The 71,580-nt window shown below is 44.8% G+C and overlaps 3 protein-coding genes across 3 annotated transcripts; 2 read left to right on the top strand and 1 right to left on the bottom strand.

Annotated features, from left to right (window-relative positions):
• Nucleotides 1-2,488: 2,488 nt before the first annotated feature.
• Nucleotides 2,489-7,846, top strand: Gjd4 (gap junction protein delta 4). Its single transcript, XM_028873214.2, has 2 exons — nucleotides 2,489-4,382; nucleotides 6,033-7,846. The coding sequence occupies exons 1-2, from the start codon at nucleotides 4,319-4,321 to the stop codon at nucleotides 7,049-7,051; spliced, it is 1,083 nt and encodes a 360-aa protein (XP_028729047.1). The 5' UTR covers nucleotides 2,489-4,318; the 3' UTR covers nucleotides 7,052-7,846.
• A 13,607-nt stretch (nucleotides 7,847-21,453) lies between these two features.
• Fzd8 (frizzled class receptor 8) lies at nucleotides 21,454-24,552 on the bottom strand. The gene has a single exon (XM_028873195.2). It carries the CDS (start codon nucleotides 24,388-24,390, stop codon nucleotides 22,333-22,335), a length of 2,058 nt encoding a protein of 685 aa, XP_028729028.1. The 5' UTR covers nucleotides 24,391-24,552; the 3' UTR covers nucleotides 21,454-22,332.
• On the top strand, nucleotides 24,389-25,236 carry LOC119088119 (proline-rich protein 2-like). The gene is made up of 2 exons (XM_037206481.1): nucleotides 24,389-24,490; nucleotides 24,559-25,236. The coding sequence occupies exons 1-2, from the start codon at nucleotides 24,389-24,391 to the stop codon at nucleotides 25,234-25,236; spliced, it is 780 nt and encodes a 259-aa protein (XP_037062376.1).
• Nucleotides 25,237-71,580: the final 46,344 nt, after the last annotated feature.

Genomic DNA, 71,580 nt, shown 5'->3' on the forward strand with positions numbered 1-71,580 from the left:
ACACACAGAGAGAGAGAGAGAGAGAGAGACAGACAGACAGAGAGAGAGACAGAGAGACAGAGAGATGCTGATTGAATTTAAGGCCCACTCCATGATATGGAACCCTTACCTGACACTGCTAAAGTGGCCAGAACCTGGGGCTAGACAGGTTCTGGGCCTGGGGAAAAACCCGTTCTTCTAAAGGAGCATAGCAACAAATGACTCCAGAGGACATACTGCTATATCCACAGACCAGAGCGTCACTCAGCTGTTGTCAGAGAAGAGTCTTCTCAAAGTAGATGATAATTTACAAAGAGATTCACAACTGGACAGGGTGCAGATACTTAGAGACTTTGGATCTCTCAGCCTTAAATGGGGTGTTTAATCGATGAACTTCCTTAATAAAGTGTCACCAGGTCAATCAACTGCATCCTACGATAAGCCTCATGCCAGGAGCAGTTGGTCAACACAAAACAGGTTTCATACTTTTTTGGGTATGTTTTGTCTTGTTGATTTTCTTTTTTAGAGTTTGTCTGTTTTGATTTTTTTGTCTTTTGCTTTTCGTTCTCTGTCTTTCTCTTTTTAAGAGAGAAAGACAAAGAACGAAGTTGGATGGTTAGGGTGGTGGAAAGGCTCTGGCAGGGGTGGGGGGAATATGATCACAATATATTGTATGAAATCTTTAAGATTTATTTCTTTTTATTTTGTGTGTATGACTATTTCTGCGTGTATGTATGTGCACCATGTGTATGTCTATGCCCACAAAGGCCAGAAAGTGGCATTGGATCTCTGGGTCCCTGAAACTGGAACTAACAACTGATTGTGAACGAGGACGTGGGTGCTGAGAACTAATTCAGGTCCTCCGAAAGGGGCTCTTAACTGATGAACCCGGCCCAGGTGAGCAGATCTTTGATGATTGTGAGTGTCTTGTGTCTTGGGTTCTCAGGTCATACACAACCAGGCTGTGAAATGTTCTGTCACTAGAGAAACCCTGCATCATTCAGGACATGAGAAGCACGTGATGAGCCTCCCAGGGTAGGAATAGGTGTCAGCTCATCTTCATTCATGGAGTAGTATGAGTACGATGGGCCATGAGTTTGTGTAAGTGAACTAACAATATCTATTAAACATATAAAAGACACGTGTGTGTGTGTGTGTGTGTGTGTGTGTGTGTGTGTGTGTGTGTGCCAATCAAACACACACAAAACATTTTGGTGGAAGAAATGTTACAACCAGGGGTTAGTAGGAACCAGCTTTAGTTTAACCTGGAATTCCCTCAGACTCACCCAAGTGCTATTGGCTTGGTTACTTATCTATGGTGCTATTGGCAGATAATAGAACTTTTAGGAGATGGAATCTAGTGGGAGGAAGTTAGGTCATTGAGGGTATGCTTGGGGTGAGAGTGAAGTCTTGGACTCTGGTTTCCCTCTTTCTCTGCTTCTTGGCTACTACAAGATGAGCAGTCTCCCCCACCACATGCTCCCACTGTGAAATCTTATGCCACTACTGGCCCCAAGCAAGAAGACCAGGTGACCATGGATGGAGACCATGTGTTAGAAACCTTCCCTTCAATGTTATGTTGGGTATCTGTTACTGTAAATGGAAGCTGGCTAATCCAGAGCCCCGCATTTCCCTCAAGCAGTCCCCATTCATAAAGTCAATGTTTGTGGCAACTGTAGAGGCCATAACTACTATAAATTTGTCCACTTTTAAATTTCACTCCCCATTTATTCAGTAACCCACTGGTGATTCAAAAGTGATTTGTTCAGTTTCTTTGTGTTTGGATATTTTTCTGTAGTTTGTTTCTGGCTGTTGATGTTTGGTTTTATTCCATTATGATCTAATGGCTGCATTTATTTTTTAAGAGCCTCCTATAGGCCAAATAATATTCTAGAAACTTATTTATATTATCTCTTATTCTTCGCTCTTAATTGAGATTCATTATCCTCAAATCACAGATGTGAAAAATGTATCATCTTCTCAAAGCAGCTATCCTGTGAAAATGTGATTGGGGGCGTGAAAAACATAGTTAAACTGTCAAGCATCACGAGGTCTTGATGGAAGGCCCCTCTCAGGCTGCTTCCTGGCTTCTCAGCTGTTTCTTGTTGTTCATTGTTTTTTGTTTTTTTTTTTTTTTTTTTCCTCTTTTGGGGCGGGGTGCCACCCAGCTCCCCAGTAAATCACTCACGGAGATGTATTCATACTTATGAATGCCCGGCCTTATTTTGGCTTAGTTTCTAGCCAGCTTTCCTTAACTTAATTTATCCCATCCACCTTTTGCCTCTGGGCTTTTCCGTTCTCTTTCTGTTGTAAATCTCACTCTTACTCCTCCTTCCATGGCTGGCTGTGTAGCTGGGTGGCTGGCCCCTGATGTCCTCCTCCTTCTCTGGCTCCTAGCTTTCTTCTCCTCCCAGATTTCTCCCTCTATACATTCTCTCTGCCTGCCAGTGCCTCCAGTCCTTTCTCCTGCCTTGCTATTGGCCAGTTCTCTATTAGACCATCAGGTGTTTTAGACAGGCACAGTAGCACAGCTTCACAGAGTTAAACAAATACAACATAAACAAAAGTAACACACCTGAAAACACTCTGCTACAGTTTCTCCTTCTGCATTGTCTTCTAAGCAGCCAGCCTGCCTCTCATCCACCCTTGACCCTTCTGCTTTTTTCTCCTCCAAGTCCATGTCTGTCCTCACTGTCTTTTTTTTTTTTCTCTCCACAACTATAGGCATTTTTGCTCTCTGGGGAGCTGGAACCTCAGCTCTGTCCCACAGAAAATCTCAATAATTATTTTTGGGGTTTTTCTATTTTAAAAACACCATCAAGAGCAGCCTGTGTGGACAAAAAGACATTCTTGTTTCCTTGATACTTGCACTGTGGGAATATATATATATATATATATATATATATATATATATATATATATATAAACTGAGTCTTCTCATTTCAGGATGAGGCTGTGGGGAGAGATACAGTGACTTCTCTGGCAGGTAGGGGACTGCTGGAGTTCTGTCAATGAAGACTTCCTAAGTTATAGTCTAGACCTGGCATCCACACTGAGGTGCAGATGTGTGCTTACCTCAGTGATGCAGGAATTAGCAATAAGGTCAAGATCTTTGTGGGCTGTGGGGTAGTAGTGGTGATGGTTATGCTATGTAGAAAGGGCAAAATGAACATTTTAGGACTTCCTTCACAAGTGGCTGTGGACATGTTTTGAAGGAGGAAATGGTTTTGTGTGTTCATGTGTACATAAGTGCCATGAATGTACAAATGTGTGCACATGTGTGTATGCATATGGATGTCAGACATTGTCTTTCCTATTGTCATGATGAAACACTATGACTAAGGAAGTTTATAAAAGAAGGTATTTAATTGGGGGCCCACAGTTCCAGAGGGTTAGAGTCTATGGCCATCATGTCAAGAAGCATGGCGGCAGGCAGGCAGGCAAGGTGCTGGAGTCATAGCTGAGAGCTTACATTCTGATCCACAAGCAGGAGGCAGAGACACAGAACTAAAGGGGGATGGAAAAGACTTTGGAAACCTCAAAGCCTACCCGCAGCGACACACCTCCTCCAACAAGACTACACTGCCTAATCCTTCCCAAACAGTTCCACCAACCGGGGACCAAATATTTAAAACCTACGAGCCTATGGGGGTTAGTACCAGCCAAACTACCACAGACATCAACCTTGGGTGTCGTACTCAGGGGCTGTTCACCTTGATTTTTGAGGCAGCATCTCTCATTAGGACGTGGGGCTCACCAATTCCATGAGTCGTGTCAGCCAGTGAGTTTTTAATCTTGTGCCTGCACACTTAGATTAAAAGCATGCACCACCATGCTTGGCATTTTATGTGGGTGCTGGGGTTTGCGCTCAGGTCCTCATGCTCATGCAGGAAATGTTTTACCAACTGAGCCATCTTCCCAGCTCCCATATAGAAACAGTTCATTGGCTAATTAATAGAAGTTTTCTTTCTCGGGTTAAAAGTAGCTGTTTCCATTGCATCCCAAAGTGCCTAGCTCTCCTGATGGAGACATGTAAGCACAGCCAGCAGCCTGGAATGTCCTGGGAGGGTAAGAATAGCCACACAGAGAGACGACTCCTGCTTCCGAGCCCCACAGTTGTCTGGGGTGGTGTCTCACTGGCAAGCAGCTTAGGACTGCCTCAGTGTGGAGACGGGAGACCTGACCTGCCAGGCCTGGGAGCACATCTTTATTTCCACAGCTTGGCACTCACCTTGAAGTCTGATGTAGAAAAAATGTATTGATTTTTTTTTTAAAACATCCTTGGGGTACACAGACCTCTCAACCCTCCAGCAGCCCAGGCCTGTGGCTTTCTGCAAGCATGGAGAACTTGGACTTGTTGGGGTTCCTCATTATCACCTTAAACTGCAACATGACCATTGTGGGTGAGTCTTGGGGGGGAAACCCTAAATCTTGTTCTGGTTTTATTGCCATATTCAAATTGAGTCCTTTTCAAAAGTTTATCCCAATTCAGTGTGTCTGACCCACTCCCAAAAGAAAGGCCAGTGTATCATAGTGGTGTGGGAACCCTGGCAAACTTCACTGGGGTCATACCTTGTGCCCATCAACATGGGAGGATGTGTATGTGGGGGATGGGGGAGGGCAGCATTGATCTCAGGCAAGACCTTTTCTCTCAGCATCTGGGTTCTGAATTTGAAGGCAGAATCGGGTGGAATAAATGAGAAAGTAATGCTTCTGTTGTGTCTCCTCATTTACCTTTTAGGTTTTATCTCTGAAGATTATGTTATAACTATGACTAATTTCTCTTAAGCACTCTAACACAGATCCCAAGTTTAATTTAGTTGTTTATAGTCTTGGGGATAGAGCTCGTGGCCTCAGTCAGGAGGTGCTGATACACTGAGGTAAGGTGAGCTATGTCCCCTGGCCCTAGTGACACATTCATTCTCTCCCAGTTTGCTATATAGCTCAGGCTGGCCTTGAACTTTTGACCTGCTCCTGCCAGAGCCTTCCAAGTGCTGGGTTGCAGTCTTGCATAACCGTATACAGCCCTAGCTATTCGTTCAACAAGCGAATAGTAAAGATACCTGAGATTGATCCAAGTGAGTCAGTTTCAGAGAGGCTTGGGTGTCTGAAAAGAGGGTGGAAAAAAGGTTAAGATTTGCCTGATGTGAGGTTGATAGTTTTTCACTCTTATTTTGTAGAATTTGAATAAATAAACCTGGTACTGAAAGGTTGAATCCATGACTCCATCACCTACTGATGCTTCTCTCTGAGCTTGGCTGCCTTTATAAATGATAGGGTTGTTTCTTTTGTCTTCTCTTGGTTCACAGTTTTTGTTAATGTCATTAATACAGTGACTGGGCTAAGGGGAAAGGAATCTAGAAATAGTAGAAAAGGGAGCATTCTTAAAGAAATTTAATTTCAAGCACCCAGAGTCACAGTAGCTACAGCCCTATGATGAGAGGGACCCTATAGGCTGGGGTCATAAATAAGGGAGACAGTGAAATTACCCGCTTTCTTTTGCTCAGCACGATGAAGACAATATGCTAAGGTCCTTTAAAAAGCTTAGTCCCTAAGAAAGGTGAGATTGAATCATATCATAGATTTTCGAAGACAAAATGCTCTCTGGATCTTTCAGTCCAGGCCATGCAAAAGCATCATTAGCACGTGATGCACTTTACAGATCTGCTCACTGGAAATATCTTACAAATAATTTCAGGGCTGTTCCTGGTATAGCAAAGGCTTAGGAAGTAATCACCCTAAAGGGGTGGGGAGCTCAGTGGTAGAGTACTTTCCTAGCATAGCATACATGCAACAGTTTCTGGTTTTGATCCCTGCTGCTGAAGGTGTGTGTGTGTGTGTGTGTGTGTGTGTGTGTGTGTGTGTGTGTGTGTGTGTGAGAGAGAGAGAGAGAGAGAGAGAGAGAGAGAGAGAGAGAGAGAGAGAGAGAGAGAGAGAGTTGCCCCTATTGCTCTGAGTGCTACTGACTTCCCAAGGCGTAGTAGTTAAGCTGCTGTGTGGAGGCAGCCTTCTGCACCTTGGACACTGATCCTTGGACACTTGTTCTCGCCTAGGCATGCTCTGGCTGGTCGTGGCGGTCCTGCTGAGGATGCTGGTAGTGGTCTTGGCAGGGTCCCCTATCTACCAAGACGAACAGGAGAGGTTTGTTTGCAACACCCTGCAGCCAGGATGTGCCAACGTCTGCTACGACCTCTTCTCTCCAGTGTCGCCGCTGCGGTTCTGGCTGGTGCAGAGCTTGGTGCTGCTCCTGCCTTCTGCAGTCTTTGGTGCCTACGCCCTGCACCGCGGCGCGAAGCTGGCTGCGGAGGGAGCCTGCAGGCCCCGGGTCCCAGACCTGTCTGCCGCCTACCTGGTGCACCTGCTGCTGCGCACGCTGCTCGAGGCTGGCCTGGCTTCCCTGCACTACTTGCTCTTCGGCTTCTTTGTGCCCAACCGAGTTTCTTGCTCGCGCGTGCCCTGCTCAGGGGCTGTGGACTGCTACGTGTCGCGGCCCACGGAGAAGTCCCTCCTGATGCTGTTCGTGTGGGCCGTGAGCGCGCTGTCCTTCCTACTCAGTTTGGCCGACCTGCTTTGCAGCCTGAGGAGGACACGGAGGACCACACACGGGGTGAAGGGCGAGGCCAGACAGGTCTGCGAAGTCCCCACACTTCCCCCTGGTCTCTTACAGGACCCCCAGGGCTGTCAGAGCCATGGTCAAGTGGACCGTGGGGGCGGGCAGGAGGAGCAGGGTGCGCCTGAGTTCCCCAGTGTGTGGACAGCAGGGCAGGGCGGCGACATCCACGTTGGTCAGGCCAGTGTGTCAGGGCGGGCGGGGCATTCAGACCAAGATGATAGTGAGGCCACTTCCTCAGCGGGCGACAGGTTAGCTGTGGCTCACACAGAGCATGAGTTCAGATCCCAGAGAGAGCCTTCTCTGGACCTAGGGGGCAAAAACACTCAGTCAGGTGAGCTCCCCTTGGTCACCCAGAGCCACCTGGCCAGACACTGTTTGGGCCAGCCTCTGGCTCCTGGTAGGCTGGCTACCTCCGGCAGCGCCCCTCACCTGAGAACCAAAAAGTCTGAGTGGGTGTGAAGACAGCCACGCGGAGCCCACTTACCCTTTCCTCAGTAGGGTACAGAGGTCCCTTCATCTTGTGTTCTTGCTGAGACCATTTTAGGTTTAACTAGAAATGTGATCTCCTTGATGTAGAATGTCATGGAAAATTACCCAACACTATTCTAGGAACCTGAGGTCAAGATGCTCCAGCAAACTTAACTTCTGTTAAACTGCCTGCGTGTGCAGACCTCCCCCCATACCCACCCACTTAGCTTAGGTTTTATTAAACTGCCTGTTTAAGCAAAACCTCCTCCTGCAATTGCAGACCAAAATACCAAGATGTGAGTTTTGCCTTTAAAAACCCCTTACCCTAAAAACTCAGGGCTGCACTTGGGTCGCAAATACCTGGGTATAGTCTCAGCCAGCTGTAATAAAGACTTTCAGTTGGCTATAAATTGTGTCTGAGTGGTCATCTCTGGCGGGCTCCCCAGAACGGGAGCAGGCCGTGCCTATGAAGCTAAAATCCTACAGTGAGGGATCAGAACCTGAGATTTGCTCCACAAAGACAGCATGCACTTCAGCCACTGGGTGGGTGCCACAGGAGGAGGCAATATTCTCAGCAAGGAATCAAAGCTCCCTTCACTCATCTGGACTTGAGTTTTCTCCTTTGAGTGATGAGGGACCTAGACTAGGGTGTTCTTTGTTCTTCTTCCAATTGAAGACTCTGCCAGAGTATGCCCACTGGTTATGCTAACATTCTAAGGATTGAAAGTAGTCTTTCCAGCTTGCTGAATGCCCAGCATAGCTTTTGATAGGCTGAGCTTTAATAGCAAAAAAAAAAAAAAAAAAAAAAGTCTGTGTTGCTATAATAAAATACCAGAGACTAAATTATAAAGAAAAATGTATTTTTTTTTTATAGCAACAGAGATTGGGGATTCCAAGATTGGACTAGAGAAGTCCTTTTAGCTGTCTCATAATACAACAGGGAATTCCATAGAGAGGTAGAACAGCATGCCAACTTATGTCTCTCTCCTTGTCCTCCTCCTTCTTGTAAAAAATTCTTATTTATTATTATGTCCATGGTGTGTGTGTGTGTGTGTGTGTGTGTGTGTGTGTGTGTGTATGCATGCATATACACACATGCACCGTAATGTGCTTGTAGAGGTTAGAGGATGACTTTGGGGAATCAGCTCTCTTTTTTTACTGTGTATTTCAGGAATTGAACTCAACTTGTCAGTTTAGCATGACATGAACTTTGACCTGCTAAGTCATTTCAGGCCTTCTCTTCTTAAAAAGTCATTAATACCATCATGGGGCCTCACCCTCAGAATATCACCTAATCCTAACCACCTCCCCAAGCCCCATCACCAGATACCATTAACGGGAATTTTGTGATTAACTTCCCAATACATGATGATTGTGGTTGTTTTGCTGTGTCAGCATGACTGTGAAGGTCACCCTGAAGCTCACAGGAGGAGGCATCCCTCCCCTCTGACCACACTGCAGCTCTCAGTGGCTGTAAGGTTTTCAAGCCTTGAAAGATCTTACAGTGGTTGTCAAAGCATGCACGAGACCTGTGCCACCACACACCAGACCAAAGCCCAGGATGAAGATGAGAGTCAGGTACTAGGTCCCACTCCGGCCATAGCGCTCTGGTCAACTGTTAGCTGCTGGGAGAGGGAGAATCAGATTTCTGCAAGGGTCTAGCCCCTGGTCCACCAGCCATGCTCCAGTGGGAGGCTACACATCCAAGAACGTTTGGACGGCACAAATGCGTCTTGTTGTGGCAGGGGGACAGAAAGTTGGGTGACTGTGGGGATAAGTCTGATCAAAACACACTGTGTGAAATTCTAAAAGAATTAATACCATTTTAAGACTTTTTAGAAATTATGTAAGATGAAAATGGGGAAACAGTCTTAGACTTTATCCAACAGAGCCCCAGGTGGTACTTTAGGGATCACTTTGCCCAGAGTCCCGTCTATCTGCTCACATGAAGGGGCAAGAGGGGCCCATAGGCCCGACCTGGAGTGGGCACTGTCACATCTAGTTACACACTCTCTCCAGAACTTAGAAAGATGGTGGGGAAGTCAGAGGGACCGTTAGCTGGTGTGTGTCTCGGGCAGGGTTGTTTCTGGTCACCTGCTTCCTAGGAAGCATTCAACAGATCCCTGTGATCAGCATAATGGGCTCCAAACAGTCACTGGCAGGTTCCTTGAGTCACATATTTGACTTGAAAAAGGTTTCAGGTGGTAGTCAAGTTTACACTGGGGGAATCCAGTGTCCTTTCCTTCAGAAATGAAAAGCTGGGCATGGTAGTACATGCCTTTAATGCCAGCATGCAGGAGGCAGGTGGCAGGATCTCTATTGGCTCAAGGCTGGATTGATCTACATGGTGAATTCCAGGCTAGTCAGGGCAACACAGTGATACCATGTCTGAAAACAAACAAGCAAACAAAAACAAAAACAAACCCACAAATGAACGAACTGAAAAATCAGAAATGGCAAGTTTGAGGAAAGAGAAAAGATTAAGAATTTTCTTAATTCGTGACCTAGAACCCAAATCTCTGGTACTTTGGAGCCATCTAAATTACAGTCATTGAAAACAAGAAAAGTGAGGGAGGGAGAGAAACACACACACACACACACACACACACACACACACAGCTAGCAGGGGGAACATTAGTGTTGTTCAGTTGTTTAGGTTTTACACAGCAAAAGCCTCATTAGATACTGCCTGGTTTCCCGTGGACATCAGCTCAGCAAGTTTTCCCAGTTGGTGTGAAGGTGCCTCCTGAGACAGTTCAGTGAAGACATGAACCCGCCAGTGGATCCAGTCTCTGAACAGACAAGTAAGTAGTGCTGGGTGCCCGTGGAGACAAACGTGAAAGAGATTCTATGAGGACCAAAGGATTATGCACAGAAAGCAGGCTCTGGGTAGCCCAGGAAAGTGTTACTTATGCATTTACTAAGTACCTCGCTGGCACATGCAGCAATCTACACTGAGAACTTCTTTCCAGTTTTCTGGTGTAAATTCAGTTCCAGGAATAACTAGCAGCATGGCACATTAAGGAAAGGAAAGGGAGGCCCGCAGGACTGTAGTGTAAATCCTGTGGCTCTCACTCCATGCCAACTCCGGGGCTGGCTTCAAAGGGCTCTGGTGAATTTTGCTGGCTATGTAGGGGATAAGGTTGTTTCCCCAGGAATGAAGAGGAATGAAGAGGATGACAGACACCCTTCTTGAATTTCAAGTGTGTGTGTGTGTTTTGCATATATGACTGTGTACTTGTGTGCATATATCTCCGTGTATGTGTGTGTGCATGCGTATGTATGCAAGTGTGGTTTTCTTGCTCCCAACATGTATACAACAATCCCTTCCTTGAGGAACTTTAAACTTGACCTCCAGCTCTATAGTTGGTCCCAGAGAGAGGTGAGATGCTAAGATTACACAGCCTTATAAGATGAACCTGGGTGAACTTCATTTCATAGAGAACTGAGAAAATTAAAGTCAAATGCCAATTGAGTATACCTCTGTGTAAAGCATTTGTCTATGAGCGGAAGGACATATGTTTGATCCCAAGCACTGAATAAAACCTAGATTTTAGTAGGAAGGGTTTCCTTCTTCCCCAGACTGAGGCTCAGAGTGTGCCCCCATCACATCTCTGGTTACCATCTGCCTCTTTGGCTGAAAGATCACCCATGTGTCGCTGGGCAGGTCTTCTTCCCCCAGTCTCTCAGGCAGAGCTGCTTGTCCTCCACACAGACCCACACACAGTCATCAGTAGGCTAACACGTTAATAAAGCAGCATTTATGGAACATTGGTTCTGCATATAAATCTACTTCAGTTCCTTTCCAAGAAGCTTTAAAGCTCTGCATATGCTGCAAGCAGTCAGAAAACTGAGGTGGGGTGCACACACACAGCCTCTCAAGTCCTCCAACCCCAGCTCTTCACAGGGCTCACAGAACAGCAGCAGGTGACACCTGCTTTACTGAGTGAATGTGGGAAGCCCACCTGGTTAACCATGGAAACTTCAGGACAAGGATTTAGTCATGTGCTCCCAAAAGACGGCTCTAGGGCTGAGATCACAGATGTCCAACAGACCATTGTGAACGAGTCTTCAGGAACTGATGACATTTGGCAGGGGAGAATTTTAGCTGGACCCGGTAAGGCTTCCTGGATTTCGGTTGCTCCCAAGTCTCACCAGCAGGGGCCTCTCTTGGACCACAGTTAAGTTCCAATAGTTAAAGGCACCAAAACAAAACGTCAATTTGTCTTCTCCACATGGATACATTGCTGCCCATACATTTCATTTTCATCTTTATCTTCTCTGCTCAGAGAAATCAGGATTTAAGAATTCTCTGCAGTCCATCTGGGAATTTTATTAGATTGATTTTAGGCAACAGTATGATAGGGGCTTGGGAGTGAGAAATTAGGGGATAATGGGAAACTGTGAACAATCTAGTCTCATAGCACAAGCTCATTGAACAAGACAAGAGATCACCTTTGTGAGTCTGAGATGCAGCTCCTAGTTTTGACTTTCTTCCTTTGATTTTGCTCACATGCATCTGATTCCCCCCCTCCCCCAGCTTTCCACAAAAACTGAAAAGATTTCACTTGAGAGCTGGACCTGTAATGTAAATGACCACCAAGGCAGATGATAGGGAGGTGGCTAGATGCTGTAGCCCTGGAGTGTGTCTACTCAGAGCTGTTGACCAAATGTAACAATGGGACACTTCTTCTCCATTCCATCTGTTCACTAAGCAGCTACAAGAACCCTTGTGGCTGTAACCTGTCAGAAAGGCTATCTGAAAAGACGCATAATGTTCTCCCCGCTGGCTTATGAAACAACATGTTGTTTTATAGTTAAGAATCCCTCGATTGCAGGGAGGTTCCTAGTCTTACTGTGACTTGATATGCCATGTTTGCTTGATAACCATGGGAGACCCGACTTTTTCCTAAATATATATATATATATATATATATATATATATATATATATATATATATATATCATAGCTTAATCAGTGAGTCACCGGCCAGTGAGAGACCATGTCTCCAAAAACAAGGTGGATGGTGCGTGAAGAAAGACCTTGGAGGTTGAGTTCTGACCTCTCTATTAAAAAAAAAAAATCAAATATCGTGGTCTAGACTTGAACATTTCAGCATAGACTTTGGATATTCTGTAAATAGGCCATAGTGAATTGAATAGTAACACCTCCTGCATAAAAGAGCCATGCTGCCTCTCTCACTCAGCTGGGGAGCAGGTCTTATGAATAAAAGAGCTGTGCTGTTTCCCTTTCTTATGTGGGGAACTAACAAGGAACTAGGCCTTCGGTATTACCCCACATCACTTGTAACCCCCGTTCCCTCTGCATGCCCCCTTTACAACAAATTTCTCTGTGTTGTAACCATGGTCCGGCTGAGGTTTCACTGAGCCTCCCCACAGTCTATCAAGGCTGTAATGGCTTGGCCCCCATGGAGGTGGTATCAGGGGGTAGACATTTAAGAGGTGGGACCTTATGGGAAAGCCCTAAATTATTGAGGACACGCTCTCAGGAGGGGTTATAGGGCATTGACCTTCTGCTCCCCCTGTTTACTGGTTTCTGGGACTCAGTGCTCATGCTGAGGTCACTCCCATGACTACTGTGGAAATTCTCGTGTGAAGCCCTTGCACTAAAGCCTCCAGAACTGTGAGCCGAATGAGCCTCTCTTTCCTTCATCAGCAGGCTGAGTCAGGTATTTTGCTACAGGAATGGGGAGATGACTACAACTATACCCTTCAGGAGGCCCCCTGACAACATTCCAGTAGTACCAGAAGTGAAGACCATGGAATCTGCCAGGAACTTAGTTAGCTTGACTCTGATCAGTTCTCCGTACCCCTGTAGAAACAAAAGCTCAGGGAGGTGATGCAATATTATTAAAATAACCCTGCTAGTGTGCATCCATGGTTCCTCTCTCCAGCTACATTCACCCCTTTCTACCAGAACATCACTTAAACAAATGAGACACCGGAAAACATCAAGCACTAAAAAAATCCTCAAAGTAACGAGAGTCAGTACTCACCTTTCAATAATAACTCTGAATATTAACGGTCAAAATTCCATAATTATAGATGCAGGCTAAGGCAGCAATTCTCAACCTGTGGGTCGCGACCCCTTTGGGGTTGCATTTTTGATACCCTGCATACTAGATATTTACATTACAATACATAACAATAAGCAAAATTATAGTTATGAGGCAGTGACAAAAAATATTTTTATGGTTGTGGGTCACAACATGAGATATTAAAGAGCTTAAGGGCCCAGACTCAGGGACTGTGGCAGAAAAAGCAACAGGTGGGATATGGTGTGGGGTGCAGTCAGATTTGGGCACCAGGGGTAGCAGGTGAGGGAATGGCTTTCCTCATGTGTCTGTGGCTTACAGAAACCCAAGAGAATAAATTGAGATGCTGGTAGCATTGCATCTGCTGATGGGACCATCAAAGTTCAATAGGATAAAGTATCACGGGGCATCTGATGCAGAGAATGATGGGCGGGGCATCAGGGACCTCTGCAGAGGTTCATCTCCCCATGACCTTGCTGATAACCCTGGGAGTTTTTCTAACACCATTTGCTAGGAACTTGTACTCATTAGGCACTGTTGGGTTAGAAAGTGCATTGTCTCCTCCATCTCTACACCTCAAATTCCTCCTGGTGAGGACAGGGCATATGCTTTGCTCCATATTCCTGAGTCTTTATGGGTTTGCTGAGTAAACAGTCACAAGGATCTTCTTTCTACTAAATGGATGAACTCCAATGGGAAGTGAGTGGGATTGGGTGCATGAGGTGAAATTTCCAAAGAATCAATAAAGAATTGTTATTATTTTTTTTAAAGGATGATGGCATCACAGAAGCTCCACCATGGGTTTTCTGCACAGCCTGCAGGCATCTCCAGAACCTCAGAGTCTCCCCTGCAGTACAGCTGGTCAGCATCCCTCCCCAGCAGGCAGCTCCAGAACCTCAGAGTCTCTCCTGTAGTCCAGCTGGTCAGCATCCCTCCCCAGCAGGCAGCTCCAGAACCTCAGAGTCTCTCCTGTAGTCCAGCTGGTCAGCATCCCTCCCCAGCAGCTCTTTACTTTTTTTTTTTTTTTTTTTTTTTAAGGGCCTCAAATGTGTGAGAGTTCCTCTTCCCTCCTGGAAGTTTTTATTCAGATGAAAGTGCTGTTCAACAATTAGAATGTTGATTAGAATATTATTTCAACAACAACAACAAAAACCATGCTCTTCTAATTCCAGCGCTGGGAAGGTGGGCACAGGGGCTCAGATCCCCTGGGTTTGCTGTACAGACAGATTAACCTACTTGGAGAATTCCAGGCTAGTGAGAGACCCTGTTTCCAAAAAGAAAAAAAAAAATCCCTAAAGGCCCATGCCTGAAAGCCCCTGAGGCTGTCTTCTCCTCTTCACACCCAAATGCACAGACAAAACAAATGGACCAAGGTGTTTATTTTTATTAAAACATTCTTCTTTGACACATAGTAATAACATATTTAGGGAGTACAGTGTGATATCCTATATGTAATGACCAGGTCAGGGTTATTGCTGTACCTATGGGGGTCTGAGTCTGATTTCTGTTACTATAATGGGCACCCCATACAAACCAGTGTATAGAAAGAAAGGTTTGTTCCGTTCCCAGGTTTGGAGATGTCAACCTGTCATCAGCTGTCCCCGTTGCATTGGTGCTGTGGTGAGGCAGTGGGTCGTGGTGGAGACTTGGGGCTGAGCAGAGTGGGGAGGCAAAAGAGAAGTGCATGCTGTGTCCTGTGGACCCCTAAGGTGCACCCCTATGGTCCCCTGGAGGGGCACCCCGAGACCTCAAGCTCTCTTAGTATTTTGTCACTTCCAGTAGTATTATAGTGGAGACCTGTTGCTGGAGAATTTCTCTCCAGTTCCCACCGCCAAGTCCCGCCAGTCCCAGAGCCCACTTATAAAATAAACACACAGACTCTTACATTATTTAAACTGCTTGGCCATTAGCTCAGGCCTATCGTTGTTTAGCTCTTACTCTTATATTTAGCCCATTTCTATTAATCTTACTTTGCCATGTGGCTCGTGGCTTACCGGTACCTTACATCTTCCTTGTCCTGGCGGCGGCTCCAGGCGGTCTCTCCTTTCCTTCCTCCTTCCTCAATTCTCCTCTCTCTTTGCCCGCCTATACTTCCTGCCTGGTCACTGGCCAATCAGTGTTTTATTTATATAGAGCGATATCCACAGCAGAGACCAGAGTTTTAACACACGGACCTTTGGGGACTACTTAAAGTCTAAACTATTGCAGTCAGTTTAAGCAGTCAGCATCTCTTGTTGGAGGTTTCTGAGAGCCTCTCCTTAGCGACTTGAAATACTCAGTTAATTGCTGTTGGACATCAGCAGATAGCAGCATCTCAAAAAGCCTGCACCCCGCTGGTGGGTTTCTGCAGCTAGGCTTTCTCCCACAGGATTAGAGTTAAGTGTAGCAGGTAAGAGCTGAAAGCAAGCATGCTATGCAGTTAGCAAAACGCCAGGGTTTGGCTGCAAAAGCAAACCTCACTTTCTGGGCCTTTGGTGAGGAACTCAGAGGAAGAATGGATTTCTGCACTTCACAAAGTGTTTTCCTGTAGCTGCAGAGCTGTGGTGACATTTCAGAGTTAGAGGAGACAGAGAGGTGGTGACCCCCACCTCACTGCTGGTTTTGTCCCTGGCACTGGAGAGTCATGTCCCTCCCAGGGCACAGTGCTGGTTGTCACCTCTAGCTGATCTGGTTTCAGTAAACACACATTTACTAAACAAAATGGGATACTTCTTAATTTCACTAATTAACATATTAAGATTGCATGTTACTCACAGGCTCATAAGTTTAACAGATCGTGTGACCTGTGTACATAATTCTTTGTTTTATTACAGGTGAGAAATACTATAATACATGCTTGCTCTGCCTGTAGTCAACACTAACAAAGCCTGAAGTTCCACCTTTGTACCAGATGGGGGCACTCTTGCTTTCTTCCAAAATCTACCTCTCAGAAGTAGGAGACAAAAAGGGCTAAGGAAGGTGTGTGTGTGTGAGAGAAATATGATCAAAATATATTATTTACATGTATGAAGATATAATAATGAAACGAATTATTATTAATATGTACTAATAAAAATTACTTCTCAGTGACAGGAAAAATATCACTATTCTAAGTACCAATAATTTCTTTTTTTTTTCTTTTTTCTTTCTTGAGATTGATTCTCACTGTACAGTGTTAGCTGGCCTGGAACTCACTATGTAGACCGGGCTGGCCTTGAACCCACAGAAACCCACCTATCTCTACCTCTTGAGTGCTGAGACTGAAGGCACGCACCACCACACCCAGCTGATAATCTCCGTTTATGATTATTTATTTTATTTGGGATGATGGCATATGCAATCATATCTACTGATTTTCATCAGAGTTGCCAGCAGTAGTTTAAAAAAAAAATGTTTAATTCTCAGATGGACTCCCTAAAATCAATCTCTAAATCTATTGGTCTGGGATGCAGCTTGGATAGCAGTGGGGTATTTTTTTTTTTTTCCATTTGTTCATTTGTTTTGAGAAAGGATGTCCTTTGACTTCTGATCCCCATAACTCTGCCTCCTGAGTGGCAGGGTTGTACACATATGCTGGTGTCGAACCCAGATCTTTGTGTATGCTAGGCATGCACTCTACAAACTGAGCTACTTCCCCAGGCATGCGTTTAGTCTTTTTGAGCATCCTAGGCTCTGACTCGGTCTTCTGACTGTGGGGACTATAGGCATGTGCCACCACCATGGGCTTTGGCTTCAGCGGTTTTAAAAAAAATCACTCCCAGGGCTTCTGACAAGTGAGCAGAATTAGGAACTGCCGCTGGGGCCCGGTGTAATTAGGAACAGGTTTTATGGGAGCAGAACAGCAGACACGGGTTTTCTAGTTTAGTGTATAATTCCCTAGAGGATTAAATAAAGCAATGTAAATAACGGCTGTCCCCGAGGCTTGCAAAGCCATGCACAGTTAGCTATTAGTTCACACTCGTTCCAGCTGTGCTGGGCCTTGGCATTTTATCTTCACTTTCTTTCTCTCCATCTTTCTCTGGTTAGTGTCTGTCCTTTCCAGGTACCGCCTTCCGCTCAGAACACTTCCACGGTTACAGCCTGTGGAAGACTGCTGTGTGGTCCCCTGCTCCAGCTGTTTCCTGTGTGTTAGTTCCTTGGCACTTCAGAGGCCCTTCTGCCCCAACCCCCAACCCCCTAGCACCAAGGAGGAAGGGCTGGTCATCACTGCCTTCCCTAGCCCACTGAGGCACTTTCTGAAAGGCCCGTGCCTTTTCCACATCTAGCCTTTCTCTCCAGTGAAGTCTCCATGGGGAACAAGAGTTGTGAGGACTCAAGAGAGTACACTCCTCAGTCCGCCGAGGGCCCAAGAGTCAAGCCTTTCACAGAAGATCTTGCCGACCAGGGGGAACGTGTGGGACTCTAATGAGATACTCGGGGACCCCGAGGGGCTGACTCTTTAGATATGAGCACCCACAGGGATGGACTTTAGACGGAAGAGCGGGTGTGGGAACAGGCCTACAGAGACAGGAAGGACAAGCAGTCCTGGTGAGTTCTAGGCTCTGCTGGGCTCTGGATGGCGTGATCTTGCGCAAGCGCAGCAATTACTTTCTGCCAACCCTGAGGCAAGGACTGTGTCTGACCTGTGGTCCTTTGAACAAGAATGGCCCCCATCGGCCCTGTCTTTGAATGCTTGGTCCCCAAGTGGCAGAACAGTCACCCTTCTGCTGCCCTCGGGGAGGCACTGCAATCGGGAAATCACGGTATGCGGGTTTGCTGAGGCAGGCCTCACCTAGTCCTCCACCGGCCTGGTCGCCCATTATGTCATCCGTCCAGGAGAGCTAGAGCAAGCCAAAGCACTTGCTCACCCCACCCCCACGTCAGCCTCCTCCTCCAGTGTAGTGCTCCCTCCTTGGTGTGTTCCCCAGCACCTGGGTGGCTGACAGCGGAGTGCATCCTTGTGTGGCTCTGAAGGACATCCCGTGGACCAGCAGATCTGCCTCTCTCCAAGGAAAGTGTGAACCAATACATTGGGAAGCAAGAAAACTGTTTTGCCATGGATGTGGGGCATTACCTATTTGACCTGTTGTCATTCACTGAATAAAAATAATTAAAAAAAAATATGTTTTAGAGCTTACTGCTTTGGACTTCAACACGGGAAAATTGAATTCAATCGAGGTTAATAAAATTATGACTGTGTGGCAGGGATGTCTTGTGGCACCTTGCACTGAGGCAAGTCAAGGGGGTTTTCTTAAGAAAATGGCTATATAGAGAGTCAAAAGAGCAAATGTGTGCAGGTCTACTGAGAAACACAGCCAACACTCTCAATCAAGATTGTATTTTTTCAGAGTCTCTAGTCCAAGGTTGATTTGAACTCTATTTCTGGCTGATGATGACTTTGAACTCCTGATGCCTCCTTTTCCTGAGTGATGGGGTCACAGACATGTGTCACTACACTTAGATTATGCAGGGCTGGGGATCGAACCCAGGGCTTTGCGCATCTTGTGCAAGCTCTGGAAAAACTCCATCTTGGTTTTTCAATCAAGAAACCCATGAAGGAACTTCTCTCTCCTGCAGGCCCTGGAACCGGTCGGACCACAAGATGGCAGTATAGTATCGACCTTTTGAAACAGATAACGAATTCCTTGCCCTTGTTTTGAACCTCAGCAAAATGTTTGCAGGGCTCTTTAAATTGATCCTGTTCTGCAATGGGCTCTGTGTGATTTCCTTTTAATAAGACAATCTGATTTCCTCTCCTCAAACTTTGAAGTGTTACAGGTGCCCACAGCACAGCCAGTGAGGAGGGGAAGAAATGAGGATGCGACACAGTCTGCTTTTCTATTAACTTTCCCACCTTCTGTTTATGGTACTTCCAGGTTGCCTTTATTACAGAGCAAAAAAGCAAACAAACAAACAAAAAAAACCCAAACCAAACCAAAAAAACAAAACACAAAGTATTCAGCAAGATTCCTCCCGCAAGTGACTTCAACAAAGCTTTGGTTTCCTGGTGGTGTTAATCACATTAGATTTTATTTACTTCGATCTGGGCACACAACAACCACATTGTCTACCTTCAAATATTCGATAAGTCTTAACACGTTTTAAATGTAGTAGTTAAGGACAGGCTACCTAGCTTGAAGTGGTATCTGAGTAATCACCCTGCCATTCGTTTAAGGCACATGGGCCCAGAAGGGTCCTTCTTTACTTTCCCTACCCCACCATCAACTTTAAGTATCCTTTGGGTGCTGACAACTTTTGACTCATGTTTCAGCTTTCAGAGCCAAGAACTAGCCTTGTGGTTCGGTGCGGCCCCCGAACCCAGTCAGTCTGCCGATTACAGCAGCAGGCCTTTTCACTGAAGGCCCTCAGAGTGGAAACAGTGCTTTCCCTTGATTCATACGTTTGTGAAGTTGTACACACTTCCGGCCATCTTGTAAAAGCTATCACATATGGCATTTTCTAAGGAAATATGGAAAACAAATGAGTTAAAAGCTTCAAAGGTGTGGCAGCTCCCCAAAGTCATTCATAGTTGAGTTGTCACCAAGAATACCATTATGTCAGAGAAATCAGCAAGTTAGCTGGTAGCTTCTTTCTTTTCTGCACATGATAAAGCCCTGTCCCCAACTTTGACCTTTTACTGAAGATGCAGAGTTCACGGCCAGTTTACACACACACAGCATCCCAGTCGTGTGTAGGTTAGATGGGTGCATGGGTGCATGTAGGTACCCAGGTCACAAATCAGCAATTATTTCATGAATAAAACTGCTGGCAAGGGGCCCAACTTTTCTAGGTAAGATGGGCATGACAGCTGAAGCATGTATCTACGTTACAGAACTAATTTTAAGAATCCAGTTTACACAAACAACGACTCTGGAAGGGAATAGAAAATAAAAAAAATGCTTCTTCAATAAAGAAGATCAATGAAAGAAGTAGTTTTCTTCTTATTAGTACAGAATTTTAGTCACTAAAGGAAAACCAAACATCTAAGAAGGGCGCCCAGGGCCCCTCCTTATCCACAATGCTGGACCCCAGTTATTAGCAGGGTAGCTGCCAGTTTCTTATCTTGATTGACAGGTTAATAAGGGACCTGGGGCTATCTTTTCAGTATGAACATACAACCTTACCAATTACTTTTAAATTATTGCTAATTTTCCAGAAATTAAAAAGCCTAAGGAAGAAAAATTTCTGAAAAATATCTAGTGAAGAAGCATTTCCTGCAAGTGGTTTGAAAGGTCCAGTTCAGAAAATTTGCCAGCATTTAGTCAATAGAATTTCGGCGCTGAGGATTTTTTTTTTTAAGGAAAACTTGTAGTTTATAATAGTTCATTGGTTCAATTAGGAGTGAAAAAGAAGGGAGTTTTGTAATGCAATTGTCCAGCAAAGGAAACCGCTTTAAATTGGGGGATTATGTGCACGGACCACCTGTGGGGCATTCAGAGCCTTTTCTATAATGCACAGCCCAGGCCTAGCTGCCTGCGGGCTGGCTAACAAAGCCCTGGAAAGCTGTTGAAAAGGCTGAGCGCACTTGCGCCTCTGGTCTTCACTAACTGTTACAAGTCTTCGTCTCCCTCTCTCCCTCTCCTTTTTAAAGTAAAAGTCCCACATCCCTTTAATGGAAGAGCGTTCAGGCTCTGCGGTGGCCAATTGGTCTGCACCAAGAGGAGCCAGGCAGCAGGGAAAGAAACTTCAGACTACACAGCACATTCGGAGAGGAGAAAAGATCAAAGTTTTTCAAACTCAAAAGACCAAGTTCCCTACAGATTAACCCTATTCATTTAGCTCCTCTTAAAGGAATGATGTGCGGAGCCACTGGGCAGACAGGTAAAAAGTTCAACAATTGCCAGCGCATTCTTCTGCTGATTCAACAGCCTTCTGTTCAAATAAATTAGCTTAGTCTTGACAGAGGAACAATAGCTTTTTTCTCCAGGAAAAGCAGCACACTTGGAATACACAAGCACGGAGCGCCATTAAGAAGTTAACCCATTCGTTTAATTTGTTAGCCGGCACCTGCCCTGCTACCCCAGATTGTCAAGTGACTTCCAGTGTAGAGGTGACCCGTGGCTTCAAATACTAACCTCCACATTTCAGAGTGTGGCCAGGTCTGTAAAAGGTCAGGGCTTTAAAAAAAAAAAAAAAAAAAAAAAATCACAGACAGGAGATACTCACATAGGGCTGCTGTTTCAACTTAAGTGACATTCTACCAGCCAAATAAACAGGCTGAGTGGAATGGCCGCCTTTGCAATCTGTCCATACACACACACACACACACACACACACACACACACACACACACACCACACCAAGATGAGCTGTCACTCAGAGGTCAGCAAGGAGAGACCATGAAAAACAACATCTTTGGGGAAAGTGCAAAAAACGCAATTTTGATTTCAATTCAACAATGACATTTACTTGGCTAACAGTTTAAGAACTAGAGGTTAACAGGTAATTGTCTCCATGCCTAAAGTCAGTGTACAGAATGGCAAGCCAGAAAATGTCCATTTCCCCACATGTCCTCAGCAAGCACAAGGGGAACAGTTCAGAAGAGTCGGGGGACAGGGTAGTATTTAAATCATTTATCAAAAGTCATTTTATTGACAAAATAGAATACTTATATTTGTTCTTACAGGGGTAGCCTCTAAACTTTTTACAAATAATGTACACGTTGTATATCTTTGGATATATACATATTTTACACTTTTTCTTTTTTTTTCTTTTTTACAATTTAACAAATAATTATATAAATACATCCTCTAATGTAAGAAACCCGTATTTACTTGGGGCGTATAATTAAGACATTTCTTGTTTATTTAAGGCATTTGCCTGGTCATTAAGAATACCCAAACCGTGCAATCCCACAAGGTAGCAGTCGTCCCTCCTCTAGGGGGTATGAGGAGTGAATTTATGCAGGCGGGGTCGAGGGTGAAGCGGTCCCTCGGGAGAAGTCTGTAGCTTGACCTCAAGGCTCAACCCAGGAGGGTTCCAACTCTCCTAGCCGGCTGAAACCATTGCCTGGGGGAGGCGCTCCGGAGCGTCGGAGGGGAGGGGTTGGGTCTGGGAGGCTTCAATGCCAGGTACTTTGTTCTAAGGGAGTCCTTTAAGTCCCAGCGGCTAATGGATACCATTAAGAGTTCATTATCATGCTAATAGCAATCAACACGGTGAAGGGGTGGGAACCCCGGCCGGTCTGGGGTCCCTTCGCCGCCCTCGAGCTCCCCATCCCCCACCCCTCTCCGCCCCTTCTGGGCGTCTGCTCAGGGTTCAGACCTGGGACAATGGCATCTGCTTAGGGTAAGACACGGAGCTGGCCGTGCCAGACCGCCACGTCAGGCCGGTGCTGACGTCGCTGTAGAGGGATCCCCCGCCTCCGCCAGGTCCCCCACCCCCGCCGGGCCCGGGCCCGCCGCCCCCCGGGCCGCCGCCCCCGGCTCCCGCGCCTACTGCTGCGCCCTTGCTGGCCCAGCAGCAGCGAGTGCACAGCGCGCGCCAAGACTCCAGAGTCTTGCCCGACCAGACCCATACACCCGACGTGATGCCCACCACCAGGCACATGAAGTACTTTAGCATGAAGACCGCGTAATCGGGCCTGCGCGCCTGGTCGGGCTGCAGGTCCCGAAGACAGGGGCAGTTGTGAGTGGCCTCCCAGCGCGGACGGTTGTGCTGCTCATAGAAAAGGCAGGCGACAACGACGGCGGCGGGCACCGTGTAGAGCACGGTGAAGAGGCCCAGGCGGATCATGAGCTTCTCTAGCTTGTGCGTCTTGGTTGGGCCTCCTTGCTGCTTGATGACCGAGCGGATTCGGAACAGCGACACGAAACCAGCCAACAGAAACATGGTGCCAATGAAGAGGTAGATGACCAGCGGCGCCAGCACGAAGCCGCGCAGGTTGTCGAGGCTCTGGTTGCCCACGTAGCAGATGCCCGCCACCGGGTCACCGTCCACGGAGCTGAGCGCCAGCACCGCGATGGACTTGACGCTGGGCACCAGCCACGCGGCCAGGTGGAAGTACTGCGAGTAGCCTGCGATGGCCTCGTTGCCCCACTTCATGCCAGCCGCCAGGAACCACGTGAGCGACAGGATCACCCACCAGATGGAGCTGGCCATGCCAAAGAAGTAGACGAGGAGGAAGACCACCGTGCACAGCGCGGGGCCGGTGGTCTCATAGCGCACGTGCTGCTCCACTGCTCCCAGCTCCTCGTACTCGCCGCGCGCGCCCGGGCCGCTCGCCCCCGCTCCCGCCGCCCCCGCGCCCGCCGCAGCCGCCGCGCCGCCAGCACCCCCAGCTCCTCCCGCACCCGGAGCGCCACCGCTGCAGGCCACTTTCTCGTGTCCTGCCACCAGGCGCACCAGGTACCCGACCGACACGAAGAGGTAGCAGGCGGAGAGGAAGATGATGGGCCGTTCCGGGTACTTGAAGCGCTCCATATCGATGAGGAAGGTGGAGACGGTGGCGAAGGTGGAGACGAAGCAGAGCACCGACCACAGGCCGATCCAGAAGACGGTGAAGGCGCGCTCATCCTGGCTGAAGAAGGGGTTGTGGCAGGGCAGCGCGCAGTTGGCGATCTGGCCGGTCTTGACGCGGTTGTAGAGGGGGTGGCGTTCGCTGGACACGCTCACCATCGGCGCGCGGCACTGGCACCCGGGCTCGCAGGGAGCCGCGCCACCACTAGGGGGCCTCGCTTTCCCGCCGCGCGAGGGGGGCGCAGCCGCCGTGTCCCCGCCGCCCCTGCTGCCGCCGCCACGGTGTGGGGGCCTGGCCCCTGGCGGGCGGCCGTGGCCGCTGCCGGAGGGCGGCTGCTCGCCGGGCGGCGGCGGCGGCAGGCGGCGCGGTGGGCTGGGCGCGGCCGTGGTGAGGTCGGTGCGGTTGTAGTCCATGCACAGCGTGTCGGGGTTGCCCTGCTCCGGCAGCCGATCGCAGCGCATGCGGTCAGGCCAGGCGAAGCCGTACTGGCGCATGAGCGGCGCGCAGCCGGCCTTGGCGCGTTCGCACACCGAGCGGCAAGGCGGCAGAGGCTTCTTGTAGTCTTCCAGGCAGATGGGCGTGTACATGCTGCACAGAAAGAACTTGAGGTCGGGGGAGCACTGGATCTCCACCAGCGGCCAGAATTGGTGCACTTCCAGGCCCGCCTCGTCTTGGGTGTCGTGGTTGAACTGGTTGGGCATGTAGGTGTAGTTGTAACCGATGCCCTTGCACAGCGGCACCGTGATCTCTTGGCACGCCAGCTCCTTGGCCGAAGCGGCGGCGGCGCCGCTCGAGCGCTGCAGCAGCGCCAAGGCGGCTAGCAGCGAGGTCACTTCCAACAGGTAACCCCACTCCATGCTGCGCGCCGCGGCCCCACGTCCTCCTCCTCTAGGCGGCGCGCAGAAGGGCCCTAGGGGACCCAGCGAGGAATCGGAGGAAAGGGAAAGCAGGCGACCAGCGGGTCTTGTGTTGCTTCTCCCAGAGGAGCGGAGAATCTGCCAACGATCTAGCCCTTTCTTGGGCAGCGTCGGTGGCAGCAGGGTCGGAAGCTTAGGCAGAAGTCGTCCGGCCCTCCCCCCCCCCGACCCCGTGCCTCTCCTGGGGCGAGGGTGACCGCAGGCGCGCCACAGTTCCACAGGGTCTGCCCTACGCCCTCTGGGTCGCACTCAGTCCTCCCGGAGCCGAGTGGTGGCCCCTGGGCACATCGTCCAGAGCTCGCGCCGGTCCTCCTGCACGCCCAGCCACTTCGCTTGGCGCCCAGCAGCGAAGGCTCAGAGGGCGGCGCGCAGCAGCAAGTTTCCTTTCGGGCCGCAGTCAAGATGGCTGTGCCTGGCCGCTCGCCTCTGGGGTCAGACCTAGCGGCCCCTCTTCGGGGCCCGAGGGTTCATGTCCGTCCCAGGCCGCGCCGCCGCTGCCAGAGTTCCGGGCCCTCCGCTGGGCAGGCCGCTGCCTTCTCACTCCCGCGTCGGTCTCAGTCAGTCCTCTTGCATCTGCCGCCGCCGAAAGTCCGCGTCGCGTTCTGGCCGCGGTCGGGCAGGGTGCAGGCTGTGCCTTCTTGCGAGACCGACAAACAAATACAGAGCAAAAGGCGGAGGGGGACACCTGAGGGCCGTGGTCCGCGCCAGCAGCCGCCTCCTCCTCCTCCTCCTCCTACTCGGCAGGAGCTGCGCCCTTCGCCCAACTTCCCGGCTCCAGTCGCCTAGCGCCTCCAGGCCGGCTCATGAATATTTATACAGCCTGCATTCGGTCTCCGCCCCCTTCTGGGATCACCAATCACTGGGCGACAGGGCGGAGTCTATGCGCTCTCAAGGCTCAGCCTTCCTTAAGGAAGTCCGTAGTTTCGCGACTGCTTTTCTGCCTGGCTTTGGGCGGATGGAGAGTTTGGTCACCTTGGGATTGACCGCACGAACTGAGCATTTACCTAGACTGTCCCCACAGAGCTCAGCGCTTCAGAGATCTTGGTCTCATTTTTCTTAGTCTGCACTTGGGGACTGGGACAGTGTTTTGGCAGTGTGTGCAACCTCCCATGGATCTCTGAACCTGTCAAGATCCAGCTAGTCTCGGTCCACGGGCAATACCTGCTGGTTCTGGAGGGCCTCAGAAGCTCAATGAGGGCTCCAAGGCTGGTCCAGATGCGAGCTGGGGTATTTAGGGAGGGATGTCCTCTTGGGATTCTCATAACGAGAGGGCTTTTCAGACTTGGAGATTTGGGGAATATTGTGCGACTTCTGTTGCATCTAGATGATCAGGTTTGGTTAAGGGCAGCCCACTGAGTACTTGGGAGCTCTGCCAGCGTGCAAGGGGCGCGGTACGTAAGTGTCCATTGCTGTGTGATCTGGGGCACCTCAATTCCATACCTAGAAAGCGGGGAGTGATCAAAACAGATGTCATTGGGGAGGTTGATCTTTGGATGAGACAAAATATATAAATATATGAAGCACGTGGACCCAGTTCCTCCTTTCAAAGACAAACACAAACTTACTGAGACACACTGACAACTACCACTGCATTCCCAATTCGCTTGCTACTTTTAAGACATACACTGGTCTACCTAAAAACTTACATGTGTTTGTAAGCGCCTCCTTTTCTTCTGTGAGAGGCGGGGCTGCGCCCTAGAGGGAACGCGGGGACCCGTACCGCGCTCCACACACAAGAATTGGAGGAGCCCTCAGCAGCCGCCAGCGCTTTCAGCGTCCACCTTAAGAAGGGAGGGGGTGTGAGGGGCCAGGGCTTGGCAGGTTCATTTACGCTTGTTAGGACGTCCCAGGGGGTTGTCTTTCTCCTAGAATGGAGTGTTTATTTTTTAATTGATGTGCTGTTTCATTTAGCGCTTGTATGGAACTCATGCTGCGGCTGTAATTACTGTAATCTCGGGAATAAGCATTTCAGATATAGCCAGGAGGGTGGCAGGCGCGCGGTCTCTCTCTCTCTCTCTCTCTCTCTCTCTCTCTCTCTCTCTCTCTCTCTCTCTCTCTCTCTCTCTCTCTCTTCCTCCCTCTCTCTCCCTCCCTCCCTTCCTCCCTTTCCTCCCCTCCCTCCCTTCCTCCCCCTCTCTCTTCTCCTCCCTCTCCTCCTCTTCCCCCTCCCTCCTTTCCTTCCTTTCTTTTTGTTTCAGGATTTTTGCTCTTTGTCCGATTTCATACCAGGACCAAGTGGAAGTAGCGAACAAAAGTTGCGCAGGGATAGAGGCAGACTGCAGGTCCATTTCAGGCCCTGCAAGCTCGGGGGTGGAGTGGTGGTGGTGGTAATGGGGGAAGATAGCAGTTATCTACAGAGAAACAACCTTGTGGCAAAACAAAATGAGCGACCTTGGTGTCTGGTGAGTTATAGTACTCCGTGTCTTCCTCCGGCTCTCGGCGGCTCAGTGCAGCAGCCTCTTAGGAATTGCGCCTTCTGCAGGCCCGCAGAAACACCGCCCCTGCAGTTTCCAGCAGGCTCTCGCCCTCCCAAACAAGACTGCTGGGTTAATAGGTACACCTCACCAGCTTTTTTTTTTTTTATATTTATCATCTTAAAGTTAAAATCTACTTAGTACCTTCTCATAGTGAAAGCACATTTCCTACTCTTGGAAACAAGAACTAAACTCTTCTAGAATCCAGAATTCAAAGCTTCTGTGAAGTTAGCTGATTCAGCACAACACGGGCCAGGAGCAAAAAAAAAAAAACGCCAAGTCGGTCTTTACTTTGTTGCTGTTTACTTTTCAGTCGATAACTCCCTCCGTCCGAGTTCCAGGGCGTGAGTTCGAATGTGGAAACTCACCTATGTCTGCACTGTCAGGGTGCCCACAGGGCTGTCCCCCATTGTACCGGGCGCAAGCACTACACCAATCGGGGACCCAGGCGATCAGGCAGAGGCAGCGCCTCCAGACTGCGCAGGCGCGGGACCCCCCCCCCCCGCAAGACCGCAGGTGGGAGGAGCCAACTTTCCAAGAGCCACACAGCTGGCGAAGTTTCTACTGTTTTTCTTCAGTAGAGAAATGTCAAATACTGAAGTTTAGAATTACAGTATATAAATTGAATAGAGTTAGGTAAAACAAACTGACATTTGAAAACTGAGGCTGAAAAGAGTTGATTTTGGCTTTTAATTGGCATTAAAAAATTTTTAGAGACAAAATGAAGCTTGAGGATGTGGAATGTGGAAAGTTTGGGTAAGAATATTAACTTCACATGAAATAACAAGCAGACGAAAGTTCAGACTTTCCGAAACCATGGGCTATTTGAAGACGACTGATTTGAGACATCAAGCCACACGTAAAAATGAACGAAAATTGACTTTTAATTGAGAAAAATACAACAATAGCATTTAACACTATTATTAAAGGGCTACTTAGTATTTCAGAGGAAGAGTGGTGTCAGGAGCCAGTGAGCATATAAAATGGCAGGCACGATAAGTGAAACCAAAATCATTACATGCGTATGTGTAAGAAAACAGTGATTAAAAAATGTAACACAGCTATATTTTAGGGGTAGGAGATAGTTTTAGGAATGATAGATAACAGAAAGTTCAAGTTACTTGTCCTCCAGCACAGTTACAAATGCATTAGCTTCCCATCACTATTGCTGTGGTTGCAGTTTGGAGACAGGATTCTTAAGTTCCTGGGGTCAATTTCAAAACAAGGCAAAAAAAAAAAAAATGTTTCCATTTAATACCTATTAGAGACAGGAGACAACCTGCTTAGAGAAGAAAGTGTTCTCTTGTCCCGTGGTTTTGTAGGTTTCTGTCCGTGGCTGGCCCCAATAATCTTGTGGTGAATCCACACAGCCACTGCAGGGAGTGTGTGGCACAACCTATCTCATAGCTGGAATACAAAAGACAGAAAAAGAAGGAGTGCTGTGGGATGTTCTGTATGGCAAATGTGTTGCTCTGATTGGTTAGTAAATAAAACACTGATTGGCCAGTAGTCAGGCAGGAGGAAGTATAGGCGGGACAAGGAGGAGAAGAATTCTGGGAAGTGAAAGGCTGAGTCAGAGACACTGCCAGCTGCCACCAAGACAAACAGCATGTGAAGATGCCGATAAGCCACAAGTCATGTGGCAAGGTATAGATTTATAGAAATGGATTAATTTAAGATATAAGAACAGTTAGCAAGAAGCCTGGTACGGTCATACAGTTTGTAAACAATATAAGTCTCTGTTTACTTAGTTGGATCTGAGCGGCCGTGGGATTGGCGGGTGAGAGAGATTTGTCCTGACTGTGGGCCAGGCAGGAAAACTCTAGCTACAAAGGAGCCCTTAACTATTCCCTTTAACCACATGTCCACCTTGGCCTGAAAATGTTTAAGGATGCCCATTTGGGGCACATTCTATATGCCAATGATAGCCAAGTTAAAAGGTACACATCTACATCTGGGGAAGAAAGGCTTAGAGAATATGGAACACTCTGGAGACTCCCGGTAGTGTCCTACTGGTATCTAAGCATTTCTGGGGAAATGATATGAGGGTGTTGCTCCATGGTGGAGCACCCACCTAACATCTCAACATGCTGGGTTCAATCCCTAATGCTGTAAAAACGGGGCTGGATGTATATAATTTGCTCAGCACACACGTGATCTATCCCCACCAGTGCACAATACTAGACATGCTCGTACCGGTAATCTTAGCATGGGGGAGGAGGTGACAGAGAATCAGAAATTCAAAGTCATCCTTAACTATGTAACAAATTGGAGGCCAGGCTTGGCTACAAGTGTCCCCATCTTAAAAATAAAAAAACAAAAACAAAACACAAGCAAATCTTGACATAAGAGAGAGCCTAAAATATACCAATAAAATGATATGTTCCAAAAAGTATATGGAGAATTATTTTATAGCTAATGAAATTTCTCAGGTTGTACCTAACACCAATTGTTTCTTTTAAGAGCTTGTTTTCCTTCAGAAAAGTGATCAAGCATTATATTGCTAGAGGATATGAATAGTCATGAATCTTGACATGTTTAAATTCTGTCTTTCCAAGGACACTGTTCTTCAGTTCTCCATAAACAGAAGAAAAACTAGGATGAACTGGCCTTACATCAATCTATGGTTAAATGGACAGGGGGCGCTGTTGTTTGGTCTCCAGTGTGCCCAGACACCTGCACATTAAAGGTTTGCACACTACCATGATGTTACTGACATGCAGTGGAAGCTTTAGGAGACTGGACCTACCTGATAAAAGGAAGTTAGGTCATTGGGGTTGTGGTCTTGGAGGGGATCTTGAGTCCCCAGTATCTTCTCTCTTCTTCTGTACCACTGTGAGGCACTCTGTTCCAGCACATACTCCGTGCTGTCCTGTGCAACCTTGTCATGTAGGACCAAGCAGTTATGGGGGGGGGGGGCGACTAGAATTTCTGACTCTTAAATCAAAGTAAATGTCTCCTCCTTTTAAACTGATTGATCTCAGAGGCGTGTTCCTGCAACAGGAAGTGGAACAGTATATATTTTTTTAATTCTTCTGTTTTCATAAGCTCTATTAAGGCTTCTTCCCCTCTAGAGAAAGTCCTGTCAGAAAAAGGACTTTCACTGTGTCTAGTGTGACAAAGTCCATGTGAAGAGGGTGTCAGTTTCTGGGTGGCACATACAGAGCTCCCGATTTGGTGCTCACTTTACATGTACCTGCCATTTTAGAAATGGAGATGACACCATCACTAAGTAACTGTATAATCGCTCTAGGATGTCTTAAGAGACAATAAATGATTTTTTTTTTTTTTTTGGTCACTCATAGTAGATTGGCCAGATGCACCTTAGGAGAGATTCATCATGCATTAGTTTGGGAGATTTAAAGTGCCATAAAGACCTAAGAAACACTGGCTTGGCCAAGAGAGATAGTTCAGAGTTCAGTCAACCCACAAGGAAGACTCTCAGTATTGGTTCCTTAAGTCATTTATAGATGTCAGGCCTGCTTTCCGGCTTGTTGGCTTCCCATGGAGCTTCTTGTCCAACTTCCAATGATAGCAGCCAGAGCAGGAGGTGTAGCAAGTGTCTGTACTCAGAGCCCCCACCTCCTTAGAAGGAAACGTCTGCTCTGAAAGCAGAACAGCTTCCTCTTAGAGTACCCTGCTCTGAGTGTGCCAGTGCCAGCCTTAGCTTCAAGAGAGCGCTGAAGCGATGCTGGGACCTGGTGACAGCAGAGGGGAAGGGGAAAGCTAATAGTGTAAGCTATGCGTTTACTGTGTGAAACAGGAGTTTTGGAGGATGGGGAGATGGCTCAGTTGGTAAAGTGTCTCCTGTACAAACACAAGAAGCTGAGGACATATCCCCAGGCCACCCGGAAAAAAGCTAGGCAGAAGCAGCGGAGAGCAGAGATGGGTGGATCCCTGAAGCTCATTGGCCAACCGACCCAGCTAAGCCGATGAACTCCAGGTGCAGTGGGAGATGCTCTCTCAAAATGTAAGGATGGAGAGACATTGGGGGGATAATATTGACCTCCACACATGTATGCATGCATGGGAGCATGTACATGCAGACAGACAGACAGACAGACAGACAGACACACACACACACACACACACACACACACACACACACACAAGCATGGATATTCACTCTCTGTCTCTCCTCCAATATACCAAGAAATGAACTTTTAAGCATTTTCACTGGTCAGTTCCAGCATATTTTCCTCAGGGTTGTGAATTAATAATGGCATAAGTTGCTGGGTGCTGGTGGCACACACCTTTAATCCCAGTATGCGGGAGGCAGAAGTAGGAGGATATCTGAGTTCAAGGCCATCCTGGTCTACAGAGGGAGTTTCAGAATAGCCAGTGTTACACAGAGAAACCCTGTCTTGAACAAACAAAACGAAAAGTTGAAGAAAACTTTGATACCAACATGCTTCTATTTTTGAGGTTTACTTAAAATAGATGATTGGTAAGTTGCAGACTCTGTATTAACTGCCATCTACTGCCAGCAGTGGCATATCACGATGCAGGGAATAAGACACTGTGAAGTATTCATCTCTAGATAGAACATGTATTTAATACCTGGTCTATCCAAGGCTCAGGGATTATCCCAGAAGAGTGGGCAGAAAGATCACAAGAGCCAGCCAAGAACAGCCGTGAAACAGTGTTTTCTGGTCACGGCAGGCGTGCTGCACACATGAGGCGTGCTGAACTCATAGTGGGTGTGACTGTGTACACAAGACTTGCACAAGAGTAAGCCAGCCAAAACCCCACCACACGTGAGAGGTGGGGATGGAATCTTACCTATAGCTGAGGAGCTATGGGCTAGCTGCTAGGGAAGGGAGAGAGTCAGATTTCTTTAGGAATGTGACCCCTGACAGGCTGCTGCCCGTGTTCCTGTGGATGGCCCTCCAGCCATGCGTGTACTGACAGCACTAAGTTTCAAAAAGAGTATGTGGTGATGGGTGGAGGATTCAGACAAAGTAGAGGGGAGAGGATGGGAAGCAGATTTGAGCAAAACACACCAGATTCATATATGAAGTTCTCAAACAACACATTTTGAAAGATGAAAAAAAAAATAACAATCTAAATTTTATACTTGGAAAAATTACCTTATGCGGGTTATTGCCACAGGCCTCTAACCCCAGTGATTAGAAACAGAGACAGGCAGATCTTAGGGGCTTATTGGCCAGCCAGTCTAGCTAAAATACTGAGTTCTGGTTCAGTGAAAAGACCCTAGGTCATCAAATAAAAGGAAAAGAAAAAGGCATCCTGCCATCAACCTCTGGCCTCTACCATGTATGCAATGGACATATGTGGACACATTCACACAATACACACACACATACAAACACACTGTGGAATATTTAGTTTAAAATATGTTACATTTGTTTATGCCACAGAATATTTGTTTAATGATGCAAAGATGTGCTGCATTCTTTATGTTGCATTTGTTTAACTCTGTAAAGCTGTGTTATTTTGCCTGTCTAAAACACCTAATTGGTTTAATAAAGAGCTGAATGGCCAATAGCAAAGCAGGAGAGGGATAGGCAGGTCTGGCATGTAGAAAGAATTAAGAGAAGGAGAAATCTAGACTCAAGAGAAGGGAGAGAGAAAAGCTAGGAGCAAGAAAAGGAGGAGAGAAAGATGGGGGGGCGGGGGGCCGGGGCCGGGAGACAGCCCCTGAGCCACACAAACAGCCACAGAGTAGGAGTAAGGAGGGAAAAAAGACACATAGAATAAAAAAAAGATAAAAAGTCCAGAGGCAAAACATAGAAAAAGAAAAATGGGTCAATTTAAGTTAGAAAAAACTGGCTAGAAACAAGCCAAGCTAAGGCCAGGCATTCATAAGTAAGAATAAATCTCAATCTATTTATTTGGGATCTGGGTGGCTGTAAAAAAACCAACTACACACACACACACACAGAGAGAGAGAGAGAGAGAGAGAGAGAGAGAGAGAGAGAGAGAGAGAGAGAGAGAGAATTACCTTGTACTAACATATAATATATGTTATTTTGTATGTTTTTATTTTTCTCACTGAGAAAAAGAAATTGCCAAAGGGCAGATTATGGCTTAGCTATCTTCCCCTTCATGTGTGATCAGAGATTATTCAGGTATTTTGGCTGCTACATGGACTGGTTTATGTCTTTCCCTTTGATTGGACTGCCCAAACCCACTGCCCCAGAGTGTCCTTCTGATAGAGCACCTGTGGTTTTTGCCAAAAACAAGGGCTAGGAAAGGAGGATGAGGTTTTGCCTTTGCATTAGGGAGGCCACTGAACTGACCTTAAAACTCTCAGCATCAAGTATCATTGAGAAACAGTCATCTTCCCCCTACCCCAGGCTGACCATCTACTGCCCATGACATTAGGTCATCTCCTGATAGTGCATGTTGACACAAAACTATTACACTAGTTACAAGCTAAGGAAAAGAGACTGAAGAAGGCTAATTGTGATGTAGAGAAGACAGTGAATGGACCAGGCAATCCCAGAGGAGTCCATGCTACCTGCCTGGACATGTGGCAATAATTCATTTGCATTAGTTATTTTTCTATTGCTGTGATAAGACACCACAGGTAAGGACAGAAGCAAGGGTTTATTTGCCTTATGGTTCCAGAGGGATAGGAGTCCATCGTGGCAGGAAAGTAAGGCTGCAACCATCAGGCATGGCAGCTGATGAGAAGAAGCTGATAAGCCACAAGCAGGAAACACTAAACTACCCTCAGTGACGCACTTCCTCCAGTAGGGCCACACCTCCAAAGCCTCCCTAAACAGTGCCACCAACTGGGGACCGTATGTTCAAATACTCAAGACTTTGGGGGGCATTTCACCCCACACTGTCTGAGTATTCCCTTCCTCGTTCATATGGGCATGTGGAGTGACTGTTGTAAGCTTTCCTTGTGGCCTGTGAGTGCTCCATGAGGTCAAAGCACACTCTGTTATTCATCAATAAATAGAGTGGCATCTCAGCTAGTCTTATTATTATTATTTTTTAAAGAGCATCTCTGACCCTGTATGTCAGGATTGCCTCAGACTGGTGACCCTCCTGCTTCATATTCCACAGCATCTGGATGGCAGTGGCCCCTACCATATCCACCTAATAATTTAGTCTTAATATACAGAACGGTAGGAAATGTATCCTGTGATCCCAGAATGACCACTAGATGAAGTTATCTTGACCTTCCCACTTTTCAGTGGTATAAGGGTCTCTTATATGTCTCATCCATAAATTCAATATTTAGTCCAAACCATTTTGTTCACCATGGGCATATAACATTGACTCCAAATACCCAAGGACTTAACAAGACATTTTATTTGTTCATGGTTTTGAGGGTCAGGGCTTAGGCAGATTGACTTGGCACCTTTCCTGCCGTTGAGATCACTTGACTTGACGGAATCATCGGAAGACTTGATGCTGAGCAACTAAGCTGGTACTCTCTGTGTCCCAACTCCGTAGTTTCAGGAGTTGGGGCTTGACCCCTTGCATGGTGGGACATTTGGGCAGGTGAAAATGGCAGGATTCTTTTTATGAATTATGCTATGTTGGTTGAAGTCCTTTGAGCCTGCTCAGACTCCAAGGCAGGCATACGGCTGTCTCTCAAAGTTGAAAGGAATGTTCAAAATTGGGAGGGGCACTGGATTAATTGGTTTATAGAACTTTTGTGTATATATGTGCATGTTCGTGTGTCTGTGGGTGCATGTGTGTGCAGGTGTGTGTGTGTGTGTGTGTGTGTGTGTGTGTGTGTGTGTGTGTGTGTAGAACAGAGGACAACTTTGAATGTCATTCTTCAAGTGACCCACCTTGCCTTTTGGAATAAGTTCCCTCACTGAGACTTGGGGATCCTATTTAGTCTAGGCTGGCTGACCAGTGAGCCCCAGGGATCCTCCTGTCTACATTGAGGGTCACAATTATATGTCACCATGCCCATTTTATTTTAAGTGAGTGCTATAGATTGAACTCAAATGTTTGTATAGCAAATCATTACTGGCCTGGCTAACTTATTGCCCTAACCCTGGCAACACCTTTTTTTTTTTTTTTTTTTTTTTTTTTTTTTTTTTTTTTTTTTTTAAACAACTTAGCATTTGTTAACTGAAGCCATCTGAGCCTGTTTAGATTCAAAGGCAGGGCTGTGGATGTACCCCTAGGTTGAAGACATTGCCCAAGCACGGGGAGGAGGCTAGATTTATTTATTGTTTGTTTGTTATAATTTTTGAAACAGGGTCTCACTCTGTGGTATATGCTGACTTCAAACACATGATCCTTCTGCCTCAGTCTCCTGAATGCTAATATGTCAGGCCTGTGCCTCCATGCTAGGCTGGGTGGAAGTGGAAGCCGTATTTTAAAACCACCACACCAACTGGATATCAGGCTGGTGCTAAGTGTCAAGTGGCTGTGATGTTTTCTTTTATATGGGATAGCCACAGACACACGGCTGGCTGCAGAGCTGTTAGGTAGCCATTCATAGGAAAGATATCAGGAAACAAGTCAATGTTCCTAGAGGCTGAAACAGGGTCCAGTCAGGCCTGGGTGCTGCTCGGGCATTGAGGGAGAAGAGGAGGCCCAGGTGTGTGGGGGAGCAGCTGAAGATAAACTGGCTTTTATCTAGGGCACTCATGTGATAGCAATGGATTTCCCTGGACAGAAGCATTTGTGTTTGCACCTGGCTGAGTTGATGTCCTTGACCGAGCTCCTCTAGTGACTGTTCGGCATCTGTAACAAGGCTAAAGGCCCTAGAACATTCCATCCCGACTGGGTGATGGCTGCAGAGCTGTTAATTCTGCTGTCCTGAGTTATGGAGACCCCATTCTCCCCATAATTTCCCTGTCTACCTCCGTGGGTTTGGTTAGTTCTAATGGTTCCACTGTGGCTGAAGGTCAAGGCTCATCTTATCGCGTGTCAATGTCCAGAGGCAGGGAGAGAGAGGCCCATGTTGTTCCTTGGCCTCTTTTTAAGTGTCAAATGACTTCACACCACTTCTAATGGGCCAGAATGGGATGGCAGGCTGCATCAGTGAGCTCTGGCCTGGCCATGGGGGCATCATTTGGATAACATGACTTTGTTAACTGGAAGAAGGGTGGTGGGTTGGCTCTAAGTAGTAACCATGGTGTCTGCTCAGAGCCAAGGCATGCTGCAGCCATTGGCAGAGGCCAGCCCCTTTTTGGGGCTTACTTTTCTGTCCAGGGCCAGATGTCTTATAGCCCAGAAGTCTTTGAAGGTTTTTATGCCCCCAGTGTGTTATTATCAGCCAGGCTGAGATCCTTTTTCTCCCCCCCCCCCCAACCATGTGCAGGTGCTCTCTATTAATAAGGCTCTGGTTGTTTATCTCATGAGCATGATGTGTTTGTGTAAGAAGATATCCCTGATTTAGAAATATGAAGGCGTATGGGGTGGTGAAGCTGGACCAGGTACAAGGAGGCCTGTGGAGCAGAGGGACCAGCATGAGCACAGTGATGGGTTGTGCTTCCCCACACTACCTATTCCCCCGTAGGATAGTGATGTGAGGACTTGCTCATCCCTCAGCCAGGAAGCATGCAGGGGGGAGGAGGTACTGCCAGAGATGAAAGGTTATCTCTCACCCGTGTGTTTTCCAGAAACTCTCGGGCTGAGGAATAAATAGCTTCTAATCTCCTGCAGTGTGCAGAACCAAGACACCATGTGGATATTTCAGGCTGTGGCTACATCCAACCCCTGCAGTTAGTGCCCCTCAAGCAAACAAATTTCTATAGGACTATGCCCCACAAAAGGACTGGGGTTCACTTATTCTTAATCTGTCCTCTGACACTTTGTCTTTTTTTTTTTTTTTTTCACCGAGACAGGGTTTCTCTGTGTAGCTTGTGCCTTTCCTGGAACTTGCTTTGGAGACCAGGCTGGCCTTGAACTCACAGAGATCCACCTGCCTCTGCCTCCTGAGTGCTGGGATTAAAGGCGTGCGCCACCACCGCCCGGCACTCTCTATCTTTTCAATATATTTTATTCTCTTTATCCCCACCCCCTTAGCATGTGGGAGCCAGAGATCAATCTTAGATATTGTTCCTCAGGAGCCCTTCACCTTGGTTCATGAGATGGGGGTTCCTTACTGGGACTTATGGCTCACTGATTAGGTCAGGCTATTTGGCCAGTGAACTCCAACGACCCATGCATATCTGATAGGCGTGTGCCACCTACTCCTGGATGTTTCTGTGGGTGCTGGATATCAAAATCAAGTCCTTATGAGTATGTGGAGAGCCTTTTACCAAGCAAATCACCTCTCCAGCCCCAATGTATTCTTATTTTAGCATCACTCTCTGTTCTCAGGAAAAGGTTGATGGCACAGTGCCTGCATTCTGCACTTGGGGGCCATCTTCCTTCTGTCCTCCTGGTTTGGGAGAGTCCTTGCTACCAAGTCTTGTCTCTTCAGAGAATGTGCTTGAGGGCTTGCTACGGTGCACTTTTCCTCCAGATTTCCCTTTCCTCCAAGGTGAGCTGACCAGAACTAAGGGGGATTTTCACACTCACACATTTGTTTCCACCCCCATTTTAGGGCCGCAGTGAGCAGCTGCCTCCTATGAGAAGGCTTGTCTCAGAAATGTGGGTTTTAGGGGGATGTGTTGTTTTGAGGGATCAGAAGAAAGAATTCAAAGTGTCACCTTTTTTGGGTCACCTTGTTGATTATTAGTCATTCTGTTTCCCAGTGTAATCCTTGTGATCTCTAGGCTCTTGTCAGAAAGTATAGCTTTTCTATGGCTGGGGAGACAGCTCAGTCTATAAAGTGAGGATCTTTATAGACTGAATTCTATCCATCACACACACACACACACACACACACACACACACACACACACACACACACACGTTTTGGCATGGTGGTTCACACTTGTAATTCCAGTGCTCAGAAGGTGGAGGTACACGGCCTCACTGGCCAGCCAGCCTAGCCGAATTGGTGAGCTCCTGGTCCATGAGGGACCCTGTCTCAAAATGCAAGGTGGATGGTACCTGGTGAGTGACACCTAAAGCTGATCTGTGGCCTCTACATACATACATACATACACACACGGTGCACACTCCCACCAAAATGTACTTCTTATACTTACTGTATGACACAGTCTCCACTCTGATCTTTTTGGGTTTTGTTCTTCATTTTCTTAAAAACTTTTTTCTTTTTTCTTTATTTTTATTTCATGCACATTGGCACCTTGCTTACATGTATGTCTGTGTGAGGATGTCAGATCTTAGAGTCACAGCCAATTGTTAGCTGTTTTGTGGGTGCTAGGAATTGAACCTGGGTCCTCTGGAAGAGCAGTCAGTGTTCCCAACCACTGAGGCATCCTCACAGCCTTTGTCCTTCAGTTTTAAAATTCACAGAACAGAAAGACTCCCTTTATATCTTATCTATAAAAATCTGAAACTATTCATTTCTGTTAGGATTCTGTTAGGGTTTGATACCTTGCAGTAACGAGACACCAAAGTTTCTGTGGGAAGGTAATCTACTGAAATTATACATCCAGAGTTTTTTTGATTAGAAGAAAATGTAGGAATAATTAAATAGAGTGAATTCTAACATGTAATTCATAGTAGCAGAATGATGAGTGTGAGCCTTGTTCCTGAATTCCCACATGAGCACTGAAACCTGTACTCAGAGTGTCTTGCTAAGTCTGAGCTCTCTGCTAATAGTTCCTGTAGGGAATAGACACTTTGCTTAAGAAGAAGAGTGACCAGAATAAGAAAGGAAGATACTGTGGTCCATGTTTGATCGTTAACATACTGAAGGACAGTATGAGAGGAGATTGTTGGGCTGGGCTGTTAGAGAGTAACATGAACCTCCACTTATGGCATGCCTCTTTGATACCAGGCTCTGGATTCAACCCTAGTGTTTTTTTTGTTTTTTTTTCTTAACATGATTTCAGAGCTAGTCCCGGGTATTATCCCAGCTCACACTGGCTCCCGAAGATGTAAATTACTGCCTTGTGCAACAAGAAGTACAGAAATAGGGCCGACTCCCAGGTTGGTGGATCAAGAGTTTCCAAACTATCATCAAGGACTAAGTTTCTTCATATTTCTTTGCCAGGGCCCTCTCCAAGGTGTCTATAGGGACGACCGTCGGGGTTATAAGGAAGCTGCAGCATCCCTAAGCATCTTTCTAGAAGTCTCCTAGCAGGCTTTGCTGTTTAAATTACCCCAAATCTGCATTTTGAACCCAAACACAGGTAAGCAGAAGGACGTCTCAGGATTATTATTGCTGTGATAAAGCACCATGACCAAAACCAACCCAGAGCGCCGGGCTTATTTCACTCACACTTCCCTATGTTCATCACTGAAAGCAGTTAGGGCAGCAATTCAAACAGGACAAATCCCGGAGGCAGCCATTGATGCAGAGGCCGTAGAGGGTGCTGCTTACAGGCTTGTTCCTCATGGCTTGCTCAGAACCCAGGATCACCGTCCTAGGGGTAGCATCACCCTCAATGGCCTGTGCCCTCCCACATCAATCACTAATCATGCCCTACAAGATTGCCTACAATTCCCAGTTGGGGTTCACTCCTCTCAGATGACTCTTAGCCTGTGCCAAGTTGACAGAAAATTTGCCAGCACAAATGGGATTATCACAGTTGTCTTAAAGACAGCAGGTTATCCTATCCATGAAGTGGTAATTAATTCTTCTTGTGATTGCCTTGGCAATCATAGAGAAGGCAGAGAAAGGTGAACACTGGAAAAGAGATAAAGTACATAAGAAAGAAGGAATGTGAAGTTCATGTTGGGTTGGCAGCTGACATTGTATGGCAGATTTATAGTCATCTCTAACACACCTCCAGTTTGACATATGTATACAATCCAAGCCTCACAGAACATATGCACATTAGTATGGAAACCAGGGTGGGGGGAGATGGCACTCTTGCTAAAGTGCTTGCTTTCCAAGCATGAGAGCCTGAGTTCAACTCCCAGAACCACATTTAAAAAGTCAGGCATGGTGGTACACAGCTGTAATCTTAGTGGTAGGGAAGCAAGACAGGAAGAGCCCTGGGCTTTCCTGGACAGTCTTATCTACATGATAAGCTCCAGGCTAGCAAGAGACCCTGTTTCAAAAAAAAAAAAAAGAGGTAACATCTGAGGAACAAAACCCAAGGCTGTCCCCTGACCTCCACATCCTGCACACACAAACACACAAAAGTACAAAAGTCAAGGTTTACAAATGAAACAGTCTACCAACACTCATTAGCTGAGACCTAAAACTTTCTTCACATGTAAACTCCTTTTGCTGGAGAGATTTTCATTCATTCAAGGGTGTATACAAAAGTATAGAGCTATATAAAGCCAATACACATAGAAAACAGTGGTAACAGATCATGAAGAAATGTATGTTACAGTTTTGTTTTGTTTTGTTTTGCTATAAATGTTGTGGTGGTTTGAATGAAAATGCCCCCCGTAGGTTCATATGTTTGAGCTCTTGGCCCCTAATTGGCAGAACTGTTTGGGAAGGATATGGAGGTGTGGCCTTGTTGGTGGAGGTATGTCAATAGAGGCAGGCTTTGAGGTTTCAAAAGCCCAAGCTATTCCTATTGTGCTCTCTGCATCCGGCTTGTGAATTGACATATGAGTAGCTAACACACACACACACACACACACACACACACACACACACACACACACACACCCCTTTTCTTTTATTAAACATGAAATAAAATTTGCATGCTAATGAGATGGATCTGCTTGTTTGTGTAACACCATGCACTCAAAGGTATTTTGATTGGTTCAATACTTATGTGCTGAGGAATAAATGTTATTGCTGTAGATAAATGTGAGATGGCTCTGTTTTCCTTGATTAAACCACTGTTTCTATAAGAGGAAAAAACTTTGTATACACAGTAAACACCCTGCAGTCATAGACGAAAATAGCTTCAATCTAGCAACATTGTTTCAGATGGCTTTTGTACAGTAGCCTCACATCTAGCAACATTGTTTCAGATGGCGTTGGTTGATACTGTGTGGTGCGTGATGACACGCACAGTGTAAAGCATGAAGGCTGTGCATTTACAACCAAGGCTGCAGTTCCCTCATGTAGAGGTGTCATAGGCCAGGGCTGCTGAAACAGTTCAGATTCATTATGTGTTGGGTTATGGTTATGTAATCAGAAACCTTAGAATGTTGCCAAATTTTGGCAACTCTGACATTCAGTCATGTGACCCCATATGAAGGATGATACCCACACTTGAGGAAGGTGGCTTTAGATATAATGCTTGCCTGCAGTGTGACTCCATTTTTTTTTTTAACAAAACCTTGAAGGCCAAACAACACATAGACACACAAAGCAACAAAGTTTAAGTTCAGATTAGGAAATGAACCTCTGAAGACTCGATGCCACAGACTTTTGAACACATCAGCCTGGATGGCTTCTGTGGCGTCTGATCTGCTTCTTAGGTCAGAAAGACTGACTTTGCTCTGTATGCTTTCTCACGCGGGTCTCAGAAAACAGCTATCCACAGGCATGGCATAGCTGTTTTATTTGGAGGAATCCCCACAAATGCCGATCTCTCGCCACAAGCCACTGCTGAGGGTTTTGGTTTAGCACAGGGCACATAATTTTGGAGTGTCTCCACCCATCTTCTGGAAGAAACATCTCCACTGGCATGAGCTCCTGGCAGCTCCCAGCTCTGCTGGTACGGTAGGCTGGGAAGGCTGTGGTTTAGGGAGGAGCCCTTGGTAGTGCATTGGCCCACTCTGCTCTTCTTCTGGGAGTTCTGTTTTCTCAGAACCAGACACAGCACTGCCAGTGGCTGAGAATAGGCCTGCTCAGTTCTGCAGTCGGAACGAGGGCCTGCACAAGCCGCAGATAAAAGCCACATTTTCTAATATTAGCTTCATTGGTTAAAAAAAGCTTTTAATTTTGACAAAAAGTCTACCAGATGTCTCATATCTTGTTTTACAACCTGGGGTTTATAAGGCCCTGCTTGTCCTCACCCTACTCTGACACAGTCTCAAAAAATACAAGGTGAATGGCATCTAAGGAGGAATTATACCTAAGGCTGATCTCTAGTCACATGCATGCTCACTGCATGTGTGTTTGCATAAGTGCCCCTGCAAATACACACATATACATAGGATGCAAAACAGAACAACTGAAAAATCTCAAACATATAGAAATTATAACAAATTATACAAGCCATGTTTAAGGTATAAATATTTTGACATATTTTTTTTTTTGGTATTTGTCTTCCTTTACATAAAACTTTACAAGTATAGCCAATATCCTGCAATCCTGTCCACCGCCACCATCACCCATCTCCAGACATGCATTCTATCTCAAATACTCTATGAATTGGACCTTTGGGTAATTTTGTGTATTTATGTGTACTTAAACTCTATTCTTGTATGCCTTTTTAAAATGATGTTAAAAAATCGTGTGTGTGTGTGTGTGTGTGTGTGTGTGTGTGTGTGTGTGTGTGGTGTGTGTGTGTCCACATATGTGCAAGTGCTCACAGAGGCCAAAAGAGGGCATTGCATCCCCTGGAGCTGGAGTTTAAAGCTGTTGTGAGTCACTTGTCCTGGGTGCTGGGGACTTATTGAATCTTCTGAAAAGGCAGCAAGCTCTTGTAACTGTTGGGCCATGTCTCCAGCCTCTCTAGGTCCTTTTGTGGAGTTGAGAATGGATCCCAGAGCCTCAGGCATGCTGGGCTAGGCAAGTGCTCTATCACTGAGCTGCACTGTCTGCTCTCAGGGATGTTGTTTGAACAGATTTTGAAATATTTACAAGGGATTTCATACCTATTACCTATCATTTTATAGGCAACTTTATAAACTCAATATTAATGTGGTTAAATGTTTAAACTGTCATGGTATTCCCCCCTTTATCATCGGCTCTGCAACTGAGGAGAAGATGGAGTGTTTCTTCACCCACCCAGGGCAGACAGGGCTGCAGGGCATCTGTGGATAGACCACCATCCCGAGCGAGCTTCAGGAGTATCCCTAAAGTAGATATCTAGAGAAAGAATGACTTCGATGAAGTGCATATTCACCCTGAAACTCACCAAGTGCTGCCTGGCTGCTCTTCAAAGTGACTGAATCAAATCTCAAGGTTTCCTAAAGCCTCTTCAGTGCCTAGGAGACTGTCCCAACAGTTTCTGATGGTTCTAAAATCCAAGCTCACCATTGCAAGCTGCCAATTCTCCCTCCTTCCTTTCCTCCTTCCATCCCTCCCTCCCTCTGTCCCTCCTGCCTTCCTTTCCTCCCTCCCTCCACTTCCACTCTTTTTCCTTTTTTGAGGGGGGGGCAAAGTCTGCTGTAGCCCAGGCTGACCTCAAAATTGATAACGTAACTGAGGATAATCTTAAACTCTTGATCTTCCCGCGAGATCTCCCTTGAGAGTGCTGGAATTATAGGCTTGCCCACCATGCTTGGTTTATAAGGTGCTAAGGATGAAGCCCAGTGCATTGTGCAAGCTAGACAAGTATTTTGACTTTAGAGGTGTTCAAATGTGAATAAATATGCCCTTTATAATCTATGAAGTGCTTTTATGGTTTGTTTACACATAAAATAGGAAGCTTATTTATGTTTAAAGAACTTTTTGCTTTTCTGAGACAGGATCTCATATAGCCCAGGCTAGCCATGAACTCTTTATGCTCCTGCCTCTGCCTCCTGGAGTGCTGGGACAACAGGCTTGTATACCATAACCTGCTTCCCAGTTATTTCTTATGCGTTCCCTGCATTTTCTTTGACAACCTTTTTATTTTTGGATTATTTACTCATCTCTTCCTATTTTTATTACATTGATTTTTTTTTAGTCTTTATTGCTGAACTGGAGCTGCATATTTTATTCTCATATGGAATTCATGTTAGCACGTGTGTTTAATTTGACCGGTTATCACTTTCTCTTATGTCTCTGTAATTCACCAAGCTAACGGCATAGACACTGTCCCCTTTTCATTTTCTACTGTTGTTTTCTGATTTTATCTTTGCAGTTTGTTTTAAGTCACACAAGTTGGTCATTGTCATCGTGATGCTTTTTATGATCAACATTTGCTCAAATGTAACTATATGCCTGTCAATGTCTTTCCTTAAATTTGTTCTTTATATTTCACTTCTTCTTCTGAGTTTGGCTCCTTTCTTCCCAAGATACATAATTTAGCTAGAAAATGTCTTCTTTAAGCTCTCACTTATAAATGGTAGGTTAAGTAGATATGGAGTCCTTGCCTAGGGGAAAAAAGTGACAGGAAGGCTTCATGATTTCTGATAACAGGTTTACGACATAAATTGAGTCTAAATCTACATGTGACACACATTTATAAAATAAGCCATTATTGGACTAAATGACAACAATCACTTGATGATTTTCAACAGATGTAGAAATTCAGCATTCTTTTACGACAAAAATTCTAGGGAGAATTGGGTTAGAAGGGACATAGTTCAATGTAATAAAGGTTACATATGATATATGACAAACCCAGCATCCTAATGCAGGGAAACTTGATGCAATCCTATTAAATCAGGAACTAGACAGACTGTCCATTCTTTCCACTCTTATTCAGTACAGTGTTAGAAATCTTACCTAGAGCAACAAGACAAAAGAAGGAGATAAAAGCTGAGGGAAATGAAAGTTAAAACTGCTTTGAGATTCCATCTCGATCACCCCAATCAGACTGGTGATCATCAAGAAATCAAATGGTTGTAAGGATATGGAGAAAGGGAAAATCCTTATTTGTTGTTGGTGTAGTAACTATGGAAACCAGTTTGGAAAGTCCCCAAAAAGCTCGAAATGGAACTAGCACATGATTCATCTATACCACCCTTGGGCATATACCAAAAAGACTATATCCTACGGGGTCATCCATGTTCTTTGCTACTCTCGTCATAATACCCACGGAATGGACTATGCCTAGATGTCCATCATCTGATTAATGGACAATGAAAACAGGGTATGTATACACAGTGGAATTTTATTCTGCAGTAAAGAATGAATGAAATTATGAAATGGATGGAACTGGAAAAAATATATTGAGTGAAGTAACCCAAGCCCCCAAAAGCAAATACCTCGTTTTACCTTATATATGTATCCTAACTTTGAATCTCTAATTTTGCATGCTCAACTTGGAATTCCTGTGGAAGTCAAGAAGCTAGAAAGAGGCCATGGCAGGGCTCATTAGGGAGGATGTTGGTAGAATATAGGCAATAGGGAGGGACCGGAGTGGTTTAAGGGCGAAAGGTAAAGGATACGGAGTGATGGGAAGACGGGATAACCAAAATGAAAGGGTTATGAAAAAGACATTTGGAAATTTATTATTTTGATCACAAATTTAAAAAGTAAAATTTTACATATTTTTAAAAGAGTTTGAAGGGACATGCCTTGTAGGGTTGGGGAAACTGACCCTAGAAATTGTGAGTTACCATACAAAGACTTTAATGCCAGGGATAGGAGGATTCCTCCCAATGAGTTGTTGCTTGGGGAGGTTCCAGAGGCCCCCCCAAACAACACAGGATTTTGACATTTCTCTTGATTTCCCTGCAGAACTAGATAAAACAACATTTATGAAGACACTACACACCTTGGCTGCATGATGGAGGAAAAATTAAAGTACAAATGAACTTTCCTGTTGGCTAGATCTTGTAGTAATAGAAGGTACTATATAACTTGCTGGGGGAGAAAAGTTATCAGTGATCTTACCCAGCTGTGAAGCCCGTGATCTATGAAACCAAGCTGCCAGGAAAGATGCATCCACTTGTTCAATAGTGACACAGTGGTTATGGGGTTAACCAACTGTGGTGGTTTGTATGACAATGGCCCCCATAAGCTCGTATGTTTGAATACTTGGTCTTTAGTTGGTGGACCTGTTTGTTTGGAAAAGGTGTGTCACTAGGGGTAGGTATTTTTTTAATTTTATTTATTTATTTTACATCCCAACTGCAGTTTCCCCTCTCTCCTCTTCTCTCATTCCCTCCCCCCACATTCCCTCTCTCCCCATAACCCCAATCCACTTTTCCTCTGTTTCTGTTCAGAAAGGGGAAGTCCTCCCAGGGATATGAACAAAACATGGCATATCAAATTGCGGTAAGACTAAGCACCTCCTCTTGTATTGAGGCTGGGCAAGGCAACCCAGTATGAGGAATAGGTTCACAAGAGTCAGACAAAGCATTAGTAACAGCCCTGCTCCCATTGTTAGGAGTCACACAAGTAGATCAAACTACACAACAGTCACATATATGTAGAGGGCCTAGGTCTGTCCTATGCAGGCTGCCTGGTTGTTGGTTCAGACTATGAGTTCCTATGAACTCAGGTTAGTTGTTTCTGTGGGTTTTCTTGTGATGTCCTTGATCCCTCCACTGGGACTTGAGTTTTGGGTAGCATGATAAATATGAATCTATTTGCATTCTTCTACATGTCAGCATCCAGTTATGCTAGCACCATTTGTTGAAGATGCTTTCTTTTTTTTCACTGTATAGTTTTGGTTTCTTTGTAAAAAATCTGCTGTCCATAGGGTATGGATTTATGTCTGGGTCTTTGATTCAATCCCATTGATCTACCTGTCTTTTTTATGTCAATACCATGCTGTTTTTATTACTATAGCTCTGTAGTAGAGCTTGAGATCAGGGATGGTTACACCTCTGGAAGTTCTTTTATTGTACAAGATTATTTTAGCTGTCTTGGGTTTTTTGTTTTTCCATATGAAGTTGAGTATTGTTCTTTTGAGGTCTGTGAAGAATTGTGTTGGGATTTTGATGGGGATTGCATTGAATCTGTAGATTGCTTTTGGTAAGATTGCCATTTTTACTATGTTAATCGTACCTATCCAAGAGCATGGGAGATTTTCCCATTTTCTGATATCTTCTCCAATTTCTTTCTTCAAAGAATTGAAATTTTTATCATGCAGGTATTTTAGAGTTACCCCCAAATATTTTATATTATTTGTGGTTATTGTGAAGGGTATTGTTTCCCTGATTATTTTCTCAGCCCTTTTATCATTTGTATATAAGAGGGCTACTGATTATTTTTAGTTAATCTTATATCCAGCCACTTCACTGCTGTAAGAGTTCCCTGATAGAATTTTTGGGGTTGCTTATGTATACTATCATGTCATCTGCAAATAGCAATACTTTGACCTCTCTTTTCTAATATGCATCCCTTTAATCTCCTTTTGTTGTCTTATTGCTCTAGCTATAACTTCCAGTACTATATTGAATAGATGTGGAGAGAGTGGACAGCCTTGTCTTATTTCTGATTTTATTGGAATTGCTTTGAGTTTCTTTTCATTTAATTTTATTGCTTTTATTATATTTAGGTATGTTCCCTGTATCGCTGATCTCTCCAAGACTTTTATCATGAAGGGGTATTGGATTATGTCAAAGGCTTTTTTAGCATCTAATGAGATGATTGTGTTTTTTTTCTTTCAGTTTATTTATATGATGACAGATTTTCATATGTTGAACCATTCCTGAATCTCTGGGATGATCTTTTTAAAGTGTTCTTGGATTTTGTTTGTCAGTATTTTATTTAGTATTTTTGCAACAATGTTCATGAGGGAAATTGGTCTGTAATTCTCTTTCTTTGTTCTATCTATGTGTGGTTTTGGGTATCAGGGTGACTGTGGCCTCACAGAAAGAACTTGGCAATGTTCCTTCTGTTTCTATTTTGTGGAATAATATGAGGATTATTGGTATTAGCTCTTCTTTGAAAGTCTGGTAGAATTCTGTACTAAAACCACCTATCCCTAGGCTTTTTTTGGGGGGGGGGTTGGGAGACTTTTAATGACTGCTTCTATTTCCTTAGGGGTTATGGGTCTATTTACATTGTTTATCTGATCTTGATTTAATTTTGGTATGTGGTATCTATCAAGAGGTTTGTCCATTTCTTTTAGATTTTCCCATTTTGTGGAGTACAGGTGTTTGAGGTATGGCATAATGATTATCTAGATTTCCTCAGTGTCTGTTTTTATATTCCCCTTTTTGTTTCTGATTTTGTTAATTTGGATATTCTCTCTCTGGCTTTTCATTAGTTTGGATAGGATTTGTCTGTCTTGTTGATTTTTCTCAAAGAAACAATTCTTTGTTTCATAGTATTATTCTCTTTGTTTTTATTTTATTGATTTCAGCCCTCCATTTGATTATTTCCTGCTATCTACTGTTCCTGGGTGAGTTTGCTTCTTTTTGTTCTAGAGCTTTCAGGTGTGCTGTTAAGTCAATAGTATGAAATTTTTCCAAATTCTTTATGCAGGTACTTAGTGCTATGAATTTTCCTCTTAGCACTGCTTTCATTACATCTCATAAGTTTGGGTATGTTGTGCATTCATTTTCCTGGAGTTCTAGGAAGTCTTTAATTTCTTTCTTGTATTTGGGGCATAGATGTTCAGAATTTAGACAATGTCTTGGTGGATTTGTCCTTGATGAATATGAAGTGTCCTTTCCAATTGCTTTTGATTAATTTTCTGGCATTCTTTAAGGGATTTATTGACTTCCTCAAATTTTTTTGTTTGCCTTTTCCTCAAATTTTTAAAGAGATTTTTGTTTTCATTTCCTCTTTAGGGACCTCTATCATCTTCAGAAAGTTATTTTAAGGTCATTTTCTTGTGCTTCAGCTGTGTTGGAATGTTCAGGTCTTGCTGTCATAAGATAGCTGAGTTCTGGTGTTGACGTATTGCCCTTACTGTTCTTTTTTTTTTTTTTTTTTTTTGGTTTTTCGAGACAGGGTTTCTCTGTGTAGCTTTGCGCCTTTTCCTGGAACTCACTTGGTAGCCCAGGCTGGCCTCGAACTCACAGAGATCCGCCTGCCTCTGCCTCCCAAGTGCTGGGATTAAAGGCGTGCGCCACCACCACCCGGCTGCCCTTACTGTTCTTGACTGTGTTCTTACACTGGCATTTAGCTATCTGGATTTGGGATGATTAGATCTAGGTGTTGATTCCTGTATTTGTCTTTTTTGGATGGGTGTTTTGTTCCTTGATTTTGGTTTCCTTTCTGATCTTCTTGTCTTTGTGACCAAGGATTCTGGTGACAGGTAAATCTTCATGTCCAGTAGGGTGTCTCTTGGAGCTTGGGGCCTTGGGTTCCTTGGTTGGGTCTTGCCTCTAGTAAAGCCGAAGTCTTTTTGGGTCTCTAGATACAGCCTGGCCTCCAGTAAAGCCTGAGTCTTCTTCTGGGGGTACCTAGGATCAGCTTGGTCTCTGGGAAAGCCGCTGGGGCTGTTCTCTCAACTGGTGTGGACTGTACCTAGGCCTATGGAGTCTGCCAGAATTGTGGGGAAGGACCGGCCTTGGGAACAATAATGAGGCGGGAGGGGTTGGACAGTGGTGTAGGCCTTGGAGGAGCAGAATCCAGGGGTTTAAGGCAGTCCAACTGGAAGGCAGGCCACTCACCTGCTTGTTGTACCAGAGCAGTGGGATTCCTCTGGAGTTGGGGGGCAGGGCCCAGCAGTGGTCCTGGTGCTGAGATGAGAGGCAGTAGGCCACAAGACAGGAAGGTCACTCATTGTTTCTGGCTGGTGTGGTCTGTGCATTCAGTGATAGAAGTCCTCTGGGGTTGGGGACAGGGCCCAGCAGCAGGGCTGGGGACTAGCTGGGATATCATGGGCCTAGGGAAGGGGGAGAAAATCCAGGGGCAGGTATTTAAAAAAAAACATTTTTATTGGATTTGATCATTTATTTGTGTGTATGTTTTGTCTACATGTATGCAGCATGTGCATGGAGCCCATGGAGGACAGAAGTGGGAATCAGATTCCTTGGATCTGGGGTTAAGTATGGCTGTGAACTACCACATAGGCGCTCAGAATTAAACCCAGGTCCTCTGTAAGGGTAACAAGTGCGCTTACCTCCTGAGTCATATCTCCAGCCCATGGGGGGAGAGTGGGCTTGGAGGTTTCCAAAACTCTCTTTTGAGCTGGTTCTCTCTGCCCCCTGCTTGCAGTTTGTGATGTGAGCTCTCAGCTGTTTCTATCGGCATACTTTTGCTATGTTGTTACGGATTCTAACTCCAGGAACTGTAAGCCCAATTAATGACTTTCAAGTTTATAAGTTGCCTTGGTCATGGTGTTTTATTGCAGCATTAGAAAAGTAACCAAGACACCAAATTCTTACTGGATTTGAGGCCTGACCCACAGGAGAAAAAAACATGCCTGGTACTTATAAACACTCTCAAAATCCACAGTTATAGGTCTTAAGTAGGTGGGAACTGAATAGTGTTGTTTAGCTAAATCGACAGCCTCAAACTGTGTTCTAAACATCTACATTTATACCTATAGACAAATACTATACTCCATTTTAACCAGAGAAGCCTCTCCTTCCTGAGAATGATAGTCAATGCAGAGACTCATGGCTCTCCAAGATGCTGAGACTAAGTGGCCAGTGATGGATGAATGCTGATTCCTAAACAAGACATCTATGTCATCCTCTCTCAGGCTCGGGGAATGTTGTAGAAGGAGAGATGGAAAGAATGTTTACTGGGGCTGCACAAAAATAGACCTGTCAACAGTAGAACATGGGTGGAGAAGGGTTTCGAGAGGCCCTGTCTCACACTCTGAGCTATTTGTTACTGAGATAGTCAAGGATAAGGGGAGTCGCTGCCTTCCCTTTGGTCGCACAGATGGCTCTCGTTGAACTAAATGAGCCACAAAACAAAATCAAAAGTCACGAATCTGGGAACCTGACTAGAAGGTATGAGGAGGAATTGATAGGGAAGGAAGGAGATGAGGGGGGATAATCAGAATAAGTCATACACATGTATGAAATTATCAAAGAACAAAATTAATTAAAAATAAGCCATTATCAATGCTCTCTGTCCAGACAAGCAGCAAGTTTAAAACATTTATTTATTTTATTTAGGTTTTATTTGAGGCAGGTGCCATGTATTCCAAGCTGGTTTTGAACTTACTATGTACTTACTATGGTGATTACTTGAATTTGTGATTCTCTGGTCTTGGCCGCACAAGTACTGGAATTATAGCTGTGTGCTACCATTTGTGTGGTGCTGGGAATGAACCCAGGTCTTTGTGCATGCTAGGTATCTCTACCAACTGAACTACATCTCCACCCTCAGATACTATTTTAAAATTAATATTTTTAGTAGCATGCAGAACGATGGAATTTGTTGTGATATGTACACACACACACACACACACACACACACACACACACACACACACCTTGCTTATATTCTCACAGCAAACTTCCTGTCTCTCTGGCTCTTACAATCTTTCTGCCTCCTTTTCTGCATCGATTCCTGCCCTAGGAGCAGTTCTCTTGTAGATGTATCAGGGCACCACATGGTAGTCATGTGTCCTCTGCATTGTGATCAGTTGTGGTTTTCTTAAGGATATTTAAATCTAGATTCTGCTTATGAGAAAACATGCCTAATATTTGACTTTCAGAGTCTGGCCCTTTTCACTTAACACAAGGACCTCCAGTTGCCACCATTTTTCAATAAGGGGAGGGATGTTTCCCATTTCTTGTTTACTGAGACAAAAGAAACCTTTCCAGGATCTTTCTCCCCATTGATGTGTGGAACAGGCCCACCTAGCCCCCCTTCCTGCTAACCTCTTTGGATTCCCGTTTCTCCTTGGCTGCTGGCTGCTGGGGATTTCTCTGTCTTCTGAGTTTAGGTCTGAATTACATTTCCATCTTCCCCTCTGAGGTGCTAGATGGATTCTATGCATGTTTTGGCATTGTCTTGTTCTGTCTCTCCGTGGACTTCCTGAGAATGCTACAGCTTCCTCTTTGCAATATATTTTATAAATATTTAAAATAGTTGACTGAATTAATATTTAAGATAGTTAGGACTATATTAAAAAGTGAAAGTCTAGTGATTTTTTTTTCAACTTCTTTTCCCACGAAATCCTTGATACCTGTAAAATATGGTTGTCAAGTCTATGTACTAGCACAGGCCTCAAAGTCCCTGCAAGTGACTGCTCTGGTCTGATATCCCAGGCCTGCTATGAATAGACAGACTGTGGTTAGAAGTTTCCTGTGGAAGCTTGTATTCTTTTACAGGTACTTACCTGAGGTATCAGAAGTCATTCTCCATTGCTGACGTCAAGTCATCCTCCCAGGGTAGCTGTGGCCAGTCCACTTGTCAGCCACTGGCTTGTAGCTGGAGTAGGGGAGAAAAGATGTCCTTAGAGACAAATATAGTTCTACAGTATGTAGAAAACAGATAGAATCCCTTTGTGTCTGTCTGCTGTCTGGCTGTATTTGTTTCCTTCATATTTGAGGGCCTCACCTATGGATTTCTCCCTGACATGATATGAAGGATATCAATGCCCTCACAGCCAGTTGGTGTGATACCATGGGGCGAATCTGGCTTGACTCTGGACTTCAGCTAGGCATTGGTGTGTAATGGACAACTTCCAGACTTACCCATTTACAAATCAGAACAAAACGTAAAAATGTCCATTCCTTACATCCTTATGAGTGTGCTGGGCAGTGCAGGCCAGCTCAGCTGAGGCTGTAGACGGTGCTTTCTTTTTCTCGCAGTGGTGTTGGTGGGCTTGGTGCTCTGCCCCAGGGGCTCTTGTTCCCCAGGGGCTTAGGCTGGATTCCAAACACACAGGGCCAGCCTTTTGAGGGCAGCAAGAGGAGGCAAGACACCCTTGCTCATGCCTCACAGGCAAGGCTAAGTCCAGAAGACTGACTGATTGGATGGAACAACAAGCCTCATTGATGAGTGTATGCAGAGCTACGGAGTACTCCTTGGCCACTGTTCTCAGGCACCACGACATAAAATGTATATTCTTGATGTCTATATTAGTGGATCCTTCCTTGCGCGTACTGACTGCTGTGTGTTAGACATAGACAAGGAGGTGGGCTGGTGCTGCAGTTAGTTGGTAGAAAACTTGCTTAGCATGTGCAAAACCCTGGGTCTAGTTCCCAGCACCTCATAAACTGGGTGCCGTGGCCCATGCTTGCAATCCAAGCCCTTTGGAGGTGGAGGCAGGAGGATCTGAAGGTCCCTCTCAAACTCATCATGTTGGAAGTCAACCTGAGATGTGCAGTTATGAGACTGTGTCAGAAAACGGGGTTATATCAGTGGGTAAGAGCATACGTTGCTCTTGCAGAAGACCAAGAAGATTTGATTTCAAGAACCCACATGGTGGCTCACAGCTATCTGTAATTCCAGTTCAAGGGCATCCAGTGCTATCTTTTGACCTCCAAGGGCATCAGACACATATGTGATGCACATACATACATGCAAATGAAGCACTCATACACATAAAATAGCAAAATTGATAAATCTTAAAAATGACAATAAATAGGAATAAAGAGACGGAAGAGGGGAGGGGGAAAATCTTACACAAGGTTTATGTCGGTGTCTCTCTTAACTGTAGAAACTGCTGTTATGTGTTGCTGAGGATCTGTAGCAACTCCAACAAAACACTGGTGTTCCTAAGTACACAAAACAGAAGAGGATGGACTCTTGTATATGGCCCTACAAAGACTTTAAAATAGATTTTAAATTATGTGTGTGTAAGGTATGTGTGTATGAATGCCTGTAGTCCCGGGAGCTGGAGCTACAGATAGTTGTTAGTTGCCTAATGTGGTGTTGGGATTTGAACTCTGGCCCTCTTAACTGGTGTTCTTAACTGTTGAGCCATCTCTCTAGCCTGACTTTTTTCTTCAAATGAAAAAAAAATCTAGTTTGAGCTCTGCACATTCCATAGATCCCAACAGATGTATAAAACTTGAAAGCCCCCAGGTTCCCCAGGCACACAGTGTTTTATGTAAGAGCAACGGATGCATATAGGCAGTGCCTTCTTAGAAGGTGCTGGATTAAGGTGGGCACGGTGGCACACACCTTTAATCCCAGAATTTGGGAAGCAGAGGCAGGAAGATCCCTGTAAATTTGAGACCAGCCTGATTTACATAATGAGTACTAGGGCAGCCAAGGTTCCATAGTAAAAGTCTTTCACAAAACACAACAAAACAAATAAACAAAAACAAAACAACAAAAAAGAAAGCTCTGGGTTGAGTGACTGTCAAAACGTGTTTGAGCTTTTTTTGGTACATTTTTACAAAATGCAATCACATGTCATGTGTTTAAATGAAATTTAAATTCAAACTGAAGAAAAGAATGTACTTGGTTCAATTCTCAGGCTCTGGTGTCAGCCTTTCCTTGGACTAAGTGGAGACCACATCATGCTTGAGCATGGAGACACACACTTATAGTTACATGTGCTTCTGGGAAGAGTTTTCAAAGGCTGGTAAAGTAGATCCAAGTAAGGGTAGACTCCTGGGATTTACACCAGCAAAAGAACAGCATTTAGTCCAGCCATTAAGAGGCCTAAGAGGCCAACCAGGAGAACTCAAACTTGTGCAGCGTCAGTGTCCTGTCTGCTAGCACCATGCCAAATAGTGTAGAATCCTTCCCCTCAACTAGTTTCAATACAGGTTGAGTTAGTTATCAACTTCTTTTTTTGTGAAAAATTCAGATTCTCCTGGGCTGTAATTTTGAGGTTAACAAATACGCAGATAAAAATCACTGCTCTTTCCTGTTCATTCCAGCCTAAATCTTTATCTTTCAAAAATTTCAGTATGGGAATTGACTGACAGTTTAATTATTATCTTTCTGTTTGTACCAACATTTTGTGGTTCTATGGGAAAGGAGTAATGCCAGCCAAAATACCAAAGTCGTCTCTTTGCTGTGTCTGTGTCATTTACAGAGAGGGAGGCAAGATGTGCTTCATTATTGACTAATCAAAATAGAAACAGACATGAGCAGTCAAGACTTTAACAGAGCCGTGCCCTTCAGAAAGCACTAATGCCACTCACTAGTCATGATGTGATGATCTTGTCTTGTTGGTGCTAGATATCTGTGCCACGTTAATGTACTTATGTACAGGATATTATTACATTGATATTTTAAACAGAAAATCTAAAACCGCTGTTTCAACAGTTAATGTAAAAATTTTTGAAACACAAAATTGTCTGCTCTCATGTTCAAACCACAGGTTTAAAGTCTTGGTGCTTGCCTCTCCTACTGTTCATTTATTTATTTTTTTATTGTTTGAGAATTGTCTACATGTCGGTGGTGGTTTGAATAAAAATGGCCCCCATAGGCTCACAGATTTGAATGATTGGTCATTAGGGAGTGGTACTACTTGACAGGAATTAGGAGGAGTAATAGTGATTAGGAGGCCTTTTCGGAGTAGCTGTGGCCTTGTTGGAGAAAGTGTGTCACTAGGGGTGGACTTTGGGGTTTCAAGTGCTCAAGCCAGGCCCAGTTTCTCACTCTTCCTGCTGTCTGTGGATCCAGATGTAGAACTCTCAGCTACTTCTCCAACTCCATGTCTGTCTGCATGCCACCATGCTTCCTGCCATGATGATAATATAACCTCTGAATATAAGCAATCCCCAATTAAATGCTTTTCTTTATAAGAGTTGTTGCTGTGGTCATGGCATCTTTTTACAGCAATAGAACACTGACTAAGACAACGTGTATAATGTGTTTTGATGAAATCCACCACCCATTCCCTTTCCTGAAATTCCTCCCCACAGTGTCTACTTGATGCTACTCATATGCACATGAGTTTAGAGCTATCCATTAGGGTCATCTCAAGGGCTACGTCTCTGAAGCAAATGGACTATCCCTCTTCTTGAAGTCATCGGTTTCCAATAGCTCCTCAGTTAGGACTGGGACTGTGTGTCCCCTCTCCCCTCTGTGGTAGAATTTTGGCTAGCTTGATTTTGCCCAGGTCTTTGGGCATGCAGTTACAGTCACTGTGAATTCATGTGTGCAGTGTCCCTGTACTGTGTGGGCAACACTGCTTTGCTTCAGTTGTCTACTTCCTGTGGCTCTTCACCTTCCATCCCCTCCTGCATGATGATCCCTGAGTCGTGGGAGAAGGGGATATAATATAGATGTTCCACTTAGGGCTGAGCACTCCACAGACTCCAATTCTGTGCACTTCGATTGGTTAGGGATATTGGGTGTCTTTGATAATAATCTTCCAATGCAACAACAAACAAACAGCAACTTATTTGGTTAGGGCTGAGAGAAGTGCTACTCTATGGGCATAAAGATAAGTACTTAGGGGGTAGTTTAATACTATGGTCATGTAGCAGAATAGTAGTAGTAGGCTCTTTCCTAGGGCCTATGATCTATCCAGGCATGGGTTCTTGGCCCAATTAAAGGTGCCAAATATGAGTTCTGTCTTGTGGAGCTGGTGTTAAGTCCAATAAAAAAATGGTTCATTACTCCCACACTATTGGTATCACTGCTTCCCTGGTGGGTATATTTTGCCAGTTCACTCACTATTGTAGCTCATAGAGTTCATAGCTGGGTAAGATGCTTATGGATTTATACCCCACATTGTACCATGCTCTTCACTGTGAAAGCTAGCCAGTATGGGTGAGGTTTACAGGTCAGTACCAGCTTGATTTTTCCATGTTCTATGACTCAAGTATGTGATATTGTTAGCAATAGGTTTATCATCAATTTCTGGAGGGTATCAAAGAGCAATGGTAATACCTTATAATGTTTAGGTGGTCTATTGACCCCCACTGATCAGCAACCCAAAAAGGGGTAACTCAAGCCTGACACTGGGATTTTTGCTTGATAGCATATGGTATCTAGCAGAGGCATTGTACCACTACTGTAGGGTAACTCCATTTAAAGTATATATACACTTTTTATAAAGCATGTATACATATATAAATAAGAATATACATACTTTTAAAATAAAGTGTATATATATATATATATATATATATATATATATATATATATATATAATATTTAGGAAGCTCCCGTAGTAGTGGGTTTCCATATGGTTATTTCAGAGGTCTTTATTGTTAGCTGTCCCTTCTCATACTCCTTCCTCTACCTTGTCCTTCCATCCCCACCACACTTAACCCTTCTTGCTCTGTTATTCCTCATTCCCCCTTCTTACCTGTTTTTTGTTTGTTTGTTTTGTTTTGTTTTTGATTTGGAGGATTTTTTTTTTATTGCTGATTCAATCTTATTGCTTATATTGGATATGCTTAACTTTAAAAAATTTTCTTCTTAGTTTTAGTTTGGAATGTCATGTATTGAGAAATTCATCCATTTCTTTTAGACTTTTCCAAATTGGTAAAATAAGGGTTTTGGAAGTAAATAACTTTCATCCTCTGGATTTCTTCTCTTTGGTCTCTAATTGGTTTGATTTTAGTTTTCTCTTTCTCCTCACTGATTAGTCTAAGAAGTTGTCATTCTTGTTACTATCCACAAAGAATCAGCCCTTTGCTTCCCTTAGTACTGGGCCTGTAAAGAGAAATCCATGCTGGGGCTTTGCCTTTAATTTCCTTAGCAAACAATGTCCGTCCTTTCAGCCACCCGTGGCTGCATTCCCAGCTAGTGAGGAACTGACAGATTTGCCACGTTGGTTTTCCCCATTCCAAGGTAGTTCACAGAAGGCAATACCTAGGTGTCTGTGATCCCCACTGAATGACTTCTTTCCACTATGGGAAAGGGCCATCTTTCTGGTCTCTTGGGACTGAGTTCTATGATTTATTAAAACCTGTTTCTGGGTCTGATGAAACGGTCCTATGGATAAAGGAGCCTGTCACCAAGGTTGAGGACCAGAGTTCAGTCCCTGGAAATCACATGGTAGAAGGAGATACAGATACACATAAATGCAAACAAAACAAAATAATAAAAACCTGTTTCTGAGATGTCCTTAAGGATCTTTGGCTGTATTTAGACTCTTTGAAAACAAGATCTATGGATCTGTTTACTCTGGCAGTTTTCATCCGGTTCTTGTAACAAGGAGTGCAGGAGGCTCTGAACATCTTTTCATCCCAGGCATTTCTGGGAGGGGCTGCCACGGTTCTGTCTGTCAAGTCTTGATACTGACTGGTAGACTACCCATAGTGGTGCAAAGACATTCCTGCCTTGATCTGTCCCCAGCAAAAGCCATGTCTTGAAGCTGCTGTGTCTGCTGGAGCTCCCTAGAAGGGTCAGCACAGTCATACACTTGAGATTTGTCCAGGGTAGGCATAGTCACTTTTTCTCAGACTTACTCCTACATGCGACATCAATAAATATGGAAATGAAGACTTCAAATCCTGCTTCTGATGAAACAATATTCTGTCTAAATTCAGTTAATTGTAAGATACCTGGTGTTGAAAGACAAAGATATGCTAATCTTATTAAAATATGCTTGGTTAAATTTAGCTGTAAATTCTACTCAGAGAGCAGCTTCTGCTTCCTCCACTGTTAGAGTCAAAATGTTTGGAGTGAAAACCACCCACTCTGCAGGGTACAGACTGAGTAATTTGGAAAGGTGAAAAGTTTAATTATGAGTCTATCTTCTGGGGAAAAGTAAAACAAGGCTGAATTCTTAATTTTTTTTGTTTGTTTAGATTAAACCAACTGAAGGGCCTTTCCCATTGTTTACATTTGCGCTCCTCTGACAGGAGGAAAAGCTTTTAGCATGACTCTGTGTCATTTGAATTATACAAGCGAGGGAAGGAGCCCCAACTGGAGTGGGAGTTCAGCACTGTTTACACAGGCTCCACCAATCTCTAATTTCCCAGACAAAGAAGATAGCTTTTATGATTTGCAGCCAAAGACTGCAGCCCTGGGCTTTCCTCTCACGTTTTTTGTGTAGCTTTGTATTTGTTCATGAGTGTGTGTGTGTGTGTGTGTGTGTGTGTGTGTGTGTGTGTGTGATGTATGTACTTCCATTACATACAATGTGGAGTAAGACAATAATATAGTTCAAACGAAGCATTTATTTCCATTCCCATAGGGAAGACAACTGTTCTTTTTTTTCTAAAGATTTGTTTTTATTTTTATTTTTTATTTATTTATTTGTGTGTGTGTGTGTGTTCACACATGTGTAGGGTTGTACACATGAGTGCAGTGCTCACAAAACCAGAAGGGGATATTGGATCTGGAGTTATAGGTTGCTGTGTGCTGGGAACAAAACTCAGGTCCTCTGAAAGTGTGGTGTGTGTACTCTTAACCACTGAGCCGTCTTTTCAGAGCCCTCTGACCCCTGCCAAATCTATTTTTTATAGAACATTTATAAGCAGTCAAACATAACATTCATTACATTTGGATACATGTAACTCTGTGTGTGTGTATGTATGCTCAGACACGAAGTATCATGCACAACTCACACACTCAGAGATGAACTGAGGTCTCCTACATAAGAAGATTCCAGAAGCCATTTAAGAATCCACACAGGCAGTTCACTGGAGCCCAGCTATTCATTAGCAAAAACACAACCTGCTTTTTATTTTTTTATTTTTATTTTTATTTTTTTTAGCTTCCATAACCCCTGTTTTTAGTAATCTTCGTATATTAAATTACTGTATGGTGACAGTTTTTTCATCCTATATTCTCATATAATGGCAATTAGTTTTGAAACACACACAGCTTATTGAACCGTAACCGTAACTGTTGAGTATTTCTTTCCTCTTTCTTTTTGTTGTTCGCTGAATTCTCAAAATGATTGTGTTAATGTGTTTTAAAGACATGTGCAAATCTCATCACTGTAATGCTTATTGTACTATAATAAATATATTTGGGAGAAAGCTTTAGTTTCTGACCATTTTGTTGTCTTAAAATTATATTTTTGATCAGTTCAAAATACAATTATTTGGGCAGATGATTCAATGGGCAAAGTGTTGGCTGTGCAAGCATTAAGGACCTGAGTTTGGGTTTTTAGCATCCTTGTAAAGTCAGATGTGTTTAGTGCACATTTGTAATCCCAGAGCTCCGTTGGCAAGACAGGAGGCAGACACAAGAGACTTCCCAGAAGCCTGGGGCTTACACAGTCATGAACAACAAAAAGATCCTGTCTCAAGCAAGGTGGAAGGCAAAGAATGGAATCTGAAATTGACCTTTCCTTGCACTCTGTGGAACATAGCAACCCTAGACTCACATGAATGTGCATGCACACATGTGTGCCCCCCACCACACACAAAGAGGCATGTACACATATTGAAATAATTTGACAGTGGATGAATTAGTGACAGGATACATTCTGAGTCCTTTTCCGAAACAAGCAAACCGAACAGATACTTTGTTGTCCACTCATCAACAGTAACTTCAAGATGAATACACAGGGAAAACACTAAATAAATCACTATGTGTGTCACTCTGGCAAGTGGTCAGATTTGACATTTGGGCATGCACAAATGATCTCCTCTTGAAAGAATAAAATCTTATGTACTAATGTATTCGTGGGCTTATATGCTTTTAATCCCACTTATTCATATATTTATGTTTCTATGTCTCTATGTATGTGAACATGTGTAATAGGTATCTGTCGAATGTCTGTGGTGAAAACAAAATAACATGTTTATTGCTTTATATTTGCAATCTTAAATATTTACGCATTTATAACACCCAGTAAATACCTGCAGTGATAAGGGTGAGTATAAAACTGATTAAACTGATTCTGTAAGTGACCCCAGTATTATCTTCGTCTGTCTGCAAGACCATGGCCAGTGGTCTAGCAACTACTCTAAGCAAAAGATCTCCCCGACTTCGGCCTGGTCTGCAGGAGCCACTCCCGAGCCAGGGGAAACTTTCGGTCTGCCTGGGCTCCTGTTGCCCTCAGCCAGGTTGTGGAGGAGAAGAACCTGCTTGGAAAAGAGTGCTAAGACCATCTCAGATAAGCCAGCCACCAGTCAGCACACTCAGAGGTGTACCTGAGAGCAGGTCAGGCCGCAGAGCATTTAACCAAGTAGCATGCTTGTGTACAAAAGGCAATGCCTCTTCTAGACCGCCTGTGTTTGTGGTTGTATGGTTGTGCTTATGACTCTGACATTGAACTATACACCTGCCGTAGTTGATCACTATGCAGTAGTCTAACTAAAGCACATCTGTACACAGGTACGGGGGATGTTACGATTATCATGGAATTAAGTAACACAACACAGAAATTGGAGCACAACCCTACCCGTAGCCACAAGATCTTGATGCCCATATCGATAAAACTAAATAGCAGCCACAACAAAATTTCACTGGACCCCAGTTCTTGTGGAGACCCTAAAACAGGTGATATCTGACTAACAGGATGAAAAGATTCAATAGAAACTAGTAGGAAAAAAATAGAAAAAAAATTTTTGTTAATATTATAGTTATTTAAAGAGCAAAAATACATAATGATTTTCTTTTTCTCTAGATGATAGGAACTTCCTACTTTTTAAGTTTTAGTTGCTTATTTATTTTCGTGTGTGTGTGTGTGTGTGTGTGTGTGTGTGTGTGTGTGTCTATTTCTGTGTGTGCATACACCTGCATGACTTCATGTGCACCATGTGCTTGTAGAGGCCAGAAGAGGATATCAGATCTCCTGAAACCTTAGCTCCAGGCAGTTGGGAGCGACTAGGAGAGTGCTGGGAACTGAACTCAGGTCTTCTGTAAGAGCAGCACCTGCTCATAACCATTAGTCATCTCTCCAACACCTAGGGACTCATCCTTTTTTTTTTTTTTTTAAGATTTATTATTTATTATGTACACAGAAGAGGGCGCCAGATCTCATTACAGATGGTTGTGAGCCACCATGTGGGTGCTGGGAATTGAACTCAGGACCTCTGGAAGAACAGTTGGTGCTCTTAACCTCTAAGCCATCTCTCCAGCCCCCTAGGGACTCATCCTTTTAAAAGTGAGTTAGATCATTATCCCATATGACTTACCAAATCAGTGATAATCAGTGCAATGGAAGCAGGATTTACCATGTTATTCCTTCTTTAAAATTTTCTTTTGTGAGACAGGGCCTCTCTATGTAGTTCAGGTTGTCCTTGAACTTAGGGCCCTTCTACTTCAGCCTTGTGAATTCTGGGGTCATAGCTGTACACCACCATGCTAAATGGAATTTGTGATTTTCTCACAGCACACAATTTACTATTTTAACACATCGACCTTTAAAAATGTGATATATACTCAATCTTATTTTACCAACACCATTACCATCTTAGGATTCTGGTACAGGTAGCATATTCACAGGTAGGTCCTTCCACCACTTGTATAAGAAGATAAGGAGGGAAAGTATTATAAACAAAACTGAATCTGATTTCAGACATGTAAGAGGAGAGCCAGACAGACAGCCATCATGATGGAAGCAATCTAGGAAAGTCAAGATCAACTAAGTGTTAAAATTGTTTTTTTTTCATTTCAAATTACATTTACTTGCTTATTTCTTTATTTCTTTATTTCTTTATTTATTTATTGTGTAGGGGCCAGGTGATGACTTGTGGATTTGGTTCTTTGTAGTTAGTGTTTTTTTTTTTTCTACTCTTACTCTTTTGGGGGTCCCACCACCCATCTCCCAAATAAATCAAATCACACAGAGAGGCTTATTCTTAATTATAAATACCCAGCCTTAGCATGGCTTGTTTCTAGCCAGCTTTTATTAGCTTAAACTATGCTGTTTACCTCTGGGCCTCTTCTTTGTCTTACTTCTTTGTATTTTCCTTTCACTCTTACCCATGGCTGGCTGTGTAGCTGGGTGGCTGGTCTCTTGATTTCGCCTCCTTCTCTCACACCTAGATCTCCTTTCCTTCTCAGATTTATTCTGTCTGTTACTGGACCCATCTATCCTTTCTCCTGCCTCAGTATTGGCTGTTCAGCTCTTTATTAGACCATCAAGTGTTTTAGACAGGTAAAGTAACACAGCTTCACAGAGTTAAACAAATGCAACATTAAAAAAAAAGCAATACATCTTTGTGTCATTGAACAAATGTTCCACAGCATAAACAAATGTCACACTCTTAAAATAATATTCTATAACAGTTCTCTCCTTCCACCATGTGAGTCCTGAAGATTGAAATTGGGTCATGAGGCTATTGGTATTGAGCACCTTTATCTATCCACTGGCCTATAATTCAGTTTTGGAGATGGAAATATTGTAAGAATATTCAAAACTGAGAGTGGAAAAAACCAACAGAGAGAAATGTAGTAAGAATAAGGAGGAGATATGTTGAAAGGAAAGACAGCTGGGAGTAGAATGAGAATTGGCATCTGAGCTTTGGAAATGATTCAGCTACAGCAGCATCTTCACAGATGTGCTCACGGAGCTCGAGGATGCTTGAAGGAAGTTGGCTGGGCTTTCCGCATGGTACCAAAGGAGACTGCATTGGATACAAGCCAGAAGTATTTTTCTTCAATAACATTAACGATGCCATTCAAGTATCTAATGACATGCTCAACAATTTGATAATGTGGTACATAGATGCCTCTTTTCTTTTGTTTAAATCATGCTTGGGGCCATGACATGTGAGTTCTGACAACTTTTACTCAATAGTGTGTGTGCATGTGCGTGCGTGCGTGCGTGCGTGCGTGCGTGCGTGTGTGTGTGTGTGTGTGTGTGTGTATAGATGCATGTGCTTAATTGTGAGCTTGTGGGGGCCAGAGGTCAACCTCAGGCTTTGTGTTTTTGGCACTGTACACCTGCAGCTACTCGCCATTGTTAGCTGAAGGTCATAGCTCACATTAGAGCTCATACAGAGTAGCGCATCCTGTGGATTTGCAGATGTGTGGAATGGCATGCATCTGCTGTCATTGTTTTGTACAGTAGAGGGTCACGACCCTGACCTCTGAACCCTGTCTTGTCACCCCTTCTCCCCATCCTGGCAACCACTAACCTTCACTGTCTATATAGGTTTGCCTTCCTCAGAATGTTGTGTGATTGGAATCAAACAGAACTTCGCCTTTCCAGGTTGCCTTCTTTTACTTAGAAATACACATTGTATTTTATTCATGTTTTTTGAAAATTAGCTGTTCATTCTTTTTTAGTGCTAATCAGTTTCCCACTGTCAGGATATACCACAGTTTAGCCATTTTTTCTTTTAAAAAAGAATTTTATTTATTCTTTGAAGATTTCACATATGCATACAACGTATCTTGATCACATATATCACCAATTCCCTCCTCCCATTTCTCCTAGGTCTCCTAGGTCACATGCCCCCACCCTCCTTTTTTTTTTTTTGTTTATCCATTATTATACCACAGGATATCTTGGCTATGCCTAAGTGGGCAATTATGAAAAAGAAATGGCTATAAATGTCTGAGTCGTGGTTTGTGTATGAACTTAAGTTTCTGCTTCTTTAGGGTAAATGCTGAGGTATGTGATTGGCTGTAGGACTTTGCTGGGCTGTATTCCAGAGGGCCGGACTGTCTTGCACCTCCCCAGCAGTGGTGGGACTTTACCTTGCTCCACATCTGCATCAGCACTGGCATTTGGTACTGTCTTCGGTACTCACTATGTGAGTGATGATGACCCAGCACTGATTGCTTCGCTATTCCTGACCATGTGTGTGACTGGACCTTCTCCTCCACGCCTGGAGTGTGCCTTCCTTGTGAGTTATCTGTTCCCGTTTTTGCTTCATTTTAATTTGGGCTCTCCTTTTTCTTGTTGAGTTTCAAGAATTCTCTGCCTATCTTGGATAAATGTCCTTTATCGCATGTGCCTTTTACAAATATTTTCTCCCAGGCAGTTCATCACCTCATTCTCTTGATGTTGCCTCTCACAGAGAAGAGTATGTAGGCCAGCTTATCACATATTTCTTTTACGATTGTACCTTTAGTGATTGTGATAGTTCATCTTGTCAACTTGACAGGATCTCCAGTCACCAAGGAGGCACACAGCTCGGGGTATTTCTGAGAAGGTGTTTCAGAAAGGTTTAACTAAGGTGGGAAGACTCAGGAGGAATGTGGGCGACACTATGCCATGGGCTGGGGGCTCTTAACTGAACGTGAAAGAGAACTTGAGCTGAGCACCAACATCCATCTGGTTTTGCTTTCCCCCACCATCCCACCCCCGCAACCCAATTTTTCCCCTGAGACAGAGTGTCTCTGTGAAACAGTCCTGTCTGTCCTGGAACTTGGTCTATAGACCAGGCTGGCCTTGAACTCACAGAGATCCGCCTGCTTCTGCCCCCCCCCCCCCCAGGTGCTGGGATTAAAGACGTGTGCCACCACCTCCTAGCTTTGTTTTGCTCCTTGACTGCAGGTTTGATGTGATCAGCAGCCTCAAAAGCCTACTAACATTGTGGACTGCACCCTCACACTGTGAATAAAAAGAAGCTCTCTTCCATAAGTTGCTTGACTTTCCTCAGAAATTCCACTGTAGTAAGAGAAGCTGGCGGATAGAGAGTTGCTTCTAAAGTCTCCGTAATAAACGTGTCTAAAGTTGATGGCCATCTTCTTTCTGTGTCTGGTAACAGATATCTCCTGTAAGTGTTTAAAATGGAGCATGATGGAGTAGACTGGCAAGAGATGTGCAATTAGGGATTTGAAACCTGGGGAGTTTGGTGTCTGGCCCGCCCGTGGCGGGGGTCCGTGATTCGGTGTAGTATGCTGACCAGGAAGGAATGTGTTACATGTTCCCTAGAAGGAGAACTCCTGATCTTACTGGGAAGGAACTTCAAGGAGCTTGAAGTGTTTACTCTTTACAACACCCGCCCCATTTTACAAATAGCATAAGCTTGCTATCAAAACCTCAAAGAAGCCGAGGAATGCACAGCATAGGAATTGCAAGGTTCTGGTAGGTTCTTGGAGACTTTATTTCCATCCCTTCAGGACAGCTACTGCTGCTACATGTGTTCCTCCAGACTTGGGACATGCTCTGCCAGCCACCCCGCAATTACTGTTGGTGTGTATTCATGCATCGTCAATATTCTAGACCAGCTCTTCTGCCGGTGATACACTATGTACCTTTAGTTAGTCTGTACAGGTAACAAGCTCTGGAAACACGGGCCTTATACTGTTTCATTGCTTATTTTACCAACTAACCACGTTGTATTTTATCACTTGCTTATTGATGGTTATCTGTGTGGGATATGACTTTTCACTTCCAGAAACAATGATGAAAAGAATATCTTTGTACACTCAGGAATAAAACTCTCTAAGTGGAACTGCTGACTTAAAAAGCTGTGTGTGTTTTCAGAGTTAAGAGAAGTTAAAAATGACCCTCTACATCAGTGGTTTTTAACCTGTGGGTCATGACCCCTTTGGGGGTGGTCAAATGACTCCCTTCCTCATGAGTGGCCTACGACTATCAGAAAGCACAGATATTTACATAAGGATCCATAACAGCAGCAAAATTGCAGCTCTGAAGTAGCAACGAAAATAATGTTATGGTTGAGGGTCACCACAACATGAGGAACGGTATTAAAGGGTCGCAGTATAAGGAAGATTGCGAACGACCGCTCTACAGGCTTACACCAAAGCAAACTCCCATGTACCTGCTCGTAGGTCAGCTTGGCTATCGTCTGTCTGCTTACATCAACCTGATACAAAACAACCTTACTTTTAAGCTTTGTGTCCTAACACTTATATTATAGAAATTTAAAATAGTAATACAGTGGAGCATTTCTGGTATTCTTGTTTTAATAAAAATATTTTAACATTGTGATTTGTCATTAGGTATTTTACCACCCGACTGCTTCAAAAGTGGTGTTATATTTGTCTCTTTTCTTCTTTACTAAAACTTTAAAAGGTGAAGTCAGTTGACTTTTTGTGTGCACGTGCTAGTGTTTGTGTAAGTGGGAGGCAGTGGGCAGAGGCCAGCTTCAATGTCATTCCCTGAGAGTTGTCCACTGTAAACAGAGGCGGAGTTTTTCTGTCCTGACCTACTGGTCCCAAATAAACACACAAAAGCTTATATTACTTACAAAATGCTCTGCCAATAGCTCAGGCTTATTATTAGCTAGCTTTTACTTTTAAATTAACCCAATTTCTATTAATCTATGTATTGCCACGTGGGCTATGGCTTTCCTGGTCCTCTGGCATCTTGCTACTTGGGTGGCTTGCTCACATCTCTCCGGACTCCACCCTCTTCAGCCCAGTCCTCAGTTTGATTGTCCTGCCTAACATTATCCTGCCTTGCTATAGGCCAAACAGTTTTATTATTAACCAATGAGAGTAATGCATATTCATAGCGTACAGAAGGATCATCCCACCGCGGTCCACTTTGTTTTTTAAGAGAGGGTCTCTCACTGACCTGAGCCTCACTGTTCCAGTGAGGCTGACTAGCCTGTGAGGTCTAGGGATCTGCCTGGCCCTATTTCACCGACACTGGGATTACAAGCACATGCCACCTAACTTGACAATTTATGTGAATTCTGGATCCCGCTCAGGTCTTTGTGCTTACGGGGCAAGTACATCACTGACTGAGCCATCCCTGTAGCCCTCAATTGACTTTTTAAAGTCATCATATGAATGCTATGGTTTAGGCTGTCACCTCTCTGTGAGTGCCTGCAGCTAATGAGTCTCCTTGAAAAACGGAACTTAGCAGAGCTTAACTCACTCGATGATGTAGGTGACATACCCGTGGTTATAAAACTGAAGATTCTGATGGTGCTGACAAGATGCTGAACATCTGGATGAAGACTGAAAATTCACTGTAACAGTCTATACACCTCCCCAAAGCATGCCTTTCCCCCAAATTCCTTTTCTTCTTGTGTTATCTACTGGTCCCTATCTGTGACACTTTTCTGTGTGCTTGGCAGGGAAGACCGCATAAAATTTGGGTTTTGCTGAAACTTCTTTGGATTTCAGGCTTAATTGGGTTGATTGCTTCTTGCTCAGATTGAGTATTTAAGCATTGCACTTGGAGAGATAATGGAGGTGGGCTAGCATCCCCGCCCGCAGGTGGACTTCTTAACAGAGTTCTGGTGTCGCTTAAGCCTGAGCCACTGCTGTGAAAACTAGCTGGATGTGTGAAGGTCCCAGACTCTGCAGGGTGCTTTGGGTCACTGTCCAAGAGGTGTGTGGCAGGCAGGGGGAGGGGTCTGCTCTACTCCTCTGTGTGAGTCCCTTTGAGTTCCCTGTAGCCACAGTATCGTTCTCTTCTAGGCCATGACTATTAGGAGCAAGTAAATGACATAACCTGTAGTATCCACAGGGAGTTGGGAGCCAAGCTTCCATCAGATACCAGAACCCATGAAGGGCAAGGTCCTTACAAGACAGCGCAGCATTTGCACCTAACATGTGTGCATCTTTTCAATGCCCTCAATCACCTTTGGACTGCTCGTGATACCCAACCACATAAATACTATATCAGTAGTTGTTCCACTGTATTTGAGGGGTGGGTTATTGTTGTTGCTTGTCTCAAACTTGTTTTATAGTGGAGAGTGATGAGGCTGGCCTTGAACTTCTCACCTTCTAGTCTTCAGGGTGGGACTGTAGCGTTTGCCACTTCCAGCAAAACTCATCAGGGCGAGTTTGACTCACATGTTGTCAAGCTCTGCATTTCTTTGATAGAAGGTTTTGCTAAGTAGCTCAGACTGGCAGGGAACTCAAGATTCTCTTGCTTCTGGCTTCTAAGCCATGACACCTGGCTTTGTATGGAGGGCTAGCAATAACAAAAAGCACCTTGTGTGTGTTCACTGCAGATCCAGTTTTCCCCTGAAAACTTCCAGTCTGCATTGGTAGAATCAGGAAAAATTTCACACATAGATGGGAGCTGGCAGCACACGCTCGCTGCCTCTGAATCTGTCACCATCATTATTAATTGTTAATTTTGAGACAGTCTCAAGAATCCCAGGTTGGCCTGGAACTCATTATATACCCTGAAGATAACCTTGAACTTCTGACCCTCCTGCCTCAACCTCCCAAGTGCTGGGAGTACACGGGTGCTCCACCACACCTGGTTTAGACTAGGGGTGGAATCCAGGGACTTAGATGTACTAAGTGGGTGCTCTTCTCACTGAGTTGTATTCCAGCTCTACATCTGTTATCATCATCATTACTATTGTCTTGCCAGGCTGGGGATCAACCTAGGACCTCGGAGCTGCAACTTCAACCCTACATTCCCTCATAACTTACATAGAAGGATCACCGATGAAGTCGGGTGTTTTCACTGGCCACCTGCATTTCCATAAACACAAGAAAACTGTTGGCTCTGAGAGTGTTCCTTCACCCCTCTTTTCTAAAAAGTGCAGGCTAACCTTGCAAGGGGCATTCGCTTCCCTGTAGGAGTCCTTCATCTCCTGCTGCTCCTCCTTGCTCTCTGAACCCCACTATGACTGCAGCATAAGAAAGGAGATCTGGGAGCCCCAGAGCCCTGGCCAACCTGTTCATCCCCCTACCCCTGGGCCCAGGATATTGCATCTCTTCCCAGCTCCTCACCAGGCCAGATTCTTCCTTACCTGTGTTCCTCATGTCTTCTCCTTTCAGTTCTAAATCATTTGTTCATGCCTTCTTTTATGCCCGTGGTCTTTATCAAGCTCCTACGGGGTACATAAGACCACAACCAAGTGCCCTGAGGGTGGAGGGCTTTAGAGGGAGGGATAGGATCATCTCATCTTTTCTCAAGGAATCTCTAGTCTAGACTAAAACCCAGGAACTTATTCAGAGAAAAGCCACGCAGTGCCTGATCAGATGATGGATGTTCGGTGCAAGTTGGTACAAGCAACATGTGCCTTCGACATCAGCAGAAAGAAAAATTCGCTTTGATAAGGGGAAGGGTCTGGTAGGTATGTGAAGGAGCCAGACTTGAGGCGTGGAGTAGAGTTGACAGCAGGGAAGGGGAAGGGAATCCCATAAGGGAGGAAGGCAGTAGAGTTAATGGGCAGCCTAGAGGGGGTGGATGGTGTGGAGAACCTCTGGAACTGGAGCCTAGGAGAGCGTGTTTAGAAGTGCCTGGCTGTGGCTCAATGGAGCTCCCGTTTCTCTTCTGTAGCAAGATTGTTTAACATTTAATCTTATTATGTTACATTGTACTACATTGCTTTATTTTGTTTTCAGTACTTGCAGTGGATCCCAAGCCCCCACATAGACTAGGAAAGTGCTCAGCCACAAGTCACACCTCTGTGGAGACAGCCACCTCCACTCCTGCCTGCCCGCACACATGAAAAAATACAACACATGCGCATACAACCACATTTTCCTAAGGCTCGGAGGGGCTTTTCCACATCAACAAATCTGATGAGAAATTTTAAAAGAACTGCAAGTTAAAGTATCCTGGAGAAGTGGGCACAGTAGTACATGCCTGTAATCCCTGGGAGGCTAAGGCAGAAGGATCCCAAGTTCAAGGCCAGCCTGGGCTACACAGTGAGTTCCAGGCTAGCCTCACTACAAAGTAAAACTTAGTCTTAATAACACACACACACACACACACACACACACACACACACACACACTCACACTAATTGCCCTAGAGTTTTTTCCACAATCCAAAGTTTAGAAGAAAATATTTTTTCAATCCTAAAAGGGCTGGTGCAGGAAAAATTCCATCCTTTCCCTTGGTGCCTACCCAAAGATCAGCACCCTTTGGCCATTTGCAGGTCTACAGATGTGACAAATTGTGACACATGTGCTTTGACTTCTGATGAACATCAGGCTCCACAGTCAAGGGATGTCAGTATTATCTGGGGTTTGACTGCAGCTAGGCAAACCCATCTCCAGGCAATGACCAGAACACTGCTTCTGGGTGGTTCCCCTTGGAAAGAGGCAGCCGGTTATTGGCTTCATGGGGTGTGGGCAGCAGTGGGCTTGAGTTCCTTCTGTTTCCAGAGTCTTAGTCCATCTGCAGAACACATTTCCCTGCATCCATCACTGTTTCTGGGTGAAGACGGAGGTCACAAGTTCCTGGACCGGTCCATTCTTCTTTTTCTCTTACCTTTACCCCCTTGGGCCTAATTATAAAACAGCTTCATACAAATACAAAAAAAAAAAAAAATTTAAACATAAACCATTCTGCTTCCTGTGAACGGCTGGCTCCTCTTTTCTCCTCGAGAGTTCTAATTCACTCAGAGTGCTGAGCAGTTGGCTGGGTCTGAGGTTTCTGGGAGCTGTAATTGTGTCTCATTAATTCTTACAGTACTGTAGGGTAACTATAAGGAACATGCAATTAGTGGCTTGGTCAATGAACAGAGCAGTTAATCAGCAGACAAAGGCCAGGGCTCGGGACCCATTAGGCTGGAGGGAAGTGTTAGGGGCTTCTCAGCCTCCAGGAATGTGCTTGGATGCGCCTGCATGTTGGATCTGCTCAGTAGACTATGTTTGTCTTTTGCTAAACAGCTCTTTTTTCTCTCTCTCCTTCTCCTCTTCCCCCTCCTTCTCCTCCTGTTCTTCCTCCTCCTCTTCTTAAATTGGAGTGGTATGTGTTTATTCAAATACTCGAGAGATTCCTGAAGGACCTGCAATAGTACACCACACATTTCTTGCACACTAGCTGGCCAAGGTCTTTACCCCACTGTGCAAATAAAGCCCAATACACACAGGACACGAAAGCAGGAACAAGCCAAAAACCAACCCCCTCTCAACAATAAAAAGAAGAAAAGCACAGCGCTGATTTACTGAGGCGAATTCTAGATAAAGGTCCTTAGCTGACCCTTCTGTCACCAGAGACTGTGGAGACCAATAACATTTAAATAAGCCTTTGTGCTGTCCCACACTCCAAATTCATCTCCACAGAGTGGACCTTTCTACTTCTGAATGGAGGTGCTTTAAGCACATGCAAATGTATGCAGATAAGCATACGAATTTTAAAATGTTGCGAGCCTTAAAGCTACAAGTAACCTCAATTGTACCAGGGCTGTGAGAAAGCCCGGTCCCACTACCTTGGAGCTGGGAATGCTGAAGGGGGCCTGGAAGAACAAGCTTGCTCTCTCTGGGCAAGGCTGACTGAAGCACCTTTGCCTAGGAAACTGGGCGAAGGTTATAGGTCCTGTGGATGTGAACGTGGAGCAGTGATTATACAAGAAAATGGATTTATCAATAATACATTGCCCTGGGGTAATTCTGAGCTTAAGCAAACAGTCCTTCAAATGGAATGACATCTCCACTGCTCAGAAAAGCACATAT

The sequence above is a fragment of the Peromyscus leucopus genome, chromosome 5 (genome assembly GCF_004664715.2).
Source record: "Peromyscus leucopus breed LL Stock chromosome 5, UCI_PerLeu_2.1, whole genome shotgun sequence".
Lineage (NCBI taxonomy): Eukaryota > Metazoa > Chordata > Mammalia > Rodentia > Cricetidae > Peromyscus > Peromyscus leucopus.

Excerpts from the sequence above, each read along its gene's own strand:
- Gjd4 (XM_028873214.2), top strand. The coding sequence starts at position 4,319 with ATGGAGAACTTGGACTTGTTGGGGTTCCTCATTATCACCTTAAACTGC. Across the intron at positions 4,383-6,032 it reads CTGCAACATGACCATTGTGG|GCATGCTCTGGCTGGTCGTG; the intron begins GTGAGTCTTGGG and ends GTTCTCGCCTAG.
- LOC119088119 (XM_037206481.1), top strand. The coding sequence starts at position 24,389 with ATGCTGCGCGCCGCGGCCCCACGTCCTCCTCCTCTAGGCGGCGCGCAG. Across the intron at positions 24,491-24,558 it reads AAAGGGAAAGCAGGCGACCA|CGTCGGTGGCAGCAGGGTCG; the intron begins GCGGGTCTTGTG and ends TTTCTTGGGCAG.
- Fzd8 (XM_028873195.2), bottom strand. The coding sequence starts at position 24,390 with ATGGAGTGGGGTTACCTGTTGGAAGTGACCTCGCTGCTAGCCGCCTTG.